Genomic DNA, 72,089 nt, shown 5'->3' on the forward strand with positions numbered 1-72,089 from the left:
ACAAAGAATTTTATTTTTCTCATATATCAGTGCAGAGTGAACAGGCAATCCAAGGCAAGCAGGAGACTGAGCTTAACAAGGGCATTCAGGAACCCAGATTGTCTACATGGGACTTTGAAGAGCCCTTGAGTTTCCCCTCGACTATTCAAAACTGGCTGTCCAGCACACTGTCTTCATTCAAGACTAAGCAAAAGAGAGACAAAGAGCATACACCTAAGCATATTAAGAGCAAAACTGGGATGTTACATATACCAGCCTTATAGATCTGCAAAGGAGACTGGAAGAAATATAGTCTCTGGCTGGACAGGTACTTGCCCCAAACTTGAGTTTTATTATTAAAAGGAACATTGGAAAGGAGATTGAAAAACAGAAGTCTCTGCCTTTGGCTTCTAGCTTCCAAGTACCCACATGGACCAATCTTCCTATATAACAGACACAGGCCCTTCCCAAGAATGGGAACTTAAAGTTCATCCAGTTATTGTTCCCAATTCAAAATATAGGCTAGCTGAGTAATGTTTATTTCTTTCTGTGTGACCTGGAGGTGGCTTTTCAAGGACTAGCAACTTATTATCTAATAGACAAGGTAGTTGTACTCCCATACTTCTCAATACAAAATGGTGAAAGAGGACAAAGAGGTGCAATAAAAACTACCATTCTGAAAATAAAGAATGGGAAACATAGCAATCACTATACTCTATTTAGCAGGAATTGAGAAAATTTCCTTCCCAATAAAGTAAAAAGTAAAGTGAACTACTCCACAGCCACTGTTCTTACCAGCTGAGAGATTCCTTCTTCTCCATTATCTCTTATAATATTATCTTTTTTTTTTCTGGATAAATGTTTTTTTTATTTTTCTTTTCTTTATTCTTTTTTTTTCCAATTTTTTTGTTATTTCAAGAAAAACTATTTTAAATATAATAATGTTACATGCAATAAACCTTAATATTTCAAGAAAAACAATCTTAAATATGTTACATGCAAAAACATTAATATCTCAAAAACAATTTTAAATATGTTACATGCAACAAACACCAATTATTCAAGAAAAATGATCTTACATATAATAATATTACATGCAATAAACACTAATATTTCAAGAATAAAAGGATTTTAAGTATAATAATACTAGAGGCCTGGTGCACGACATTCATGCACTGGTTGCAGGGTGCGGGGGGCGGGGACCCCTCAGCCCAGCCTGCGCGCTTTCGCAGTCTGGGACCCCTTGGGGGATATCCGCCTGCCAGCTTAGGCCCACTCCCCGCAGCTGGCAATTGAACATCCCTTGAGGGGTCCTTAGAGCTGCCTTGGAGGCGGGAGAGGCTCCCGCCACTGTTGCTGTGCTCACCAGCCATGAGTCCAGCTTCTGGCTGAGCGGTGCCCCGCCTGTGGGAATGCACTGACCACCAGGGGGCAGCTCCTGTGTTGAATGTCTGCTCCCTGATGGTCTGTGTGCATCATAGTGACCGGTTGTTCCACCGTTTGGTCGATTTGCATATTAGGGTTTTATCATATAGGATTACCAAAACTGTACTAACAGTATGATATCACAAAAGTTGTAGGAAATATTAAAAATCTGCAAGTAGCAGGATTACTTCTATTATGTTCTATAATATTTTTCCCCCTCTGCCTCTATTTTTGTTCATCAGTTTATGTTTTTCATTATATTCCACAAATGAGTGAGATCATATGATATTTATCTTTCTCTGACTGGCTTATTTTGCTTAGCATGATGCTTTTAAAGTCTATTTTGTCGACTATGATTATTGGTACTCCAGCTTTTTTTTCTTTTCAATTTGCATGGAAAATGTTTTCCGTCCCTTCACTTTCATCCTGTGTGTGTTTTTTGTTTTGAGGTGGGTCTCTTGTGGACAGCATATAATTGGGTCATGTTTTTGTATCCATTCAGATACTCTACACCTTTTGATTGGAGCATTTAATCCATTTACATTTAGGGTTATTATTGAGAGGTACTTATTTATAGCCATTTTAATTCTGTATTGCTAGGTTTCTCTCTCTGTTTCTTCTTCTCAGCAATCCTTTTAGCATTTCTTGTAATGCTGGCTTGGTGGTGATGAACTCCTTTAGCCTTTTTTTTTTTTTTTTTTTTGGTCAGGAGGCTCTTTATTTGACTGTCTATTTTGAATGATAGCCTTGGTGGATATAGTAATCTTGGTCTCAGATCTTTGCTTTCCATTACCTTGAGTACTTCATGCCATTTCCTTCTGGCCTGTAGAGTTTCTGATGAGAAATCAGGTGTCAGCCTTATGGGAACTCCGTTGTAGGTAATAGTTTTCTTTTCTCTTGCTGCCTTCAAGAGTCTCTGTCTTTAATTTTTGGCATTTTAATTCTGATGCGTCTGGGTGTAGGTCTGTTTGGGTTCTTCTTGTTTGGGGTTCTCTGTGCCTCCTGAACTTGTGTGACTTTTTCCTTTACCAGGTAAGGGAAGTTTTCTACCATTATTTCTTCAAACACCTTCTCTATGCCTTTCTCCCTTTCTGCCTCTTCTGGCACACCTACTATTCTAATACTGTTACATTTCACATTGTCCCACAGCTCCCTTAAGCTGTCCTCCTGTTTTTTAATTGTTTTTTCTTTTTGGTTCTCTAATTGAGTGATATTTTTAATTCTGTCTTCTAATTCACTGATTCGATCCTCAGCTTCCCCTAATCTGCTGTGTATTCCTTTCAATGTGTTCTTTATTTGGGACCCTTTATCTGTTCTTTTTCACAGTTACTATATCTTTTTCCATACTGTTGAGCATTTTTAATATCAGCACTCTGAACTCTGTTTCAGATAAATTTCTTATCTCTGGTTCATTTATCTCTTCTTCTGGAGAATTTACTAGTTCTTTCATTTGGGGGTTGTTTCATTGTTTCCTCATTTTGGTAATCTGTTTGGGTTTGTGATTGTTTTAGGTAGATCCTCTATACCTCTCAATCTCTAGTGCAGGATAGTGTTAAAGGCTGTTTTTGACTAATTGGATCAGGCAAAGACTCAAAGCCTCCAGAGACTGCCTGTCTACAGACTACAGTAGGTCCTCAGGTTAGATTGGAGATCTGTTCCTACAGCACGACGTAACACGATTTCCCTGTGAGTCAGAACCCACCTACAGAAGGACCTACATCACTCACATGGAGCACATACACAACAGTAATGAAGAGAAACAGTAAATAAAACATTAAAAGAAAGATAACAATTCCTGACCTTTACTTGTGGTAAATAAATAATAAAAAACATAAAGTACATGTGTACATATGTCAAAATGACGGAACTTTTTTATTTTATTTTTTTTTGTTTTTTGTTTTTAATTTTTTTATTGCTTAAAGTATTACAAAGGGTATTACATATGTGTCCTTTTTTCCCCCACCCTTGACAATCCCCTGGCCTCCCCCAACCCCCAGTGTCTTATGTCCATTGGTTATGCTCATATGCATGCATACAAGTCCTTCGGTTGATCTCTTACCTCCCTCCCTCTTGCCCCCCAACCCTCCCCAGCCTTCCCGCTGCAGTTTGACAATCTGTTTGAGGCAGCTCTGCCTCTGTATCTATTATTGCTCAAAAGTTTATAATGGTCTCTATTATCCATGAATGAGTGAGATCACGTGGTATTTTTCCTTCATTGACTGGCTTATTTCACTTAGCATAATGCTCTCCAGCTCCATCCATGCCGTTGCAAATGGTAAGAGTTTCTTCTTTTTTACAGCAGCATAGTATTCCATCGTGTAGATGTACCACAGTTTTCTAATCCATTTATCTACTGATGGGCACTTAGGCTGTTTCCAGATCTTAGCTATGGTGAATTGTGCTGCTATGAACATCTGGGTACATATATCCTTTCTGATTGGTGTTTCTGTTTTCTTGGGATATATTCCTAGAAGTGGGATAACAGGGTCAAATGGGAGTTCCATTTTTAGTTTTTTGAGGAAACTCCATACTGTCTTCCATAGTGGCTGCACCAGTCTGCATTCCCACCAGCAGTGCACAAGTGTTCCTTTTTCTCCACATCCTCTCCAGCACTTGTCGTTTGTTGATTTGTTGATGATGGCCATTCTGACAGGTGTGAGATGGTACCTCATTGTTGTTTTGATTTGCATCTCTCGGATGATTAGTGACTTTGAGCATGTTTTCATATGTCTCTTGGCTTTCTGAATGTCCTCTTTTGAAAGGTGTCTATTTAGATCCTTTGCCCATTTTTTGATTGGATTGTTTATCTTCCTTTTGTTAAGTTGTATGAGTTCCCTATAAATTTTGGAGATTAGGCCCTTATTAGATATGACATTGGCAAATATGTTTTCCCACACAGTGGGTTTTCTTGTTGTTTTGTTGATGGTTTCTTTTGCTGTGCAGAAGCTTTTTATTTTGATGTAGTCCCATTTGTTCATTTTCTCTTTAGTTTCAACTGCCCTAGGAGCTGTATCAGTGAAGAAATTGCTTCGGCATATGTCTGAGATTTTGTTGCCTTTGGATTCTTCTAGAATTTTTATGGTTTCCTGTGTTACATTTAAGTCCTTTATCCATTTTGAGTTTATTTTTGTGTATGGTGTAAGTTGGTGGTCTAGTTGCATTTTCTTGCATATATCTGTCCAATTTTCCCAACACCATTTATTGAAGAGACTATCTTGCCTCTATTGTATGTTCTTGCCTCCTTTGTCAAATATTAATTGAGCATATTGGTTCGGGCCGATTTCTGGGCTCTCTATTCTATTCCATTGATCTATATGTCTGTTCTTGTGCCAGTACCAGGCAGTTTTGAGAACAGTGGCTTTGTAATACAGCTTGATATCTGGTATTGAGATCCCACCTACTTTGTTCTTTCTCAGGATTGCTGCAGCTATTCGGGGTCTTTTTTTAATTCCAGATGAATTTTTGGAGAGTTCATTCTAGATCTGTGAAGTATGCCGTTGGTATTTTAATGGGAAGTGCGTTAAATTTATAGATTGCTTTGGGTAGTATGAACATTTTAATGATATTGATTCTACCAATCCATGAACACGGTATGTTCTCCCATCTGTTTATGTCTTCCTCTATCTCTTTTTTCAACGTCCTGTAGTTTTCTGAGTAGAGGTCAGCTTATTCCTAGGTAGCTTAATTTTTTTGGTGCAATGGTAAATGGGATTGTTTTTATAATCTCTTTCTGACAGTTCACGATTGGTGTATAGAAATGCCTCAGATTTCTTGGGGTTAATTTTGTATCCTGCTACATTGCCATTTCCCCTAAGAACAGGAACAAGACAAGGATGCCCACTCTCACCACTCCTGTTCAACATAGTACTGGAAGTATTAGCCATTGCAATTAGACAAGAAGAAGAAATAAAAGGCATCCAAATTGGAAAAGAGGAAGTAAAATTGTCCTTATTTGCAGACGACATGATATTATACATACAAAACCCTAGAGACTCCATCAAGGAACTTTTTTATTTTATAAATGAGAGATGGCAACGTAACCACAAAATGATGTACGTTGACAAAGACTGCCTGTAATAGGATTCTGACTTGAATTGTCCCTAGGCAATCAGCCTCAGGTGTGGGGAGAGGTTTTTCAACAGGGTGGGGCAGTTGCTTCCGCCTGGAGGCTAATTGTTACTTTAAATCTCTTAAATGGCCTCAGGGCAAGGTGTTTTCCAATAGGGTGTGTCAACTGTCTTACCCCCAGGCAAGGCAGATGTCTATGTGAGAAAGATGTCCTCCACTGTGTGAGGGAATGACTCACACCAGGAAACTTGGGGTGTCTGCCTTCCAAGCTCTATCCCCCAGTTCCCCATCCTGGGTTCTGCTCTCACAGCTCCAGTCCACTTCATCCTCTCTCTGCCTGAGCACAAAGTGGGTGGCTCCACAGGGAATGTTTGTGCATTGGCCTTTTTCTTTTTTAATTGATTTTACAGAGAGGAAGGGAGAGGGATAGAGAGTTAGAAACATCGATGAGAGAAACATCAATCAGCTGCCTCCTGCACACCCTCTACTGAGGATGTGCCCGAAATCAAGGTACATGCCCTTGACCGGAATCGAATCGAACCTGGGACCCTTCAGTCCACAGGCCGACACTCTATCCACTGAGCCAAACTGGTTAGGGCTGTGCATTGGCCCTTTAAGAGGGTGCCCAAACTTTCAGCTGCCACTCCCTGGCAGATAGCACTCCTCTGCTTTTCACAGCTAGATGTTATGTGGGTACCCTCCTCAGTTTGGTGCTCTCTGTTGGGGAGCCCAGCTTCTGGATTAGATCCCAGAGTTCTCAGAGACACCCCCCACAGCTATCTCCCCAGGACTTCATTTGCCGTCTGTGGGTGCCCGGCCAGCCCTTTCATGCCTCTGCCCCTCCTACCAGTCTCTATGTGGTCTCCACCTTCGGTCCTTGGGTAGCAGGGTTCTCTCCTGTGAGTTTTCTGTTGATTATTCAGAAAGCCGTTCCGTATTTCAGTTGTAATTCCAGCTTGTTCCTGGGAGCATGACTATGCAGCATCATCCTACTCTACTGTCATTTTTAATCTCGCCACAAGCAGTACTCTTTTTTCTTTATTCTTAATAGACTATATTTTTGTTGTTCTATAATATTATCTTGTATCAGTGTAGGTCTAAACAGGAGAGAGACACCAGAAGGCAATTTGAACAAGGAAAGTTAAAGAATCACTAACTAAACTGAGATTTGGAAAAATGAGGAATTAGCTAGTAAGAAGGGAACACTAAATAATCTAGGACTAGCAGTTATAAGGAGTAACCACTACTAGCCCTTGGGCTGATAGAGGCCCAAGGAAGAAGCCCCCAAGAACTGAGTTCCAGACCTTGTTAAGAGAAGGCAGCATGGCTCACTGAATAGCAGAGAAGTCACTGTGGGGTTGAGTCAGAACTAGCTTCAGTAACAGGACTATAACTTATTCTAATAAATCTCTCATAATACGTGCTTGCCAAGATTGTGGCCAGCCATAACCTTAAAGGAACTCTGTGATGGACTGGGATTAATGCAGGACATAAGCAGATCTGAGTGGTACAAAAGGTGCACTCTGTTGAACATTTTTCATGCACTATTTAAAATCTTGATCATGCCCTGATCAGTTTGGCTCAGTGGATAGAGTGTCGGCCTGCGGACTGAAGGGTCCTGGGTTCAATTCCAGTCAAGGGCATGTACCTTGGTTGCGGGCACATCCCCAGTGGGGGGTGTGCAGGAGGCGGCTGGTTGATGTTTCTCTCTCTTCGATGTTTCTAACTCTCTATCCCTCTCCCTTCCTCTCTGTAAAAAAAAAATCAGTAAAATATATTTAAAAAAAATAAAATAAAATCTTGATCACACCTTTACTCCAGCTTTTTCTGAGGCAAGATCTATGCAGACTGACTAGAGCAGCGGTTCTCAATCTGTGGGTAGCGACCCCTTTGGGGGGGTCGAATGACCCTTTCACAGGGGTCGCCTAAGACCATCGGAAAACATATATATAATTACATATTGTTTTTGTGATTAATCACTATGCTTTAATTATGTTCAATTTGTAACAATAGAAATACATCCTGCATCAGACATTTACATTACGATTCATAACTAGCAAAATTATAGTTATGAAGTAGCAACGAAAATAATTTTATGGTTGGGGGGTCACCACAACATGAGGAACTGTATTAAAGGGTTTGCAGCATTAGGAAGGTTGAGAACCACTGGACTAGAGCATGCAGACAATGCCTCACCCTGGGTCTATGCCAGGGGTGGGCAAATTTTTTGACTCGAGGGCCATAATGGGTTCTTAAACTGGACCGGAGGGCCGGAACAAAAGCATGGATGGAGTGTTTGTGTGAACTAATATAAATTCAAAGTAAACATCATTACATAAATGGGTACGGTCTTTTTTTTTTTTTAGTTTTATTCATTTCAAATGGGCCACATCCGGCCCGCAGGTCGTAGTTTGCCCACGGCTGGTCTCTGAAGTGTCTCTCACTTTCTGTCCAAAGGAATCCAGTAGACAAGTAGATCTGTGCTATCCAGAAGAGTGGGGTGATTAATACACCGAGAGAAATAAACATTTTAGTCAGTAGGTGATGAGAACCAATAAGAAAAATGACTCCCCCTTTTCTTCCCTAGGCAGAGTTTTGGAATGCACTCTCAAAGGATTTCATGGGAAGGAACACCAGGCAATTTTAGTAGTGGCCAACTTGGTAACTTCTTCTGTTTCACTTCTCTCTTCCTCATTCCTGCCTCTGAGATCAATTCTAAAATAAACTATTTCAAGGTAGGCCTCTGTCTAATATCAGGGCAATCCCATTTCAGGTCTAGGCCTCTTCTCTAAGTGGTCACCAAAAGGTCATCTTAGGACTCAGATTCCTTTCACCGTTGATCACAACCCTTGGAGTTCACTCTGCTTCTCTACATAGTCAAAGCAGACACAGCACCAGTTCTATATTTCATCCCTAAGGATGGGAAAAAGAGATAGAGGAAGGTCAGTCCATTGTTTTAAAGAAAGCGATGTGGAAGTTGCACATATCTCTTATGTTTACTAGCAATGTTTATTAGCAAGAATTTAGTCATACTGCAAAGGAGCCAGTAGTTTCTAGCTGGGCAGCTATGTGCTCAGGTAAAACATTGCTCATCCTGTTTCTAGGTAAGGGATGGGAAATAAATTGGGGTGAAATAAGCAGTATCTGCCACAAAAACAAATAAGAAAATGTAGTAAAGTATGTTAGGAATTTTCTAAACATGTTCCAAAAATACCATGTAAAAATCCACAGGTATTGGGTCTTATAAGCCCCAATACTGCACATGCCTGACACCAATTCTATTTCTCTCAACCAGCACACACTATATTTGCCACTTGTTTTTCATTTTTCTTGAATTATCTACGCCTATATTTTACCTGTTCATTTCTTAGAGAACTTTGTAATTTTTTATGGTTTATGATTGCCTTTTATACTAAGAATAGTAATTGTTTCCCATATCCGTTTCAAACATTTTCCTTGGAGTAGTGTATATATTTTAATTTTGGTTCTGGCATTTTCTTAATTATATATTTGGGGGTTCTAATATATAATGATGCCTGTTGCAGGCCTATTTATTTTGTTCCATTGATTTATCTTGATTATTGCCAGTGTTTCAACTTCATAAAACATTTAGTGCTTAGTATATTCCCCAAGTTTAACTTTTTCCCATCTCACCAGTTTAAATGAGTAAGGGTGAGCAGTTGTAAAAGGTACTCTCTTGCTGTGGGGGCCAAGGTTCCAAGTATAAAGAAGCTGCTGTTTTTTAGCAGTATCCATTTTTATCCTATCAGTGATCAGTCATGGTCTCTTCTCACATTAGTGTCAGCTTAGAAGTTAGAGTTCCTGTTGGCCAGACTGTTTCTGAATCCCATCTCATTCCTTCTGTAACAACCACCTCTACTTTTCTAATCCACCTTCTATAAATGCTTTCTTAATATCCTGTCTTCAATGCCTGCTACACATTTCAGCCACAAATTCTGGGTGGACAGAGGTTTTTTCCACACTGGTCTCTGTATATCTGGCATGTCCATCACTGCTGGGTTCTCCTGTTCATGACCTTAGGCCTGATTTTCATGATTCTTTCAGGTATACAGGAATCCTTCTGACACTCCATTCCTCTTTCAATATACAGAAACTACTCTACCTCTCTGGTGTGCCACAGAGAGTGGCAAGAAATTGGGGGTCTTTCTCAAGCCTGACACCTGAGTGAGGTAATAAGGCTGGCCATTGAATTCCCAATATAACTGAGATTTCTATTAACGTCTGTGCCCAACCTCCACAAAAGACAGGAGAGCCATGATGTTTCTGTACCCTTCTCACTGCCAACCCTAGTTGTCCACATTCCAGAAATCTTTCTTGGTCTTGAAAGACAAGAAGCTTTTCTTTAACATCATTATGCAAGATTTTAAACTCACTGTTCATTGGGCATGGATTCATGAGATTAAAATTTCTTTGAAAGACATTTATGTAACTCTCAAACTGAGATGGCATCAAGACAGATTAGACAGCATGAAAACCCCAGGCACTCTGAAGTTGAGATGACTAGGAAACATGAAATATTGTTATGATTATGGTACAAGAAATAGGCAGTTAATTCTGGTGGTACTAAGTTAATGAATCCAGTAGAAAATAATTTTGGTCTTCACCATCTGTTTCAAAATATACTGTTGTTTTAAAAGATACTTTTGCCTTTGAGTTTTCCATATGAATATAAAACATCCAATTAAAACTAAAAATGTATTCTAATTACTTTAACAGGTAGGTCCACAAATACTTAAAATTTAATATACAAAGTTAATATTTACTAGATGAAATCCTTAGCCATGTGCATACCATTGATGATTGATAAACACATAGAGGAAGAAAGGGAGGATAAAAAAAGAGGGAAGAATGGAAAATGAATAGGGGGAGAGAAAAAAGGGGAAGAGGAAGAAGGAAAAAAAGAAAAGGGAGAAAGGAAGAAAAATAAGATAGAAATATAACACCAATAAATACTGGAACAAGTAAAAACTCCTAAAAATGTAGAGAGAGTAAAGGTCTGCTGTCATTAAGTAAATTTTCTAAAAATCAGTTTATTCACTTTATCCTGTATAGTCATCTCAGTGATCAATTTGGTAGGCAATTGCTTAACTCCACTTGAGTTTACTTTTGCAAACAAAGTCTTTGGGTCAACATAAAAAACTCAAACAGTTTCAAAAGTGAAACATTTTGAAAGCATTTTGTTTGCTAATACAAATATACTTTATGGTTAACTATTTAATAGAGATTGACTTCCTCCAACTTGGCCCAATTATGTGATGAGTTTAAGACAAAACAGCACCAGCAGCACTTAGATTATTAAAACATGGTTAAAGTGTAAAAATCAACCTCAAAATTTTCTTCAGCATCTTAGTAGCATGTTCTCTGTTTTGCTAGCATTGTATTAAAAACTAGAGGCCTGGTGCATGAAATTCATGCACGGGGGCGGGGGAGGAGGGGTCCTCAGCCTGGCTTGCACCCTCTCACAGTCTGGGGTCCTGCTGTGGCAGCTGTGCTCAACAGCTGTGAGATTGGCTTCTGGCTGAGCGACGCACCCCCTGTGGGAGCGCACCGACCACCATGGGGCAGCTCCTGCTTTGAGCATCTGCTCCCTGGTGGTCAGTGCACATCATAGTGACCAGTCATTCTGCTGTAACAATCGCTTAGGCTTTTATTATATAGATAAGTGGGCAAAAGTCATAGCTGTCATTCTTAGCTATTTAAAATAATGGCATCATATAATAGGGTTACTTACTACTGCATTGTAACCTCACTGAATTATTAAACTATTACTTTAATGTTTTCCTGGTAATTTTTTAAAGGTTCATCAGTGCTTCCTTATTCTAGATCTTAACATTATCCAGAACTGGATATGCATAAGAAACCTGGAATTTAAAGTTGAATTACATGACTGTCTAAATGTATTTGCTATCCCTTACTTTTTTATAGAGCAAATGAATGCAAAGTAATAACCCTGTACAAAAATGAAAATTACTTTTGGATGGCATCCTTTTTGAGATAGACCTCCTCCTATGATTAAAATATTACAGCATGCTTTAAACATCAGCAGGGTTGAGTAAGTCTTTAAAATGAATACTGTGTTTAGGGTCTTTGATATTTTAATATTCCTTCACCATTTTAAGAAAGCAAACCACTTCTATAGCAATGAAATGTCTCAAATTCTATAAAGCAAGAAAACCAGGAATGTATTCTCTGACAGTAATACCTATCAACTATGGCTGAATGGTTTCACTTGGTATTAAACTGCAAATTCCATTTTTAGCTGGAAAACCTGTAAAATATTAGATTCCTCATATTAAAGATCAACATACCATGACCAAATCAGGAAAAAACTTGATTACTGCATTTATGTATGCTAAATTAGATCAAAATCTGCCCTTCTAATTACCTGTGTATTATGTGTGCCAAATGCAGTGTATTAAACATTTCCCCTCTGAACTCCAGTGGCACTTACTTTCTAAGCTTTTCATTTAGTGTTAGTTACCATTTCATTTTACTAATTCTAATTTACCCATGTGAGACCTCTCAAAATCACCTGCAATGTCCTTGAGGACACACAGCCTTTAATATGGGGGCTGTGTTTACATATTATCAAATGTTATGTCAGTTTATTAAGCAACTTACTTTTTCAGGGACTATAGAAATCTGGTAAACAATGGCCCAAAAATTAACTAAGCAGGAAAACTGGTTGAGTTACTTCTGCCCAAGATCTGTTCTGAACTATTTTTACCACAGTATGACCCACTAGTAAACCTCCCAGAATCCACAATCACTATCCCACTCCATTCAGCCATCCATGTCTCCCTTACACATCACAGACGTGCAGAGTGGTTTTTCTTTTTCTTTTTTGATTTCAAAGAGGGAGAGGGAGATAGAAACATCAATGATGAGAATCATTTATCGGCTGCCTCCAGCACACCCCCCACTGGGGACTGAGCCACAACTGGGCATATGCCCTTGACCAGAATCAAACCCAGGACCCTTCAGTCCGGGGGTGGATGCTCTATCCACTGAGCCAAACCAACTAGGGTTAGAGCAGGTTTTTACATGCACTACCCCTCACACCCTGTCTTTTCTACCCTTTCCATCAAAGTAAGCATAATCTTCAGCCTCAACCTCTGTACAAAATTTGGCATCAGATGAGAAATGCAAGTGTGGTGTGGAAACACCTTCTGCAGTGGAGAAAATACACGTTGTAAAATATTTAGTAATGATCTTAGATTCATTTAACAAATATTTAATGCCTATTGCACAGTTGTTTTGAGAAATACAAAAGGAGTTTTGTTTTCAAGAAGCTGATAATAGATCTTATTGCTGGGCCAGAGAGCACCAAAGTAAGGGCCAGGACTTATCTCTGAGCATGGCCAACCCACCCACTGCCTATATTTCCAATGGTTACAAATAACCAAGGCTTGCAGGTTATGGAATCTGTTGAATTATAACACAAGCTACTTAAAATATTTTGTGCTAAATTTCCATTAAAATGCTTAGTTGTTTTCTCCTTCCTTTTTCTAGTGATTTCAGAGTTTAGTGTTTTAACTGCTAGTGGTTGCTTTGAAATAAAAACATTCAAACTCTTTAGGTACTGTAAAATTGCAAAGGATAAATTGCTTATTTACCTTCTCTATCTGTATACAGAGGCTCATTCCTGTTTGAGAATCCCATTTCAGACCCTGATGATTTCCTCATATTCTGCATCTTCACTTCTTATAGTTCTTTATTTAAAGCATTACTTTATTGGCTAACATTTCATGACTTACCCATTCTTTTCTTTAAATAACCTACTAGGCCCTAGCCAGTTTGGCTCAGTGGATAGAGCGTCCGCCTGCGGACTGAAGGGTCCTGGGCTCGATTCCGGTCAAGGGCACGTACCTTGGTTGCGGGCACATCCCCAATGGAGGGTGTGCAGGAGGCAGCTGATCGATGTTTCTCTCTTATCGATGTTTCTAACTCTCTATCCCTCTCCCTTCTTCTCTGTAAAAAATCAGTAAAATATATTAAAAAAAAAAAAATAACCTACTAGTTCTTTAGTTTTTCTATAATAGGTTTATAATACTATGAGCCTTTCCAGAGAAAATGTTTAACTCAGAAAAAGGATTACAACTGGTTATTGTATTTATGAATTATTCTTAGAACCTCTATAAACTGGCATTTAAGTAACGCAGGGGAAAGCTGAGTTTGTTCTATTTTGTCTCACTGAATTGTATTTTTCTTAATTTTACTTAAGCTCAGTCTGAATAAAATCCCAAGTAGTTATGCAGGCCCAGAACATAATATTCCCAAGTGACCTAATTCCAGAAGGTGTGACAGGCAGAATGGGCACCAAAATATCTTTTCATTCTAATCCCTGTGAATATAAATTTATATGGTAAAGGAGAATTAAGGCAGCAAATGGAATTCAGGCTGCTTATCAGCTGACCTTAAAATGATTAGTCTGGGATATCTGGGTGGGCTCAATGAAATCACAAGATCCTTAAAAGTGGAAGAGGGAGGCAGGTCAGAGGAAGAGATGCTGGCAGAGCTCCGAGTATGATGGTATGCAGACTGGACCTGCTGTTGCTGGATCTGAAAATGGAGAAAGGAGCCGTGAGTCAAGAATGCCAGCGTCTAGAATTTGGAAAATGCACTGGATCCTCCTCTCCTAGCTGCCAGAAACACAGCCCTGCTGACACCTTAATTTTAACCTAGTGTCACCTGAGTCATCTACAGAACTGTAAGATAACTTGTGCAGCGTTTTGAAAGAAACAAATGATAAAGACCTAAGTAATATAGTCAGAGGCCTTTGAAGAAACATTTCAATGGAGACCTAAATCCAGGTGAACATCACAAGCCTGTGAATTCTTTCCACCCTTCCTCTTCTGAAATTATGTTGTTTGGGGCCAGCCAAGATGGATACCCCACAACCCTTAGTACTGTACTCTCAAGCATCTTTTCTTTATCCACTCCATCTAGGTAGGTATTTTGTGTGCTTATGGGAATTAAAGCTTTGTCACTGTTAACGATAAGACATGGTGCAGAAGGATCAGGCCTGAAAATGATCTTATCCTTTAGGCTAGTTCAGTTGGGCCTGGGACCTAAACTTGTCCTGAAACTCTGAGGGTGGGGAATGGAGGATTTTGTGCTGGACAGAAACTGAAATAGCTATACTAGGTTATCTTGCTGAATAAGGTAAAAATGCTAAAAACAATGAAACCCCGAAGTTTCCCTCTTAAACTATTCTAAGAAGCTCCTTATGTAGTTCTTTAAATTTTTCAACCAATTAGCCAAGTACCCCGTGGTAACTTAGAAGAGCAGTCTTCAAGTTGGAGTTCACATTTTCATGGGCCCACAAACCAGATAAACTTCACAAAGGCTATGAGGAAATAAACTGCTGTGCCAATTTCTGTTGTTGCCTAAAATTAATCTGAAAAGGCACCTCCCTTTTCTTATATTCCTCAAGCATTCTGGTTTTGCTGATGTTTTGTCCCAGAGCACCAAAGACACAACTCAATTTATTCAAGGCACAATATACTAGTGAGGAATTTCTTATATTCCTTAAAACTTCTGCTGGGGTGAAGACAAGTTTCAATACCCATTATTGATATTTTAAGAATGCCAAATTGTTTGATAACCAAAAATTGAGGATTTGAGATTACGGAGTAAACAGAAGCTGTGAGATAGACTTACTTCACCCAGGCAACAAAAGCATCTACTTGTCACTGTGCACCTTCCTCCAGAGTATGCCTTTTAAGTGTTTACTAACCTGGTGGTCTGAAGTGGAGTTCAACCTTACTTCCAACATATCACCATTAAACTGCCAAATGGAATACGGGAAGTTTCCTAATTTCTTGACCCTTCAGTTTTCATTTTTGTTGTATTACTGGATCCTGTGAATGCCTACTTCCTGCTTATCAACTCTAATTCTTTCTACCAGATAGTTGATAATATACTTATACCTTAGAATCCCATCAATACTAGCAAATTAATGTCTTCCTTTTTTTCTGTTAACCACCACTAAGCCTGCCTCATCCAGCAATCATTCACCATGGGCATTTCCACTGTTTATGCAAAACCTATCAAACACATTTCATGGACTGGCTTGCTGTTTTGGATGAATGGGCATAAATGAACCAAACATCTCAAATCCCTGCCCTCTTTGAAGGTAGAGACAGCATTTAAAAATACAAAAATGCCAATTCAGGTTTAGGGATGAGCCTCACTCAGATCCTGCAATTTCTAAGATCCCAGGTGATTCTACTAGTCTTCTATTAGGAAAATGACCCAGGGGAGAATAGAGTATGCAGTTAAGTAGAGCTCCTTTGACTTGACATTGGTACAAAGACTAAAAAGGAAAGATGATTAAATCATGTGGTTATGTGGACAGAAACTTTTCCAAACAAGTGTCAAGTCCATGAAAAGCCTGCAGAATAGTACAGTGGGGACAATGGGAGGTACAACACTTCAATAAAAGGTCATTGTATCAAGGTGATTATTGAATACTCCAGGAAAGATGTCATTTTAAAAGAAGTCTATTGTTGTGACTAACCACAATCAAGAGCAGAGAGATTAAGAAATGTTTAGAACATGGCACAAACTATATCCTATTGAAACAGAAATTTTAGATATCAATGAAAATAAAAAACAAACACATGGAAGTATACAAGTTTCACAATTCTGAGACGGAGGACTAGAAAATCTCTTGGCCAGAATGACCCTGAAGACTATAGTGTAAGAGCCAACCCCCAATTACACACTCAATGTATTAGGTGCCAAACATTTACCAAAGTTATCAATGGAATATTGCCTAAAGTTGGGAGCGAAGAAAACCCCGTGGATTCAGCAGCAAATATAAGATTGGCTCTAGCTGAAAGGTGTCATGCCAAAGCACAAGTCAGCTATAAAACTAAGAAATAGCCTTAGCTGGTTTGGCTCAGTGGCTAGAGTGCCTGCAGACTGAAGGGGCCAAGGTTCGATTCTGGTCAAGGGCACATGCCGGGGTTGTGAGCTCGATCCCCAGTAGGAGGCAGCCAATCGATGATTCTCTCATCATTGATGTTTCTCTCTATCCCTTCTCCCTTCCTCTCTGAAATAAAAATATATAAAAAAAACCACTAATAAGGTATATGAAATGTCTGTTCTCTAGTCCTACTTAGTCTCTTACCTCCACATGAACTCTCATGTGTTGATGTTCTGCTTTTCCTATGGCTCATTTTGTAAAATGTATGGCAGCAGTTACATTCTTAAATACAAACATCTACAGACCTCTCAAAATGCTTGCTGTAGCATCCAGCCCTACTCACACCCCAAAGATTCTAATGCACCTGAAAGTTCCAGGACTTTATATTTTGAAAAATATCCTTAAGTAATTGTAACACCTAATTGTAGTGAAGTACCTTACCTTGCAAGTGTACATAGAATCCCAGCAGGCGTCTTCACTGGACCTTGGCCTTTGCATTCTAACTTTGTGTTGAAGGATGTATCTGAACTTGATGTACTTACTGTCTAAATCCAGTAAGTGGCTCAAAGGGCATACATACTTGCTTTGAATGTAGACAACTGTCATCTACTCTCACAAGTCCCAGCTTCCCCAATCTGTTGAACAGTGGTTTTCCTAGAGCAGTGATGGCGAACCTATGACACGCGAACTCATTTTTTGGTTGATTTTTTTTGTTAAATGGCATTTAAATATATAAAATAAATATCAAAAATATGTCTGTTTTACTATGGTTGTAAATATCAAAAAATTTCTATATGTGACATGGCACCAGAGTTAAATTAGGGTTTTTCAAAATGCTGACACGCCGAGCTCAAAAGGTTCGTCATCACTGTCCTAGAGGATTACATCTTTATTAAATATACACTTGATCTTAGCCAATAGGCCAAGAGGCAATTTAAATACAGGAAAGTGACTCCTTTAAAGATTAACAGCCTTTCAAACCTTTTTAGCCTATGTAAATTGAAGTCAAATTGGTTTATGTTAGCAACTTCATAGTACATATACTTTATAAACATGTAAACAGGTCCGTGCTCATTTTCTCTATGAAGTGCACATTCTCCCTAATTTCAGGCCAGATATAATCTTGCAGTCTGAATGGAGATATTGCACTGAACATTTGATTTGATACCACTTGCTACCAAGGTAAGGTTTTTATTCACCTCTATGCCATGCTCAACACTTCTCATTAATGACCAAACCTGTATTTGCAATGTCATTTACTTTAGATTCATAACTATACAGGACTGCAATTTTGATAGTTGCTTTACCATCCAAAGTACAACCTAGTATCTTATTTTTAAAATATTGACTATTTTTTGAACACCTATAGATTTTTTGAATTCTGAGTTGCTCAGAACATATTCAATTTTAAATATAGTACAGCTCCACTAAGAAGCTTTCAAACCTTAGTAATCAAAAAACGTTTGGGTATTTAATAAAAGCCAGTTAAAGACATTTCATACTTTGGTTTCCTCTCTTAGCTTAAACGTCAATTTATCTAACTAAACGTATAATTTGTACTTGGAGCTGCTCTTACTGGATTTTAAGTTAACATATTAGGAACCAAATCAATCTCCAAATTAAGTAAATTCAGGTATGATTTAAACATCAGATTATAAAAACTACGTAGAAATTAACCTTTCTAAACAGACTGACATGAATTTAAATTCAGAGCCCATTTACCAGTTTTATATTCTTCTTGCAAAGAAATTTTGCTGATTTCACTTCCTCAATGGTGAAATTAGGATACAAATACAGATGCCATAGACACTAAATTATTAATACAGGTAAATCACTTTGGTATTTGTTGCTGCTTCCCGTATTACCTCAATAGGGATGTTTCATTTACTGTAACAAAAAAGAAAAACTGTCACAACTAAGAAAAACTTTAAAATTTTTATTTCATTATGTTCATTTTGGACAATTTCTCAACAAGCAGTTTTAAAATACATAACTTTATTTATTTACATTAAATGCACTAAACAATTCAAAGAGCATGACTAAATTGCAAGTACATAGAATAGGCATCTCAATGCTGTGTCTCTGTGGTTCAAATTGGAAAAGCTAAGCCTTTTAAATCAAATTTTCTATGGTCCTAAAATTGATGGGATACACCCATCTTATCCTTTAAAACTCACAAAGAATATTACATTTTACTAACGTTATCACTAAGACTACAAAGAGTATTAATTTATCAAAACAGCCAAGTACATTAATTCACATTTTGAGAGTGAAGACTCAAGTAGGTATTGTATGTGTATTTCCAGACATACACCGAAAATTAGCCTGTATAGAGCTATCCTTACCTTTACTGCTCAGCCCAGACTCCTAACTTATCTTAATGCTAGACAAACCACACCAGGACTGTCAGTTACTAACAAGTTATTTCATTAAGTACATAAGCTTTAACATGACAATGAACTGTTTTCCAGGCAGCTGCAGGTTGCATTTTGTTAGGAATCATTCTGTAGGACTCTTCCAAGTGTAGGGAAAAACCCACATCTGGCTTGCTCTGCTTGGACATGTTTGCCTGTAAAATAAAGATCTCAAAGAAATTTAGTAAAATCACTATCTCACAAAAGATAATTTGTAAAACTGTAAGTGCTTTCCTTTTAAACATAAATTAGAAGTTTGTACGTGCATATATATAATATATAACATGCGAAATACTTGGAAGAAGTTTATATTTTTTTCTGAGTTTTAATGCTCTCAAACCTAAAGCAATGGGTCAGTACCTTAAGTCTTAAGCAATTTAAAGGTTAAAACAATAAAAGGCCACTCTCTCCCCAGGTTAATGAGAAATTTTCAGCTACAACCAACTTGTTCACTTATTTGTATCAAAAAAGGCTAAATTAATGTCAACCTTTATATTTGCAGTCTTTTGTTAGTGTCTAAGAAAGTGTTCAGCCCCACTGAAAACCCCAAAAGAAATTATGCTGTTAACTTGTTTAGTAGATATTAAATCTTGATTGAAAGTCCTGTTAAGTTCTGAACACAAGTACTAGAGGTGTAATGTCTAGGGAGAAAGAGTTAACCATTTTAAGATTTTGTTATTAAGATTTGGATTACATTTTAGCATATTAGAGAAATCATCACTGTTCCACTTTAAACCACAATGCTAGAGGTATTTCCCCTAAAGCTTTAAAATACAATTATATGGTTTAGTACATGTAAACATCACTTTTTCCCCTTATAACCATAGCATAGTAAGTTATGCTAACATTATGTAACTTTACAAAATATTTAAAGAAATGTTTGTCAGAAAATAACCCCAAACAGAATAATTTCCAGTTGTTTTTTGTTTTGTTTTTCATAACGCAAAGGTTTAAGAACACTCAAGGACAATTAGATTTGTTTTATAAATCACTGCATGGTTCTTACTATTTTCTCATTCTGAAAATTTACACCTTTTAATCAGCTCCAGAACTGTGAAACTCTTACCTTTCTATTCAGGGATCCATAATTAAACTCCTTTAATTTCAAGAGGCTTAAATTTTCTTGTTAGACTTAATATATTTTTTAAAAGTTTTATAAATTTATCAGGTGGTATAATAAATGTTATAGAAATTTGTTTCCTATTACTAAAATTCAGCACAGGCACAATTTTAACAATCAATCTTCAAATTTGATCATTCCTAAGTTAACCCACATTTTTCTACACATAAGAAACATAAACTAAAGACAAGACACATAAAAAAGGGCAGAAATGTTGGATAAAATACTGTAACTGCCACTTCTTAGGTTCTACTCCAGTGACATAAGTTACATTAGCCTAGAATTGTTGCAAAATGATTTTCAAATTTCCACCCAATTTCTACACTCTTGGTGTTAGAGACATGTACGCATACACATACTTGTGACTCCATTTGGCACTGGTATGTCTTGTTTTCTTATTTTTAACTTCCAGAAAGCAGAGTCTAAGGATCACTAAAAGTTTTAACATCATTAAAAATTACCAGAGAACTATAGTACATAACCAGTTAACAGATTTATCATGAACTGGTAATATTGGTAAAATATTTGTTTACTAGAAAAAAGACAGCCTCCCTCACAAATCTTAATTCCATGCTTAAACAACTTTCTTTATACACTGCTTTAAACAGAATGAAATTTTTACCAAATTTAAAAACTTGAGTAGTGTACAAGTATCATTAATTAAATTTTAAGATAAAACATTAAGAAAGCAAAAAGGCATATCCTAATTTTACAGATTATTATGCATTTATCCAAGTAAATAACCTTTATACAATCATAATGGAATGCTTGATAACCAAATAATCAGACAAAAAATATTATAAACATAGTAAAATCTGACATGCAATCCTAGTAGTGAAATGTTTTAGTACAAAAAGATGAAATTTGATTGAAGAAACAAAGTTACATATATAAACTTCACACTGACAAATTAAAATTGCACTTTTAGTACTTTTATCTCTGGAACATTTAAAAGTGGAAGGTGAATCTTCAGTAATATTTAATTTTCAAAATCTTCTGGTCACAATCCCCACCAAACTCAACAGGCCGGGACAAGTGCAATACCATAGAGAAACACAGCATTGCAACTGATCCCAACCTGTGTAGAAAGGGGTTTGATTTTCCCTTACTTTTCTACAGACTTTTCACTACCACAGTCAGTTTTGCATGGATTTGCACAGCAGAATATCACACAGCTGGATGCAAACCTGCAAAACTAACCATAGAACAGTGTTCAGTAACTGGACAGTTTGACTGGGCGACAGGCCGAGGCTGGAGTTCTACAGCTAGCAGTACTTTAAGTGCTCATAATGCAGTAGATAACTAAACACTACCTGCACTATAAGCACTTTAGTGCTACAGAAGCTGTCACATCAGACACACCAGGCGGATTCTACATCGATACAATAAAAGTACACAAAATTAGTAAAAATTACTTGAAGGAAATAGCAGGCCACCATCAGTTTTGCATAGATTTGCACAACTACATTCTTCTTGTAGTGCAACTATGCAAAACTAACAGAGGACTGCAAACAAAAAGCATTAAACACCTATATACTTGCTTGGCTTGGCTTGGATGAAAACATAACTTCTTATGCCAGAAGGAGCACTTAGGGCAGTAGATGCTAATCTACTTCACTATCTGCACTAGATGCACCTTAGAACAAAAAGCACTCAACACCAGCAGGCCCTGCGCTTTAAAGCCCACCAATGGCTCCCCGAGGCAGCTGTCACCATAATGCTACAAGTGCCTTCACTGCAGTAGATGCACATATCACTACCTGCACTGTAAGCACTTTGACATTACTCTGACTGGTCACAATCTTCAGGTTTTACAAGGTGATGTTCTCTTTATTCCTGCTAAATTTTAAATAAATAATTAGAATAACACCTCAAACTCTTACAGCTATAAAACATACAAAATTTAGCATAATCCTTAATGGGGAAGAGAAAACGAGTTCAATTACCTTAAAACCGTGAGTTCCATTCAGAAGCACATTTAGACTTTAAAAATAGAGAACTCTTTTTTTTTCACAAGACAATCATAATTAATCATCATTCTAATACTGTAAAAGAAAGTGGTGGCTCTTCCTTTACCTTCCATTCCCAAAGGCATACTTACAAAATCAAAATCAGATTGCAAATAAATGAGAATATAATTTGACTCATGTACCTTTTGGAGGAAATCTTCACATCCACGTGGAAAAACGTATTTTCTTCTGCTTCCAATTAGCAATTATTTGGTAAACTAATTCATAAAATTACTGTTCAGACTATACTTCAAGTTTATCAACTGGTCGATCTTATATACTCCACTTAAATTATTTTTAAATCTTGGGAACACTACAGATTAGATTTTATCATCCAATTTAAAGCAGTTTTAAAATTACATTTGTAAACTGTGCATCAGTTTCCAAAGATTTATAAAGATATCTGGATTGTACTTTTACTAACTTAAAAATTAGCTGACCCAGAGTTAATTTTCTAGAAAATGTAAATGGACAAACTACCCATTTCACCCTTTGAAGAACCCAATTACATCTTAATTATTTAAATTAAAGTCAGGAGAAAAGTTATATTAAAGAAAAGTTAAAGAAAATTAGAATACACTCACCCACTTGTGAAAACTTCGTTTTCAGCAACTATCCTTAGGAAAAGCTCTCGGCGCAGTTAGGTCCACGTGTATGAATGACTGGGATGGGAGGGAAAGGGAAAAAACACAAATTTACCACTGTCCAGGTCCATATTTAAATTTGTGCTTTTCCAACCCCTTTATAAAGTCAATTACAATCATCAAAAAACCCAAGATAGCCAAGCAATACTAGTGGAGTTTAAAAGACCAACAATGTATGGGTGAAAATTCCTAAGAAAATAAAGTTGAAAAATCCACAAGTATTAGATTCAAGTGTTAGATTATCTTATTTTAAAAGACCCTGAAAGACTCCCGCACGATCGACAGCAATCTTAACCTCTATCGCTCAGCTCCAACGAGAGGGAAACGCAGCGCAGGGACTATTCTTCCCCACCCCTCCCCCATTCGAGACCTCGTGGCCGCAGCCGGGATAAAGAGTTGTTTCCCCCACGACGTGGTCGGGACGGCGCGAGGCCGATTCCCCCTCGTGGCGATACTGCCTCGACGAGCCCGCCCCTCTCCAGGTCCCGTCCGCGGCTCCCGTTCACGAACAGAAAAGGCGGCACGGGCACCGGGGGCTGCAAAGTGCCCGCCACGCTCCTGGAGCTCAGGCCGGCGGCACATGTCGCACAAGGGGGCGCGCAGCCGCGGTTCCCCGCGCGGCCGCCAGGGGGCGGCGGGTCAGAGCCGAGTCCTGCCGGACGCGGCCACCCCCGCCCCCCCCAAACCGTTTCCCGGCGGCAGCCGCGCGGCGACCGGCGGCGCCGAGGCCCGAACGCGGCGAGGACGCGGGCGCGCCGCCCCTCCTTTGTGTCCCCCCGGCCACCCCCCCGAGCCCGGCCCAGAGGGGCGGAGGCTCCGCGACTGCGGTGCCCGTCGCACGCGGCCCGAGGCCTAAGCCGGGAACAATCGGCGGCGGCGCGCAGTCGCCGCCATGTCCCCCCGCCCTCGCCCCGCGCGCAGCCCGCCCCGCAGGAACATGGCGGCGCGGCCGCGGCTCCCGCCGAGCCGGCCCGGCCCTCCGCCGCCGCCGCGCTCCCGGGCCCGCGGGCGAGCGAAGGCGGCTCCGAGCCGTCACCGAGGCCGGCGCGGGCCTGCTCCCGCGGCCGCGGCCAGGGGAGCGGCGGGTCCCGCCCGGGGGCTGCCCACGCGGGTAACAAAGCCCACGCGGCGTGGGGGGTGGCGCCCGGGCCGCGCGGCCCGCAGCTCCCGCGCCCTCGGCCCACCCTCGCGCGCACAAAGTTTGGGGGCCCGCGGCTCCCGCCCACGTCGCGCCGCCCGCCGGCGCGCAGGTACCTCGTGGGCGCGCCCCCTCCCGGCCCGCGGCCTGCCCTGCCCCATGTGCGCCGCCGCTTTGTTCTGGAGGCGCTTTAACTCTCGCCCCGGGAGAAACTTTCCTCTCCCGGGCGCCCCGCGCCCCGCGCGCACCCCGAGCCCCGGAGGGGGCGCGAGCCCGGCGGGGCCCGGCCCCGAGGGGCCATTGTGTGCGCCGCGCGCCCCCCGCCCGCCGGGGCGGCCCGGGGAGGGTCTCCGCGGGTCCCGGGCGCGGCCGCCGCCACCTCCACCCTCCTCCCCTCCCGGCCCGGCCGGGCCCCTCCGCCCGCCGCGTGCAGCCCGGGGCAGCGGGTCGCGGCTGCCACACGCCGGGGCGGCCAACGGCCCGAGACCCGCCCGGCCACGCCGCCGCCGCCGCCACGCTGCCCCGGGCCCGCCGCCCCGCCCGTCCGCCCGCCCTCCCTCCGGACCGGGCTGCACACAACAGGTTTCACTCACTCGGCGGACGGGCGGGAGGACTCACCGGGAGAAGTCGCCGCCACCATCTTCGCCTCGCCCGCCGTGGGCTCCGGCGCCCGCCTCCCCACCCGCCCCCGCTTGACTACGACCCCGAGGCCCCAGGCCCGGGGGGTGCGGCCGGCCCGGCCCGCGAAGGGGCTCGGCGAGGGGCGCGAGGCTCGGCCGCGCGGCGGAGGCCGTCCCCACCCCCCCGGCCTCGCCCGAGGGCGCGAAGTGGCGCGAAGGCGCGGGTCGGGCGGCGGCGGCAGCACCTCGAAGGACCATGTGGGTGAATGAAGGGCGGCGGCTCCCGCCTCAACGTAAATACGGACAAGCCCCACTCCCTCATTAGCATAAAAAACAAAGTACTTCCGACCTCCCCGCCCGCCCGCCAATCACCGCAGGCCCCGCCCACGGCAGCTCGGGCCAGGCGGTCGGGAGAGCGGGAGCCGAGAGCCGCTCGCGGCGCCGCGCCGCCTTCCTCCGGCCGCGCTCCCCCCGCCCCCCGCCCCCCGCCCCCCGCCGCCGCCGCGCGGAGCGCCCGGCCGGACACCTCGCGCCACGCCCCCGCCACGCCCTCCGGGAGCCGGCCCTGCGCGCGAGCAGATCCCCGCGCGCCTGAGCCGCCCTGCACCCTCCGGGGAGCGCACGCTGCCCGCGGCTCCCCGAGAGCCCCCTCCTCCCGCGGACTCGACGCCGGCGCGGGGTGCTTCCTTATCTACTACTTTCCTCGCTCTGGGTGGGTCTTGGTGGTCATGAGGGGTCTGCTTCGTGCCATCCGGAGCCAAAGAGAAGTAACGCCCAGTGACTTACTCTCCCAGGGAAGAGGGATCCCTCAGTGCAGAGATCGTCCTAATCTAGGCTGAGACATAACGCATCACCCCCGAGAGTGATGGATGCCCAAGTGGTTGAAACGTGTTTCCTCCGCCCGGCAGTGTGCAAACCAAAACGCATGCCCGATCGGAGCGGAGGGTTCGCAGCTGCAGTACCTGATCCGCCCCCGACCCCGCGGCATTCAGCAGGCGCTGCTGGCGCTCCCGGGGCAGGAGCAGAGCTCGGCAGGACCTCGTGGAACAGCCACAAAGCCCCTGAAAGGAGCCCACTCACTCCGGGGCACCTCCTCCTGCACATGGTGGTGTAGGAAATTCCAGCGTGCTCAGAAACATCATTGTTAAAAGAAGTGAGCACTCATAACACGACAAATACAGTCATTTTAAATTGGTTTTAAATAATTCAGTACTCATTAAAAAGCACACACGATTCGGTGATTTTACAAGTTAACTGTAAAAAAAAAACACGTCACCAGATGTCTATAATGTCCAAATGTTAGTTTTGGACATTCACACATTGCTGTTTACTATCTTTCTAACTCATGTGACCATGCCTTGCTTAAATTCAATTTTCAAACTAGTGATGTAAAAAGTGGGTTAACTTTTGTTTTTGCTATTCTTTTATGTTAAGAATCTGTTTTCCGGTATTTCTGTTTTACAAATAAAAAATAGATGGCCAAATCTGAAATTTTACAGTTTTTCATCTTTCTATATTAGTCATCTATTAGTCTTTTAAAGAGGAAAACTGATTTCAAATTTTATTAAAATCTGATTTACATTATTTTTGGTCAGCATTGATTGATATGTCAATTCCTTTTTCTTTAAAAATTATCTTCTGCTTAAAATAAGAATGTCTGGGGAGAGAGGTGCTGTGAGTAAGTATTCATCACACTCTCTGAATCATGGGAAATCCCACCTATAAGCAGGTTTCTTAGCAGGAGAGAGTTATCTCATAGTTTCTTTCCAATTAAGGTCAGCACTGCAATACTCCTAGATTTAAAAAGCTGTTTTTAGACATCTAACAACATTTCTGTGAGTATCTAACATACCAGCAAGTATTTTCTGTGACTACAGTATGAGAGATTTAATTCTTAGCATACACATTTTTTACGGTAATCAGGATTTTGGAAGATGTAAATTAATTTAAAAACCTGCTTACTTGGAAATCCCAGAAAGTTTCACAATTAGTAGATTGCATTTTATTTTTGAGGGGCGCACTCATACTTCCTTTCAAAATTAATGAATTATTGTCAGTAAAATTAGAATAATTGAAAACTTTTCAGTGAATTTGAAACTTGTAGCCAATTTATTTTTTTTAAAGTCCCTCCTAACTAACTAGAGAAACTCATACCCCTGAATTTCAGGGGCTACAGCTAGGTATACTTTATAACTAAACTGAAGATTTTGTGGTTATGATTTTGAAGATCGGAAAAATATCAGAACTGCTAACAAATGCCTTCTGCAACCAAGGAATGTAAAAATAAAACTATCTGAAACCCCAAAGTAGACACACAGCCTTCTCAAGTTAGCTAAAACACACAGTACTGTTTTACACAATCCAGGGCATTTTAGATGAAATGAGAAGCGCAGTTCAACATCAGGACAGTTTCATGTAACTGACTGTTTACATGATATATATCAAGTAGTAGATAAATATCTGTATTTTTCACTTTTCACTCATATGCTTCAGAGCCTTATGAACATAGATGTTATGAATTGAGAACATAAAAAGTTCTTGAGTTTGCTAATTATATTTAAAATTTTACTTCCGACCTCTTGCTGTTTGACTATGTCAGTATTAACTGACTTAATTGTATTTTGAAAGATAGACTCAGTTAAAATATTCTTGTTTTGTAGCATAATTATAGGATTTTAAGAAACTAATGAAGCAGTAATCATATTCACATTACAGATTTGAAAGCAAGAATGATACAGAAATCTAAGACAAATCTGATGACCGGTGTTATTTTAAACCTATATGTACATATAATATAGGTTTATATGTTTGCTATTGCAATGAAGTATATTTAATATTTTGGCAATTTGGCATTTTTAACACAGATTCCTGTAGTTATTTATTATTTTCTCACAGTATTTAACTTATATTAGGAAGGGAAATAAAATTCAAAACCATTTTGACTTTGGAAAATTAACTGGTTATAAATCAAGAATATTTTGAACTATTTAAAGTAATGTAATCAATGACACAAATTTAATGATGACACTTTGAATTTTTTACAAGGTATATTTGAAATGTCTGATAACTACAGAGTCTACTCTTTACCATATTGATTACGTTTTATACTTAGGATTTTAAAAGTGTTCAATCCAAATGAACAGTCATCTATTAAGTGCCCACTATTCTGGCATTCCTTGAAGTAATAACAAGGAATAAGAGCTAGGATAATGAAAGGTTCAAGAACTATAGGATATTGCTGATTACCCTGAATCTTTCACAAATAAGCTGAAAGATTTTTGTCGTCAGACTTTATTTTATTTGTTCCAATACTCTAATAAAGTAATTCCACTGATGTTTGGTTATTTTATTTTCTTATTTAACAATTTAGAATATCTACATTTTGTATATGTTGTTTGGTAATCATGCATGTCATAGCAAGAGATTATTTGCTACAAATGGCATTCCAAGGTGCTATTAATGACAATAAATTTATAGTGAACACAAAGACCACAATCATTTGAACTCCTAGTCCTATTTATGGTTTTGAAATTAAGAAATAATAAATTATAGGGGGAAAAATGAATAAATGTGTGGTTATGAATAAATAAGTTGAAGAAAATGCTTTTTTGTTGTATTTTTTAATTTGTCACTGTGATACTCTGTAGAACCAGATGAAAGTAACTAAGAATTATTTAATTAAGAAAATTAGACAGACTAAGTACTACTTGTCAAATAAAGAGACAGCCTTTGCACTTAAAGAAATTCAGAATGCAGTGACATTACTTAATATATGTAAAATTGTATGGCTTTTAGAAAACTAATACATTTCTAATTAAACATTTAAAGGTGATGTATCAGTATAATATACTCTAATAAAACATTTCACTACTTTTTCACTTGTTTTTACTAGAAGGATGCAATATCAAAATTACAAGTAGCTTATTTTTAAAATTTTTTTTCTTAATTTAATCCAGTGGTTCTCAAGATGGCTATACTTTACAATTGCCCAAAGAGCCTTTAAAACATACAAATATCTGATCATTACTTGCAGATATTTTAATTTAGTTGGTCAGAAGTAGGACCTTAACATCGTTTTTTAAAAAATTCCCAAGTCATGCTTATGTTAAATCAGAACTGACAAGGTCTGGTACTTATTTGTTGCGTTAGATCAGTGATTTTCAGCCATTTCATCTCATGGCACATATAAACTAATTACTAAAATTCTGTGACACACCAAAAAATATATTTTTTGCCAATCTGACAAAAAATAGGTATAATTTTGATTGGTTTACAAACAAATAATAGGAGTAATTACCTACACTTTTTTGCTCCAAAGTGACTTTTAAAATTATCAGGTTCCTATAAATTTGTATATTTCTGGTACCAAGAATTAACCAATCAGATGCAACTTTATTATGCAGCGTGACCAATGAGAGGCAACTCTATTATATGACCTATATATTTACTGTTCAAAATAGGGCATCCACACTGGATGGCTATCGTTGTGTGTCTGCTGTCACTTTTTTATTTGACAATCTAAGGCAGCGATGTTCAGCTGGTGTACCACAGAATTTTAGTAATTAGTTTATGTGTGTCATGAGATGAAAAAGGTTGAAAATCAATGATGTAAAGGAAAAGAGGCCAGTGCCCCTGACTAAATAGTCAGGTATTGCATGTTTTAAAATTCTTGCAGCACACTGGTTGAAAGTCGCTGCATTACATAAAGCGTTTGGCCAATCAGCATCTTTAGCTGGTTAATCTTACTAGGTTAATAGGTGCTTGTGTCATTGTTTATTCACATTGCAAATGTGCATTATTAATACACATAAACCATGAGAAACTTGCCCAGGATATTCTAAATCCTTCACCAAAGAGTTATGGGCATAAAGATTAAAAGAGAAAAAGACAAACCTTCAGAAATAATTTTGAAAAACTTGTATGTTAACTGTAGTAATCTTGGCTTATAAGGGACGTTGGAAAGTTTCAAGTGCTATTATATTTTTGCTATATGGATTTGCTATTTAATTTAAGAAATCTACTTAACAATAGAAAAGTATTCCAGATGTAGGTTGTGATATTTAAAAAAAAAAATTCTCTGTGCCAGACATGTTTAGACATAAGTTAAAAAATTTTTTGCAATCATTTAGCAGAAAGAAAGTGGTATATAGAGATCATTAGTGTCATCTCATATTAAAAATAATAAAAGTCAGACAAGAAGATGGCCCCAGGTAGGAGAAATGACTAGATACTAATGTTTTTATTTTTTAAAATATATTTTTATTGATTTCAGAGAGGAAGGGAGAGGGAGAGATAGAAGCATCAATGATGAGAGAGAATCATTGTTACGGCTGCCTCCTGCACACCCCACACTGAGGATTGAGCCCACAAACCAGGTATGTGCCCTGAAGGGGAATTGAACTATGACCTCCTGGTTCATAGGTCAATGCTCAACCATTGACCCACACTGTCCAGGCCAAATACTACTGTTTTTAACCAATATTATTTAATTTCCTAAACGCTTCTTAGGTTTTTATATTTTTGCTTTTAAATATAGGCTTTAACTTCAATTTATATAAGAGGAAACCAGTTGATTTAGCCTATCATCTAGATCTATTTTGCTAGTTAATAGTCTAGAAACAACTTAAGCTATTGATTATATAATTACCTCTCTAAGGTTGGTTAAAATATAGATTTCACAATTGCAATATTACTTTACAAAACTACACTTGAACCTATATTCACCTTAACTTTCAGCCTCAATTCTTTCTACATATAAAAGTGATAAAATTTTTATTTTGTCAATTTTAATTGGTTTTGTGAATTATGATTGTAAGTAAATACTTTTCTGAAGTCACTTAAAAGGTTGGATGACAATGTGTTCAGATTAAAGATTTGTGATAGTAAAATTGCTATACAGTAAAACCTCGATATAGTGGACTAATTCAGACAAGGGGGTATCTCTTAAAGCTGAAAGTCGATTATTTAATAAAGTAGGTTTTCTAAATTCGTATGTTAAAAAAATGGACAAAGTAGTTAATTTACCTGTTTTTTTTAACTTATGTAGATATATTTGTGTAATTAAAATTAAGTATGTATGAAATGTTTAATTTCATGGAAAAGTTTTCTATATGTTTTATTGCTTATGTATTCCCTGTAGTTTTGAGACTATAATAAGTATGTGATCTAAATCAAAATAAGCAAACATTTTTATGAAAATACACTTTAATTATATTTAACTAAACAAATAAACAATGTTCTTAAAAAACAAAATTTCAGTTTTATAAAAACAAAAAATTTTCCTATTTAATTGTCTTCAAGTGATGATATATCCACACTACCATTGTGGTGTGGCATTAATGTTTGATACCGAGGCACTTAGGTAATTCTGCTTTGGAAAACCATCAAGTTTTGTTTGAACTTTTGAAGTCTGATGTTTGTTTTTATAATTAACTCCCTAAAATGACAAAAATGGGTGTAAGAAAGCTGAGTTTTATTATCTGATGAATGGTCAATCACTGTTATTAGATGATGGAGATGCAATCTAATCACTGATAATTCTATTTTGGGGCAGGTTGTTTCTTCTTCCTCGTTATCTTCACCCCCATCCTCATCTCCCAAGGTCATCGCCTCATCTGCTATTTCACTTCCAGTCATGATGTGATAGCCAGGGTCACCTTCATCTTCTAACCACTGTACAACATCTTCCTCAGCTACTTCTCCACCAATATTCTGTATTGCCTTACCATAATCAGTAACCTCTAGCTCTTCTAAATCCAAGTCTGCATCTTCATCATCAAGCAAATTCTTCCAACCATTTTTTAATGTTTGTACTTCCACTACTTTCCATGCTACAGCAAAATTAAAAATTGCCAATTTTTAAACTGTAACTCTTTAAGTTTTGTAAGGTATGCTGTCCTCTTGTATCTTCTTCATTATCTTCATCCTGCAATACAACTATTACTTCCCCGAAAAACTTTTTGTGGCATATAATTTTGGTTGTCAGAATTACCCCCTGGTCCATGGGCTGGGTCAGTGATATTGTACTTTTTGGCAAAAACATACATCTAAATTTGCCATCTTCTGAACATAAAATATTTCAAATAGATGAGCAGGAGCATTGGCTAAAAGCAATACACATCTTGCATCTTCCAGTGGTATTCCAAGTTCTTCACCTTGAAATTTCCCAACTTCAGGTACAAATTCTTTAAAAAACAAAAAACAAAGAGTCTTAGAAAATGTCTGAGTTGAACATGCCTTCTTAGAGTTATCATACAAAATGGGCAAATGACTCATTATATTCTTTAAAACTCTAGGTTTACGAGTTTGCCAACAACTACAAATGTTGGTTTATGCAATCCATCGGCATTGGCACAAACCAGAATGGATATCCTGTCTTTGCTGATTTTTCTTCCAGGTGTCGATTTTTCATATTTGGAAGCTTGTGTGTTTTCAGGCACAGGATGCCAGAACAAACCAGTTTCATCAGCATTGTAAATCTGAGACTGTACTAGATTTTCATTATTTATACATTCTATTAATTTTTGCCTAAATGATTCAATATCTTCTGTTGGAGCACTTGAAGCTTTGCTGTAAATTCATTTGTTCATAATTCTGTGTCTTTTGCAACAGTATCAAAGCTGTTCATCACTTGCTTTGAATGGTGTGCTCATATAATTTGCTAATTTAATTGCTGCAGATTTCCATTCAACTGCCCAAACTGGAACCCCACAAGAACTTTGTTGTGTGTGCCACCTCAACAATACTTCTTTACCTGAAGTTTCACGTGCCAATTTCATGTTTTCTGGGATTGGTGTTTGCACTTATATCACATATTAATGCAAAATTTAAAATTTTGTCTTTGTTTTTCATAAATGTCTAATACAATTTTTTAAATGGCATATTGTCCACATATACGAGACACAGACACTCCTGTCTCCAACTATTGTATGACTTCTAATTTTTGATTTACTATTAAATTGATTCTTTTCCATTTGTCCATATTTTAAGGTTAGGGTTACAAGGGTGTGTTTACTGTATATACATAATTTTGAATTTATACTCAATAGCTCTAATAAATTCGTGCATTCACCTGTCATCATGAGTAAACAAATGCACATGGCTGGGGTGTGGCTTAGGGCATGCCCAAGATCAGCCCAAACACTACAAAACTGCTTCAGAAAGTCAGGCTACGTGACAAAGGAACCAATTACCCCCCAGGATGAGGTGCAATCACGTGATAATTATTTGCTGAACATTATTTAGAAGTTGTAACTCTTGGATTTAAATATTTAGATTATAGTTGTAGATACGTAATATTTATTTATATTGGTGGAATTACTAAAGTTTTTTTTTCCCAACATGTGGCCTATTCGCTAAAATTTGTCAGAAATAACTGAATTAATAACAACAACAACAAAAAATAACCTGTTAATTTAATTATAAGCAAATCTTGGTTAAAAGCATTTTAAAAATATCAGAGTGTTAATTTTGACATCTGACGTACAGACCAGAACTATTGTCCATTAAATCCTAAATCCATTAAATTCAAGTCTGCAAAATGTAGGATTTACTGTATTTCAATAAGTGCTTAATGAAGATAAACTGAGACAATTATAAAAACACACAAGTGTTATTTACATGAGACTTCCAATAAAGCAGATACATTTTGGGAAAATCTTGCACAGCAGCATACTCTTGCTCCCTTAACTGCCAGTTAATTAAGTGTTTCCCATATGCAGGCAGTACATCCTGTATAATAAATAGGTAATATGCAAATTGACCTTCACTCTGTCACACCATCCCAAGATGGCTGCGCCCACAGTGGAGGCGGGGTTTCTGTAAGGAGCTGTAACGAATGATCAGCAGGGACCTGAGGCTGCGTGGCACTGGACTGGGGTGGGGGACCTGAGGCTGTGCCCCCTGCCTGGTGGGGCTTGATGGGGGACCTGAGGCTGCGCTCCTCACCAGTGGGGCTTGACAGGGGCCCTGAGACTGTGCTCCTCACCTGGCGGGGCTTGACAGGGGCCCTGAGGCTGTGCCCCCCCACCTGGCAGGGCTTGACAGGGGACCTGAGGCTATACCCCTTGCCTGGTGCCACGCCAGGGGATCTGAGGCTGCAACCCCCACCTGGTGGGGCTTGACAAGGGTTGGGCCAGCTGGGTCTGGATCTTGTCTAGTGGGTGTGGGGCCGGCCGGGTCTGGGTCTCGCGCGATTTCAAGGTGCACTTGGGTGGGCAGGGACTTGACTCTGGGTCCCATGGTGTACCCCAGACTCTGGCAGGAGGAAGATTTTCATATACATTTTACTAATTTCCTTTCATCTCTGACACTTCTATTATAGAGAAAGGGCAAATAGCAATATTAAAATATTTCCTCTAATTAATTCCCTTTTAATGTGCATGAACTTTGTGCACTGGGCCACTAGTTTTAATATATTAGCTTCTTTTGCACATACTAATGTTCAAAACAAGGAAGTACTCCACACAGTTTTAGCCAGGGAAAACCAAAACTGAGCTGGAACAAAATAAGACATTTTTATGTCTGAAATGATAAAAGTGTAAGGGCCAATTAAAAACACTATGGAGAGTGAGGCAGGCTTTACACTACAATTGTCCAAAGAGAAACCAGTATCCTCTGGAGCCTCAGAAATCATCCTTGAGAAAGTGAATGATTCCCTTTCCTTTCTCGGAGTATGTGCATGATGGTATTGTGGTGGTAGGAAGACCAGTTATGTCTGACACATTTGTTTATAAGAATTTCCCAAAATTACATGGGCATCCATTTAAAAGAAAATGATATTACAGTTAGCCATACATACTTATAAGTGCCCAATGTTAAAATTTGCTTGCAACATATTTAGAGCAAATTGTTCTCCTCTGGTTGAGAGGTCATGGTAGTTGTTCATTGGAAGCTGCAAGTGAAATTAATCCAAGAGAATGCTTAAAGCCAAGTCAAGATAGGAAGCGATGAGGGAGGCTGAAGTTTATGAGCCATAAAAGTCCACACAGGATATCAAAATGAAGAGTGAGGCAGAGTTTGGAGGATGGGAATTGGATGTAGAAAATAGCCGAGGTAAGTGGGTGCTGGAAATATTCTATATTTTTTATCTAAGAGGTGGTTACATGGGAGTAAAAAAAAAAATCTCAATCACTTCATATTTATAAGTATTTTAATTTTAGCATTTATTAGTATAAGTATATTACAATATACTTATAATTGGTGTACTTTATGCTCTTTGTACTATGTATATTATCTTTCAATTTTGAAAAACAATACAGACAGCAATAACAACAACAAGGAGGTAGAAATCAGTATAAGAACCCAAGGCAAACAGAAGAGCAGGGAATAAGGAGGCACATAGAAGAAGGTTGTGGTTAAATACTTGCCTACTGTCTGGTGCTGGCTTTTGTGTGTTCTCTAAATGATTATGCATGGATGAGCTACTTGCAATTGAAGAGTCATGGATGGGACAGACAAATCAGCCACAGGTAATATTTAAGAAACTACTAATGCCAGGCATTGGCCAGAAGAGCTGGCTCTTACGCTTATCAGATACTCAAGAAAAGAGTAACCTTTAAGATTAGCCAAGAGAATTCTCTTTTTTTCAATATTAAATGTCTTACATTATCTGGGTGGTTTCCTATCCCAATAGGTCGGCAGTATCCTGTGGAACTGTGGAAAGCGGGTGAGGACTATAAAAGAAGACAATGCAAAGCGCAGTAAAACTGTACAACTGAAATGGTGACAAAATTCTGTCCCAACTGGGACTTTCTTAAATATTTCCTTTCAGGGAGAATACTAACCACTGGCAGCCCTGCATCAGGAGAGAGCAGGTAAGTAAGGGTTAGACTGACAGAGCAATAAGAACCTGAGCATGGGTGGATTCTAAGACAAACCACCGAGGGCCACTTTTGACAGAGCAACCCTCTGTGTGTACTACCCGTTCTCTTGATCCTGGAGGCAGGATCGTCTCTAATGTCTTTGAATCTTTAAAGAAAAAATGAACTGCTACCATTTAGCAATACATCGTAGATATACTATCACATTTGATATATTTTAGAGTACATTTAGCAGTTTAACTAAACTCAATTTAGAGATTGAAAACACTCCATATATTTTTCATTTTTGTTTTGACTCCTTAGGAATATCCTGAATTTTGTTACCTGAAAGCTGCCATGCTAGGTAGAATAGTATTGCTAATCTTATGAGATTACTGGAAATTAGGGATAAGTCAACATGAATGTCTTGAAGAAAAATTAAGTGATTTAAGTCTGAACATTTCCCAGGCACCATATCCTCTTTAAATGAAATAATAAAAATGTGCCCTTAAAAAGAAAATCTCACTTTCTTCAGTTCCATTAGAGATTCAATGAGAGCAAAGTTTCCATTCTGATTGCTAGAAGGAACAAAAGTCAATAATTATTTTCATATTGCCAATACTAGACAATAGAAAATTGAGAGTATGCTATAAACTACGCAATTCCTTTCCGCTTCTCCTAACGTCTCAAAGGCATCTCAAAACATTCTCAGGTGGTCCTTAAAACATCTACCATTTCCACAGTTTTTAAGTAAAGTAGGTACAACATATACCAATGTTTAATGAATGTAATTTAGAACAATAAAGATCAGTGTGGAAGTCCCAAATGTTCTATTTACTATCCTATAATCGTGGACAATCTTCTGCCTCTCAGTTTCCTCATTTTTAAAATAAGAATATTAATATCTACTTTATCAGTTTGTTTTTAAAAATTAAATGAAATGATATATGTAAATGGTTGAAGGTCATAAATAATACACAAGAACTCAATAAATACTAGCTATTTTTATTGTCATTAACAGTAATATAAAGTTAAAATATATTATGATAAGATTATTTGCCAGCATCAAGGTTCTTTTTATTGTTGAAAGGATAGTAAATTATATTGTTATACACCTTCAACCAGACTCTCAATACCTTCTAATTTGTAAGAGTAAATTTTAATTGAAGTTGTAGTAATGTAGTAATTTTTATACCATAAAAGTGGCCATTTTACTATCAAAAAGTACCTCAAAATCTACATAGACACTTCTACCTACCTCCTCCCCCCCGCCCACACACAGAACATACAGAACTGGATAGGTTGTGTGTTCATGAAGCAAGAGGAATAATAAATTCCAATCAGTCATGCAATTAGTACAAAGGGAAGGAAAAACTTACTTTCTTTTCATTTTTCTTTCTGATTTAAAATTTATGAAAATAAAAAAAATGACCTTTAAATTTCTCTAAATTGAACTTGACCGTTGCCTCCTTTGGAGCATGCTAGAACAAGTATTTTTTCCTTCCCCTTTGGCTAAATTCAGTGTTCAACAATGAATAAAATGAATGAGTTAATTCATTTATTCAGTCCACAAGTAATCCTTGAGTCAGTTACAGAAATGCATAACACAGAGGCTTGTGTTCAAGGAGAAATATCCATAGAATGCAGATGTGTGTAAGTATTGTATGGGAAAACAGACAGTACAATGCTTTGCAGTGAGCTGGACACAAGGTTTCTTGTATGTGCCTATATGTTTTTTAAAATAACTATATAAAAAGTGGATCTTCACTGATATGCCTGTACCATTTCAACACTGTTTGTACACAGAACTGAGGTTGGTTGCCAGCATTTGCTGGATGGGTGAAGGGAAGGCAAGAGGAGGGCAAGGAATGCTGATTTTGCTCCTTATTTATTTAAGAGCAAGGGCTCATCCAACAATTTCTTAAGGCTCTTTTGTCAGGACCTTCCTTCTAACTCCCTTACCTCTACCTCAAGATTTGGAGCTAAGTGTTGTTTTCTCTCATTCTTTATAAAATGCATTTAAACTGCAAATCTCTCCAATTGTTTTTCTAGGTTTACCTTTTTTTTAACCCTTATCATCTTAAAGCATTCAATTTAATTTACTTTTTTATTATGTCTATTGCTTACTTTCTGCCTCATCCTGCTGGAATATAAGGTCTGTAAGGGCAGGCTTTTTATTTTACTTTATTTTTTTAGTTCTTCACAACTCAAATGTTCTGGTTCTTTGATTTATCTTTTTCTTAATTCCATTTTTGTTTTACTCAGTTATTTGCACTCCAGTCTCCCCCACACCCTTCACACTAGCCCCTGCCTCTGTCAAAATGGAAACAGATAAAGGCACATAGGAGAAAAACACCAACAGAGAACAAAAATTCTAAATGTTAAGTTAAATGCTCTTAAATTTAATTCATTTTAAGTGAAAGAAAAAGACTCAATTAATTCTAAGATTCTGGCCTCATTCTGAATTTATTACTACTCATAGTAGGGATAGAAAAATGGCAACTCCTCAGTTAATCGGCATAATTACATGCCGTGTTGTCTCATTCAGTGAGTCTCTGATTTTCCTAGGATTAATCTATTTATGCAATGAAACAATCAGAGGGAAGCCAGTCCTCACAGAATGCAGGACTCTGGATCAATGGAACTCTTTAACTTGCCTCTTTGTATTGGTAGACCCTCTAATTAAGTATTTTTAGGAATACTTTATAACACTTTTACCAACCAAAAGCCTTTAAATAGTCTTGCAAAATGAACTATGTATATAATCAACTATCGTGGCAAATCTTACTTACAAACCATTAGTAATGCAGGCCATCAACCACAGTGTCAATACATTTTGAAAGAGCCTGTAGAAAAACGTCAATTTTATAATTCCCTTTAGTGGCTTACACTGAAGAAAACATATAATATTTCTCTAAGGCTTCAAAACTGTATAAACTGTGAAAGTTCAGAAGCATACTTTGGTAAGCACCTAATCATTAGGGCTAACTCCTAATTCCTTGCATGGGAGACAGACCACAAAACCATCTCACCAAAAAAGTGGGGCAAATTCAGGAATGACATTTAAAACTAGAAAAAAAAAAACAACCTTTATTTTATTTTGATACAGAAAGCCTGTATATATATATTTATACAAGACCTTTCTCCTAACTCCCCTACCATATATATGCATATGTTTGGCATGTTTGTTCAATGATAACTTTCTGATGGATAAGGACAAATGTTTTCAAAATAAACCACGCTTGATAATATAAGGAGCTGTAATAAATTATTTTATTAAAAAATCTTGAACAATTAAAAAAAGACTTTAAAAAACAATTCCACTTTAAAGAGGTAATGAGCAACTTGCAAAAGTGACATTGTCTTAGTCGGAAATTGTGGAGTTTTTTTTTCTTAGAAAAAAAGTGCAGCTCATACAATTTGAAAGCTGAAGGAAGAAAAGATCTCATCCCATTTTCTTCAATAATTCTAAATGCTTGAGGATTATTGAAAAAATGGGATGAGATATTTATTAATGTTCACTTAGCCTAGATTTTATCTCCAAAATAACAAATATTTAACTATAGTTGCTATAAGCTGGCGTAGTCTGAGACTGAGGGTTTACTACCCCTGATTTATGGAGTTTGCGGGAGAGCTCATGGGGGAAGATAGAGTTTCAGGCAAACCGTATAGGAGTGGAGAGCTTTACCATTTGGGGTTTTGTTTCCTCCGTTAATGCCTCTAACTTTTGAGTAAAACATGGTGCCAGTGGCTTGTGGGTTAAAGTCGCCTAGGTGCCTTTTAATAAGGGCTTGACTCCAGCTCTTCTGTTAGGAATAACCTCTTTGGCTGGACCTAAAATGAGATCAGTACTCCTTAAGAAGATATATATAGCCTGCTCCTTTTCCATTGGAAACGTACTTTAACGAGTATACCAAAAATTCACACACACATTCACACACACACAGAGGCTGACTTTCTGGACCAAAATAAAATAAAGGTCTTTTTGAGTTTTAGATGCAGCTTGTGAATTCCCCCTGCTTCTTTGGTAGATAGTTTCTTTGGTGCAAGGAATTAATAGTCAGCCCTAAAGTTTGAAATGATTAGGTGGCTTCTCTGGTATTAAGTTTTAAAGAAGGCTAAAAAGAACACTCACTGAAAATTCTCTCCCAATTCCTGAGTCTTCCATAGCACTTATTAAAATCCCCTACCCATTAATCACAGCTTTGGGGGTGAGATTATCTCTATCACAGTCCTATTAAAATTCTTACATTATCTTAATAGGACAGCACACTAACTCATAAGCACATGCTAGATTTTCATATGATTAACCACATTATGTTCATGTTGATATACCTTAACTATTAACCTATTATCCTAGAAAAATAGAGTCTGAAGTACTGAAACAGGAAACAGCTAAATTTTGATGTGGGAGAACTTTGAGAAGGAGAATTTTGAATGTCAAAAATTAAGGGCAATTATTTAGCTAGCAAGCATCTTAAAATAAAGGTTGAGGCAATCGTAGGTTTGCAATTGTGAATATGTGAAACATAGTTTATCCTTGTATTATTATTTATTAATTATTTTCCATACAAACAACTGTAAACCTACTTTTCCCCACCCTGTGTTTAATATGGGAAGGGTGGAAAAATGAGTTTTTGAGAAATATGGTGGGCAAAATGGATGAAACAAAGTTTGTCTATATTATAGTTTGCCTAGCAGTGATGGCGAACCTATGACACGTGTGTCAGAGGTGACACGCGAACTCATTTTTTTGGTTGATTTTTCTTTGTTAAATGGCATTTAAATATAAAAAAATAAATATCAAAAATATAAGTCTTTGTTTTACTATGGTTGCAAATATAAAAAAATTTCTATATGTGACACGGCACCAGAGTTAAGTTAGGGTTTTTCAAAATGCTGACATGCCGAGCTCAAAGGGTTCGCCATTGCTGGCCTATGGTCAGCTTGAAAATTTGAGTAGGGAACAGGATAGACCTAATATTGCTGCCCAGATCTATAGTCTCTCTTTTTGTTAAGCCAAGATATTGCAGATATAGTTTTGTTTTAAAAATTTTCATTTGTGAAGAGTATAATTATTATAACTTTCTCTGTGTCATTTAATGATGTGGCAATGCTAAAATGTTAGTATTCTATTCATGATTAGCTTTTCTAGTAGTTAATGAAATTAAATAAGAATATAGTTAACACAGACATGTTTTCTTATATTGAATACATTAATCATAGCTCTCTTTCCTGTGCAAGACAAACTGACCCGCGGCCACACAGAAAATGCACTAGAGCTCATAGGCTTCTTTCCAATAAGTTCTGTTTCTGGTCCCACCAGTCAGAGTTGAGGACTTGACAAACCAATTTATGCTAGTTGTTATTGTAATCATGTAGTTTCATTAAATGTTACTTAAAGTAATGTTTATGAAATAAGTGTTGGAAGGAAAAATTGTTATTTCTAGGAAACTAGGATGAATGCTTTAGAAAAAGTCCCTACAGACAGTAAGATTTTTTAAAAAAATACTGTTAACTGAAATGTGTGTGGAAAACTATAAAATATTATGAAGAAAATAAGCCAAAAGTCTATAAAGACTCCCACTATTTGGCTAATATTTTACTCCCTCCCACCCCCGAAACCAATACAGGAACTTCAGGAAATATATTGGAATATGGTTTATATTTGAAGGATATGATCTAATCAATAAAATTCTAATCAGTGAAACTATATTTAAGAAAAGTCCTTGGCCCTACATCAAGGAGATTTCGGAATAAAATGCACACTTATGTGTTTTATGTTAATGTATTTAAAGTATGTAATGTTAACACAATTAGAATTCAAGTTAACCATTTTGCATTTGTTTGTATATTAATTAATGCACACTACAGTAATAGGCAAAAGTAGGTTTATAGTTGTTTGTATGGAAAATAATACAATAATCCTATATAATAAGGAGCTAGTATGCTAATTATACTGGACGGCGGAACAACCTTCTGGAACAACCAGTGGGCGGGGCCGAGAGGCAGGCAGGGCAGCGAGGACTGAGCCCCTTGCACAAATTTCATACATCGGGCCTCTACTTAATAAATAATAAAATAATGCACTGTTTCACATACTCACAACTGTAAACCTAATTTTGCCACCCCGGTATTTATAGCAAGTTGCTACTTTACATGTTAACTTTTATGAATGCTAATTCCAAGCATGCAGTATAAAAGTGATTACTTAGCATTTACCAAGTTTGTTTATAATATTTAATGTTTTAAAAAGAGTTGGGTTGACTTGGGTTTATAAAACAGTAAAGACTACTTCCTTATACCATTTCCTGAAGTTGAGCTCAGTTTGTAAGACCTGGTATATCCCAGGTGGAAGGGATGAAAATGGAATGTTCAGCAGGTATGAACTGTATGTGCTTAAGCTATTTTTATGGACTGACTGTGTCCCCTCAAAATGTGTGTGTTAAAATCCTAACTCCACAATGTGATGGTACTGGGAGGTGGGGCCTTTGGGAGGAAATTAGGTCATGAAGGTGGAGGTCTTAATAGTGGGATCAGTGCCCTTATAATATAGACCCCAGAAAACTCTCTAGCCCCTTCCACTAAGTGAACTGTGAGAACTAAATATTTGTTGCTTAAGCCACCCAGTCTATGGTCTTTTTGTTATAGCAGCCCCAACAGACTGAAACAACTGGATTACAGATAACAGGATCTACAGCAGTGTCTCCCACACTAGGCTCTCAACAGATGATGCAAGGTTTACTAACCTATGATAAAAAAAAAGAAAAATAAGGACAACGTAGTTATTTTAAAAATCCTAAATGCATTCCACTTTAAGAACTGCTGTTTACTCTAAAAAATACCCATGTTAGCCCTGGCCAATTCGGTTAGAGCTTTGGTTAGAGCCTCTACACACCTCTGCCCATCTAGAAAAGGATGTTATTATAGTGGCTATCGTTGAGAACCACATCTCCTTCTTGCTGCCATCTGTGTCTTGGCTCCATTAAGATCACAGAAAGTCCTGATAGAGCTTACTAAGCAGTCTTGTCTCTGACAGGTATGAAAACTGGTCCTTCCCTTGACCTTCCTTTAGGAGAGCCTTTCCTTGGTGAGCTTTAGCTGGTGGATGAAAGCAATGATGCAAGCAAGTATCCCAGAGCAGCTTGGTTTACATATTTAGCAATAAAACAATTTAGGGCAACGTGGCTCATAGATCAGGGGAAACTAGAAGACGAGAGAGAAATATAATATTCTGTGGATGTTTGCATTTGGCCACACCCTCTGGAATGGTTATTCTGGTGTAAAAGGGACAACCAGTAGCCTTTCTTCCTTATTTTTCCCACTAATGGGACACCAGGGACTATTGTAGTTTATCCTGCTCACTTTTAAAGTCTGTGGCCCCACATTCTTGCCTGCATATCTGAGTCCCTCTGACCTGGCCTGGAATTGTCCACGGCCTCATGCCAAAGAAGAATGTGGAACCCAATTCCTGCAATAAGACTGGCATAAAAGAGTTTATTTCCTAAGGCTGCTGTGCACTTTCAATCCAAATATATGATCATACCATGTGCAGGAAATGAGTATATTATTTCACTCTTCCTACTGCTTATACCTGAGAGCTCACTCTCATGTCCCCTTCATAAAGATGTATAGAAATTTATGCAAATATATTCATGTCATGTCAAACTACCTTTGTTTGACTGATCCGGTGACTTCCTCCCCTTAACTTTAAAAAGTGTTGAATGGCATATAGTTCTGTTTTCATTTGAAATAAATTTCAAAATAATTGAGTTTTCAGGATTTCACAGCAGTCAGTGGGACAATTGGAATAATATTATATGGCATGTTCCCATACCATTTAGCAGCTTTAATTCTCACAGGGGGTTAAGCAAAATAGAGATTATCGTTGTGTTACAAAAGTTGAAACCGAGACACGAGATGTGTCAAAACTTATTCAAGTTCTCAGCATGATCAAGTGGCAGAGACAAGAATCAAACCCAGACTCTCTGACTCCATTATGATGTATTAATTTTAATAAATTAGTTCACAAAGTCAACATGCACAAGAAATCTGAAAAATGATAATTTATTATATGCCTTCCTAATATATGAGTGAGTTAGTATAGACAGATCTCTAGTCAACTTTCTCCTTGAACACACGGATTGCTGTTGAAATGTCCCAGAGACAAGACCTTTTTCTTTCAAAGTCCCAGGGGCATGCTGCCTTAATGTTCACTTTTCTGTATCTCAAATCAGAAGTTGCCATTATGGAGAACGGTGCTGTAACGAGACCCTACCAGCAATTTCCCATAATACACCTTTCCTCTTAATCACACATCCTCATTAAAGCAGACTGAAGAAGATACCTCTGAAAACGACCTTGTGAAGCTTGTTTCCTCTTCACGATTAGCATACTGTGCGTGTATTTTGGAAGAAGGAAAAGAGAGCTTTTCCTCTCCTTGGTGGGGTTTGGCTGGTGAAGGAGAGCAGTGATATAAGCAAGCATCCCAGAGAAGCTTGTCTGACAGCGGTTCTCAACCTGTGGGTCGCGGCCCCTTTGGCGGTGGAACGACCCTTTCACAGGGGTCGCCTAAGACCATCCTGCATATCAGATATTTACATTACGATTCATAACAGTAGCAACATTACAGTTATGAAGTAGCAACAAAAATAATTTTATGGTTGGGTCACAACATGAGGAACTGTGTTTAAAGGGCCAGAAGCTTGAGAACCACTGATAGGGCAACCGGGCTCATAAACACTGGCCATCATATTGATGCCGTTCCATGCCAAAGCTCACAGTGAGAAGGGCAAAAATAAGAGACATAAGTATAACATCAAGAAGTTTTTTCATGCTTGGCTGGTGTTGCTCAGTGGTTGCGCACCGACCCGTGAACCAGGAGGTCACTGGTTCAATTCCTGGTCAGGGTATATGTCAGGGTTGTGGGCTCAATCCCTAGTAGGAGGCCTGCAGGAGGCAGCCCAGCAATGATTCTCTCTCATCATTGATGTTTCTTTCTTTTTCTCCCTCTCCCTTCCTTTCTGAAATTAATAAAATTATATATTTTTAAAAAAATTTTTTTTTCATAAAGTTAAAAATAAACATTTTTATTTCTATGGGATCTAAGTGCCCCTTTTGAAAAGATAATAATGATGGTGCTTAGGGATTGACATTTATTTTTATTAAAAAAATAAAATGAAATTCAAATGAAAAGCATAAGTAGATAGGGCTGTGAAATGCGAAAGCCTAGGATTGTGCATACCAGTGACCCCAAACCTTTTCCCCCCAAAATCTGATTTTACCTCAACACAAGTATGTCTCCGCTGACTGCTATGAAAATCTTAAACTCAATTATTTTCAAATGTATTTCAAATGAAAACAGAACTCTATGCTATTCAACACTTTTAAAAGTTCAGGGGAGGAAATAACAGGATCAAACAAAGGTAGCCTATTGCACACACTTGATGGCAAATGTGTTCCAGAGAAGTTTCCATTTTAAATTGGGGTTCAACTAGCCAGGGGGCAGCCTGCTCCCAGCTGTCTGAGGAAGGCAACAGAAACTCCAGGTTCTGCTGGACATTGGCCTAGAGGTGGATTCATACCGACCATACAAAGCATCCCTATCCTTCTAGCTATAGTGAATACCATTGCATTGCAACCTCAAAAAAAAGGGGGGGGTGTGTGAAGGGGTGGTGAGCTTTGGAAACAGTTATATGAACACCCTCAGAGAGCAGTCTCCAGCAAGGTGTGTGAATGTGTGCTCGTAGGTACATGAGGTGGGTGGCAAAGGATGTGAAGGGGAGGAATAGTGAAAGGAAGCAACACACGTTTAGAAAAGCAGTCTGGGTTCAGGTGCGGCAGAAGCCATTGGAAGACTATTTCAACAACCCAAAGCAGGCCAGTGAGCAAAGGCTCAGCGGGGAGGGAGGGGTGGAGAGGGGTCGCAGAGGCCGCCGGTCCAAACCTTGAGCTGGAAATCTGGGTGGCTTGAGTGCAGTGTGTGTCCGGCTCTGCATGCTGCTGTGACAAGTCCAGGGTCTCCTGACTTCAGTCCCAAGGGAGGGGAGAGTGAAGCCATGCTTGCAGATTCCCAGAGAAGAGGCTTGCAGGCTGGACAGTCAAGAGAATTCAAGTCCCAGACGCAGACGTCACTTCTGGGTGAAGGTCCCTTAGAACAAAGTGATGGGCCTCGAGGTAGGTGCAGTCCCTCACCTCTTTGTCCTGGACTGAACCCACACCCTTGGTGGTTGGGCCCAGGGGGCTTGGCCTCATGGCGCTCAAACCCTCTCCTTTAGACCCGATCCTGACCACCTATTAGGTGGGGAGGAGGGTGGATGTGGGAATTATAGAGGCTGGGGCCAGCGGGAAGTGGGGCATGTACCAGGCTTGTTTTTCTCGCATATAGATTTGTTCTTAAAATTTATTACAATTTTTATTGCATTTTTATTGTTTAATTCTTTAACCAATCACAAAGTGACTTCTTTCCAGAGACAACACAGTGCTGGTGGGCACAGGTGCCTCGTCTGCAGCGCTGGCTCAGCTTTTAGACCCTAGCTCATCCCATGACTTGGAGAGGGTGTTTGTCTCCCAACTGGGGACCCCAGAGCCCTTCCCTTCCCACTTCCTCTAGGTCCCTTGGGCCCATTTTTCCTGTCTTTCCCAGTTGGTACCCCCAGAAGCAACACCTGGTGTGAAGTCTGCATCTTTGTTTGGAGGTCCACATATCTGAAAAAAAGAAAGCACCAGCATTGCAGACTATTGGGAAACTCAGAACTTAGCTTTGGGCTACTATTTCATTTTTCAGAGAGCAGTCTAGCTAGTACCATGGGTTTTCACTTTTACAGCCTTTAATAGGGTGATGCCAATAGGTTTCTGACATTAATTTCCTTTCAGTAGCTAAACAAAGCCATCACTCTTATTGGGGACTCATTAGAAGTGGCATGATTCTTCTTGTTACTTGTAATCACTGTTTTCTGTATTGGTTTTTCTTTTTCTTTTTCTTTTCTTTTTTTTTTAAAACCACCGTAAGTGGTAGTTAGCAGTAGCATAGGAATCTTGGGAGATTCTGCACCTGTTAAACTGGTTCGCAGATTGAAAACTTTCAGGTTTTAGGGCAGATTTTAAGCCCCCCAGACTGCATAATCAATTGATTTTACAGATTAAAATCTTCCAGATGGGAGCCTTCTCTCCACAGCATTTTCCAGAACGCCCATTTCCTGGCCCCAACCCCTTGCTGTTATTGCTGCTGTTGTCAATCTGATAGTGTGTTATCTTAACCAGCCTCCCTTACCTGGCCTGTCTTAATAGAGTTTCTTCATTTCTCTCCTTGAATAGTATCCTGACCGATGCCAAAAAACACTGAATGTTTAAGACTGTCGGTTCCTTTCTGATAGGTAAGTTGGTTCATCTTTGCTTCCAGCAACTGAGTTGTGAGCTTATCAATAATCTGAGACTTTAAACCAGAAAGGGTGTCAGTTCCCAAACCTGTCGTCAGTTGCAGACATTATTTCAATGACACAATTTACTTAAGCGTTACATAGACAGGTGCAAGATCAGTTTGAACAGAAAATAGTTATTTCTGGGGACTCTAAAGCAAATGTTTAGAATGATCCCTGAAGGGCAAGTGATAAAATGACTGTTAACTTGGTTGTGGGAGATTGAGGCTGGGAGGAAAAAAAATTGACAAACTCCCCAAATGCTTGCTCTCAGCTAATGTACGTTTAGTAGTAACTTTTAGCCTGTCTTCAGTTATTGCTCCACATGAAGGAAACTGAACCTGAAAATTGTACACAATGCATTATGTGAGTGGCTTAGGCAAAAAAGGTGATGTGACATTCCAGTCAATGGGCTCATGCTCTGAGACAGGGATTGTCTGGTGTATCAGAAGACTGGTGAATGAAATGAGGGTATCTATGTATGTGATATAAACTCTAAGTATTTTAATGTAAGAGAAATAAATGTGTGTTTCCGTAACAGACTAAATAATGGCGTTAATCTTTTTAAGTTTTTTAATTTGGGGTTTTCATTTGTTTTGTTCAGTGCTTTATTGGGAAAGTTGGCGCCTGGTACACTGTAGGTGCTCAATAGATAATTGCATAAGGCGTAAATGAATGTGATGATGGTGTGCTCCAGTTTGAGAGGAAAAAAAAGCAAATGTGTATATATTTAAAGTTGCTTTCCAGACCAGTTTAGGGGGTTAGAGTGGGGGATTGGAGGAGGTGAGGGAGCAGGCGGGGTGGGACAGCTTTTTTCAAATTCTCCCCCCATCAAAATTCTGAACCCTTATTCTCAATGAACCTTCCCTTCCTTGTCTTGGCTGAGATCCACTGTAATTCTGTTGAGGATTACTGCCCTAAACGCTTATTTATTTAGTTCATACAAATTTAGACTTAGTTCCATGCACGTTAGGATTGATACTCTCTTGGTTTACTCGGCACTTTAACACACACATAGTTTTACATGATTACTTGTTTATTAGTTGGGGGAAGACTAAAGTCAATAAGCTACTTTGAAACCAATCTGAAAGTTACTAGTAAGTTGCTTCAGTTATATGCCTAAACTCAATTTCTTTACTTTACTTTCTTTGTTTCTTTGTAGAATACGGAACACATGTACATTTCAAACACACACACACAAAACCAGAGTGCTGTTATGAAAAAACATCACCACCAAAATAACCCACAAATAACTGAGCACTGGTGTACCCACCCACCAACCAGCTTGAGAAGCAAAATATCATAAGAACCTGAAATTACCTGAGTGCATATTCTTCTATTTATGTCCCTTCCCTTCATTCCTAAAAACAGTCTCTACCCTAAGTTTGGTGCTCATCCTACCTTGCTTTTCTTTTTTCTTCTTCTTTTTTAAAAAATATTTTTATTGATTTTAGAGAGGAAGGAAGAGAGAGAGAGAGAGATAGAAAGATCCATGATGAAAGAGAATCATGGATTGGCTGCCTCCTGCAAGTTCCCCACTGGGGATCAAGCCCACAACCTGGGCATGTGCCCTTGACTGGAATCGAACCTGGGACCTTTCAGTTGGAAGGCTGACGCTCTATCCACTGAGACAAACTGGCCAGGGCCCTTGCTTTTCTTTATAATTCTACTACACTTGGATATATTCCTAAACAATATGTGTTTAGTGTGCCTATTTTTGAAACTGAAACTAACAGAATCATATTGTATTCCTCTGTTGCTTAATTTTTATTTTATTTTATTATTACTAGAGGCCTGGTGCATGAATTCGTGCACAGCAATCGAGGCTTATTGGGGGGCCGGATGGGGGAAGGGACCCTGGGAGGTTGACCGGCCGGCCCCCCTCAGGACCAATCAGGGGGCTGGCCAGGTGTGTGGCGGGGAGGGGCTGCAGGAGGTTGGCCAGTGGGGGGAGGGGCCATGGGAGGTTGGCTGTGGGAGCACAATGACCACCAGGAGGCAGCTCCTCATTTAGCTTCTGCCCCCTGGTGGTCAGTGCACTTCATAGTGACTGGTCGACTGGTCGACTGGTCATTCCGGTCGTTCTGGTTGTTCGATTATAATGGTCATTTAGGCTTTTTAAAAATATAGTGTATTATTATTTTTTGAGAGAGAAAGAAAGGTAGAGGGAGAGAGAGAGATAGAAACATTGATAAGAGAGAAATATTACTTGGCTGCCTTTGTATGCCCCCTACTGGTGATTAAGCCTGAAGCCTGGGCATGTGCCCTGACCAGAAATCAAATCAGTGACTTTTTGGTGCATAGGTCAACACTCAACCACTGAGTCACACTGGCCAGGCTGTTGCTTAATTTTTTAATTTAATCTTAAAAAAATCTCATTGATGCCCATAACTGTAGCTCATTGATTTTTCCATCCCATAAAATGTTCCACTGTATCAGTAAGTATGTCACAATGTATTTATTTTATCTACTGTCATGGGACTTTTGAATTATTTGCAGGCTTGTTATTTATGTATTTGTTTGTTTGTTTTTTTGCTATTGTGAACAATATAGCTATGAACTTGGACATACCTTTCAATGTGCAGAAGGAGGAATTTCTCCAGACTGTAGGATTATACAGAGATATGGTCATACAGTATGCATATATTCAACACTACCAAGTAAAGTATAATTATTTTTCCACTTTGGTTTTAGCATTTACACCCCTACCAGCTGTGTATGGATGTAAATTCAACTTTTCACAACAAGACAGTCCTGTGTAGTTTATCTATATCCTGAATTGCTGTGGAACAACTGCAGTTGGAAGAAAGAAGGAGCTTGATATTAATTTCCTTTAAGTCTTACATTCTCTGTGGGAAGAGGAGGTAGGTTGTACATAGGATTCTAATTAATGCTAATGTAAGTTATGTTGGATAAATAAGAGAAAATTAAGTAGTAGACCTGAAGAAGAAAGAATATTTTTCCATTGCTCTTATTTAGCTCTTTGAACTTTATGGCTTAGTGTGAAGGTATCCCAGAATATATGGCATAGTATACGTAGGATAACACACCCCAAAGGAATTTTTTTCTTATTTTGTAAGAACTGTAATAGTACAAAAGTGATAGCTGACTATCGATTTTGGGGGAAATCTTTTTGTTAATTTTATTATAATTTTTCTTTGATGCTATGAGAATATCAATAATTTTATAATTAATAAGTTTCTTCAAATGGCAGTCCCTACAGTCTACAAATTACTCTAGTTGTTTTTTGGTTTACAAAATGAAAATATAGTCAAGTTTTACATTTTAAACAATAAACAACTTTTATTTCCTCACTATTTTAAATTATGTTAATGAAATATTTTTAAAGGGTTTGGGACAAACTGTCTTATCGTCAAATGTGAAAAAGACACTTATTAAAAAGAGTCTGTTTAATTGTAAAATAAAATGTTTCTAATTTCAAGCTTCCAATATTTTATGTATATAACATTTTGACCCTAGTTTGCTAACTAGCAAAAATGGATGATTCCAAAAAATATGGAACTTATAAGAAAATGATGAAAATATTTTATATGACCCAATTGAAATCAACAAAATGCATTCAGTTATAAATATATTATGGTTGTTCATTTCTGCCATACATAATTCAATGGTGCTATTGCTACAATGAAAATATTGCAAAAATTTAGTAAAAAATATATAATTGGAAATAATTATTAGTTATGAAGGGAGTATTTAACCAATTTAATCATTTTCTCCCAAATATTTCATATGTGTATATAAATCAAAATTCAACATGAATTTATTATTTTGCAAAGAATTTTGCAAAGAATAATGCTAACAATGAAGGAGAAATTAAGTTACTCTTCTTTACTGTTTATTAATTTATACATAAGCAACCAATAAATGTCAATTTGATAATTCAGTTTTGTTCTTTACTAATATTTTTAAAGGTATAAATAAAACATGCTGTGTTTGACAAGTATTTTTGAATCAATAGTTTCTTAGTAGGACCCAGGCTCACATTGGGACAATGAATCAAGAGATAAGATCTTATTTAACAATTGTGCTTCAAAAGGGAAAAAATGGATTTACTACTAGTTTTCTTTTACCTGTACATTCTGTCCTTAGCTACAGCATGCACAGCTTGACTATTTTAAGTCATTGAACAGTTGCTAATTAGTGGTTTTAATAGTCAAGAAAAGGGTGAAGCATGTTGTGCATATAAACTGAACCTAAATGTGTTTCTTTTCTGAATACAGTTGACTAAGAAAAAGCCGTTAAAAATTGTATTTTCCTTCACTATCCAAAGTAACAACTATTCAGATCTGCATCTTCATGTACTTCCTAATTCATCTTTCCTAATGACCCACAATATACATATTTTGAAATAATTATTTTAAATTTACAGCCTTTAAGATAATTAGTAGTTGGCACATATAAACGAAAGTGATAATTATTTTATCTACCAGGAGAGCATGCTAACTTAAAAAAATTTCATTATCTTTCTGTGTATGGGAATTATAATCCTTATGGTTTTTTCATTAAAAATACTGCCAAAATTGCTCAAGTAATGTTAATGAAAACAAATGATAGTTGTACAGTTTTCCAGAATGATCAGAACTGATCTATTCAGAATTAATGAAAATTCTGAAGTCTAGATAACTTAAAAGATTGAAAAAAAATTTTTAGTTTCAACATGTGGTTCACATCAACATTAGGACATAGTACTAAATACACCAGCTTTAAAATTTTAGATGCCTTAGAAAATCATATATAATACAAATAGTTGAGAGACTGTTCTGAGTATTTATTGTCACTTTGTATCAAATGCTAATATTGGGCTTTACCTGAAAAAAGAAAAGAAGTTAGGTAAAGCCCTACCTATTTAGTTTATTTCATATGAAAAAATATTTTATTAATGTTCAACAAAAATAAACATTTGCAATGGTAAATATCTGAAATATTTAAAAATGCTGAAATATTACCCAACAATAGCAGATATGTTAACACTTTCTTTATCTGAAAATCTATGTTGATTCACAGGTAGGAGCAGGGCAAAACCCTTGCTTGTCAGGCTGGGTTGAGAAGCACCTGCAAAAACCAGAGTGGAGGACGACTGGGCATCTTTCTTCTAAAAGATCCAGCTGCGTTCTGGGATTACTCTTGGGAAGTTTTCATCTTCAAATATCTTTTGTTATTAGTGTGAATACGTGCAGTTATTTTCTCCCACTCAATGGCAATGACCTTTGTTCTATTAAATGTATGTATTTTTTTCTATTTAATATTCTGTGGCAGAACCATTTTTGTTCCGTCGTTTATAATCTGTACCGTTCATTCCTTGTAACACGGTCTGGCTCTCCCTGCTGTCACTGACAGGGCATTTGCAGCTTTACAGAGGACGCACGGGAAATTGTTCTTCAAATGATTAAAAAAAAGAATAAAATGCTTACTTTAAAAAAAATCCGTGTTAAATGCTTCCCATATTTAGATTCCCAGATTCTTAGAAAAGCTATTTTATTTTAAAAAATTTAGAAAACTGACATCGCCTATTCAAATTTGGTATTGTTGTAAGTATTTTCCACGTATGAGATTGAATGCAGATGTGAAAGAAGTTACACAGAAGGGAAGAAAGGGGAGAAACAGAAAAATATGCTTTTCATTCCTTTTCTTTATTGACATCATCATGTTCATTCATATAATGAAAGATTCTGAAGTCCATACTTTGAAAATGATTCCTACTGTGGTTCACTGGATAGTCAGAGACTATAAATATAAACTAGTCGGTGGTCTCAGCTTTTTTACTAAAATGTCTCATCTCAAGTAGTGATTTTCAGTTTCACTAATGTGTCCTTAACTTGCCTAGCCCTCTGGTAGTAGTATTTAGTAATAATGTCTACATAGGAAACCAAAGAAAGGGAAAGCATCGGATGTACATGACACCCAAACTGGACATAACAACTAAAATTAGATTGTACCGTAAATACCCAAAGACAGATTAAAAAAAAACAAACCAACAACAACAGCAAAAAATCACAGTTCGATGGTGATTGTTTGTTTAGGAAAAAATGTCTAAATTGACTTGAAAAGCAAAGGGAAGTTATGTGTTACTCAAGGAAAAAAGAGTATTCCTTTCTATTATCTGGATGTTAAGCAGAGACAGATTTGGTGGTTTTTTGGTTTGTTTGTTTTGTTTTGTTTTACCTTATTTCCCATAGGTACAACCCTCGTGCACACATTAAATACTTTGAGTAAAGTGTAGTCAGCATATTAGAGATTTAAGTAATTTGAAAGGCTATGGGATTGAGCCTGAGTTTAATTACATGACATTAACAATTATTTAAACAAGGAAAGAACTCATTGAGTCACAGAAAATAGCAGACATATTAATCCCTAGCAAACCTAATTAGATTTTGTGAGTTGTTGAATTTTACCTTTGTGAGCTCTATTAATTCTTCCTAGGATGGATGCACATTTAAACAACTATTTTGAGAATAGGCAGGGGTTACTTTTGTAAGGTTTAAAGATACAGTTAGACCCGTGGTCGGCAAACCGCTGCTCGCGAGCCACATGCGGCTCTTTGGCCCCTTGAGTGTGGCCACGAAGTTTCAATCGCACTGTACATGCACGCCCGCACGTGGTATTTTGTGGAAGAGCCACACTCAAGGGGCCGCTGTTGGCCAACCACTGAGTTAGACCTTTGAAAGTTTCCAAAATAGTCACCACGTGTGTGTGTGTGTGTGTGTGTGTGTGTGTGTGAGAGAGAGAGAGAGAGAGGGAGGGACACAGAGAGAGAGAATTGGGGGGTAATGGAAGAAGACAGGGATTATTTAGAATAACTGAAGAAGAGAGAAGTAGATGCTGTTTTAGTGAATTACAAAGATGGCTAGACTTAGAGAGTATACTCTAGTTTACTGGCTTATCTGTAATTTGCAACATATCTGGGTAACGGGACCCTGAAACAGCTCTAGTCTAATTTTCATTGTCAAAACCAGGTTAAGTACTATAGCACTAGACATACATTTCTAAGAATTTCAGATCAAGTCCTCTGATATTTATTAGCTCCGAGACTCTGGCAAGTCCGTTCATGTGTCTGCGCTACAGTTTCTTCACTTATAAATCGATAATAATACCAACGACTCAACAAATCTCACAGGATGATTGTGAGGTTCACAATGAGATCATATATAGGATTTTAGAAAATTCTTAAATACCATATAAATGAAGGGATTTTTACCCCAACTACCTAGAACCCTGGTTTCTAGGCATAGTCTTCAAGACCATAGTCTCTTTCCATCTGTTTCTCTCCTTTTCATTCCCCTCCTGCTGCTGTGCCATACAGCTTCCCAACGCCAGTGCTTTTCTTAGTATCTAACTCAGGGTTTACAACAACTTTCTATACCAAACACTTCCAAGATATCTTTAAATGACTGTGGTGCCAGTTATGAATTTATTGCTTCTCAGCTCCAAAGGCAACCTACACTACCTGTTCTGACAGTCCATATTGAACTCTTTTTAAAAAAAACATATATTTTTTATTGATTTCAGAGAGGAAGGGAGAGGGAGAGAGAGATAGAAACATCAATGATGAGAGAGACTCATCAATGGGCTGCCTCCTGCACACCCCACATCAGGGCTCAAGCCCGCAACCTGGGCATGTGCCCTGATAGGGAATCGAACTGTGACCTCCTGGTTCATATGTAAATGCTCAACCACTGAGCCTTGACACTGGCCACACAATACTGAACTCTTTTTTTTCGTGGTTTCTTTAAAAAAATTTTAATTTAAATTCTTTATTGTTTAAAGTATTACATAAGTCTTCTTTTTCCCTCATTGACCTCTTCCCAGCTGCCCCAATCCCCCAGCACATGCCCTCACCCCACCCCCCACTGTCTGAGTCCATTGGCTGTGCTTATATGCATACATACAAGCCCTTTGGTTGATCTCTTACCCCCTCCCACTCCCCTTGAAGCATTTCTTCTTTCCAGTGTGCTTAATATAAATTTAGTCAGCAGAGGGGGTGGGAGGGGCAGGTGTAACTTTGGTGGTTCCTGAGCTGTGGTTTTACCTTTCCTTACTCCTGCTGCCTGGCTAGTCAGTGGTATGGTGTGTGAAGCCATGCAGTGCAGCTCATACCAATCCTGCACCAGAGCTCATAGTTTCCTGGGAACCTTGTATCCAGGGCTTGGGAGTGGTGGCCATCTTTCCGAAGCCCTCTCAATGTTGGCAGGACACACTCTAGGCCTCTCTCCTGCTGCAGCATGACCCCTCCCTTGGCACACTTCCCACTAACGGTAGCTCTCCTGTACTGCGAAGGCTTATTTCTTGCTCTTCTAGTGACTGTGGACCACCTCTGGCCCAGCAGTGCAGCCAACTTCTCTGCCCTCCAGTGAGCTTCCATTACACCTTTCCCAATTAGGTGTGACCCTTGGACTTAGAAGGGGGCCCTTCCTACAAGTTTGTCCTTTCTTAAGTACTTTCCCTCAACCTTATTTTTGTCACATCTTTATAGCTATTCTCCTAATTATTTATATTAAACTAGAGGCCCGGTGCATGAAATTCGTGCATGGGGCAGGGGCGAAGTCCCTCAGCCTGGCCTGCACCATTTCCAATCTGGGAACCCTTGGGGGATGTCTGACTGCCCATTTAGGCCAAATCCCACTGGGCCTAAATCAACAGGACATACCTCTCGCAATCCGGGACTGCTGGCTCCTAAACGCTCACCTGCCTGCCTGCCTGATCTCCCTAACCACTCTGCCTGCCTGCCTGATTGCCCCTAACTGCTGTCTCCTGCCAGCCTGGTCACCCCTACGTGCTCTCCCCTGCTGGCCTGGTCGGCCCTAACTCTAACTGCTCTCCCCTGCTGGCCTGATTGCTCCCTAACTGCTCCCCGTCTGATTGCCCCTAACTGCCTCTGCCTTGGCCCCCACCACCGTGGCTTTGTCTGGAAGGATGTCTGGAAGACATATTACCCTTTTATTAGTATAGATATCTCTTGTTTACTGTGTGATTGTTGTCTCTTGTTTGGGCCCAGACTAAAACATTGGTTGATGAAGTATCACATAATCATATAAAAAATCTGCCCAGCCTGTGTTGCCCAGTGGTTGAGTGTTGACCCATGAACCAGGAGGTCACTGGTTCAATTTCCCTGTCAGGCCACATGCCTGGGTTGTGGGCTCGATTCACGGTAGGGGCCATTCAGTAAGCAGCCTATCAATGATTCTCTCTCATCATTGATCTTTCTATCTCTTTCTCCCTTCTTTTCTGAAGTCAATAAAATCCTATATAATAAAGAGCTAATATGCAAATGGCCATCACACCCTCATGCCGTCATGTAGTTAAGGCGCAGACACTCAACACTAGGGAGAGAGGAATGGGGACCAGCCAGGCACAAATGAGCTCGTGAGAGAGGAATAGGGACCATCCAGGCTGCAGCCCGGGAGAGGGACAAGCTGCCTGCCCCGCAGTCCTGAGAGCCAGTGGCTGCACCTGTGCCTGCGGCCCTGGAGAGGGACAAGCCACCCACCCCATGGTCGCGGGCACCAACGGCTGTGCCTACAATCTGGGAGAGGGACAAGCCACCCGTCCCATGGTCACGGGCACCAATGGCTGTGCCTGCAGTTTGGGAGAGAGACAAGCTGCCCTCCCCATGGTCCTCTGCAACTACGGCTGGCCCAGGCGAAGCTGGCCCGGGTCCTGGGTGCCTGTGGCTGGCCAGAAGGAGGGAATCCTGGGTCCTGGGTGTGGGGTGAGGCAGAGGTGGTTAGGGGCAATCAGGCCAGCAGGGGAGCAGTTAGGGGTGATCAGGTGGGTAGGGCATCAGTTAGGGGCAATCAGGCAGGCAGAGATGGTTAGGGGTGATCAGGCAGGCAGGCAGGCTAGCGGTTTCCAGTAGTCCCAGATTGCAAGAGGCAGTCAGACATCCCCTGAGGGTTCCCGGATTGGAGAGGTTGCAGGCTGGGCTGAGGGACCGCCCCCCCCGCCCCGTGCACGAATTTCATGCACTGGGCCTTTAGTATATATATATTTAAAAATCTGATAGTCACAACAGTATCCTTAGTTATAATTCCTATTTATATTATACTTTAACATATTCATAACTTAAATCAGTCATCTTTTTGTGTGTCTAATAGCATTAGAAAAATTTAATATAATGGCAACAGGCACCGGTGATGTAAATAGAGTTAGTACTATGGATTTTGTATTTAATTGTATTCAAATTTCTACTTTGCTCTAATTTCCATAAGACTGACATTTATTAAATAATCCATAAGTCATAATTCTAAATGTTACTATCTCAGCTATTGAACTCTTGAAATATTGGGAAATTGATTCAATAATACAATTCAAGTGGTCAAATATTTTTCTGTATAATATTGCTTAACAAGGAAGTGTTTTTTTTAATACCCAATAGTAATTGTTTATAATTTTGGCTATCTATCTCTGGTTGGAGGTAGGGTTGAATTCTATTGTACCAGTCAAACTTCTTTACATTGACCAGAAAATAATGAATTCTTCATGGGTAAAACATTTGATGGACCATTGTGTAGGTAACAGGAAAATACTATATGTTTTCATATCTAAGGTGCCATCAGTGGTAAGACACATAATTTAATTATTTATTTAATGTATAAACAAAGGAAAAGTGCTGACATTAATTGTAAGACACTGTAAAAAGTAAAAGACATGAGGTGTTAAAATGTGAAAAAAAATGCCTCTCTTTAGAATCAATGAAATAAGAAAGAACTCTAGGTATTTCTTAGGGATGAACAGTAGCCTTGGTATTGCAATCCTGCCATAATTATCAATATTTCAGTTGAAAGAAAAGTTATTCTCTTTGTATGATCATTATATTATACTTCTAAAATTAGAAGGTTGCTTGGTATGTTAGTTAATAGACTATAGGGTTCAGACTGCTCAAGTATCATAAGACCAGGTCACATTTCAACATCCTGCCCTTATTTGTGACTTGGGTTTTGCAGAATCCCTGGGTGGGTTAGGCTACTGCTCTCAGACTGGCCTGCCACAATTTCCAGTGAGTGCCTACGACAATTTGGATGTTTATTATTCCTAGTTCTACCAAGCCCACTCTTTCCCCTCCACTTCCTGCCCCTCGGATCCTGATTCCATCTGGGTCTTGTAGGTCAGGTCTTTATGGTTTGAACCTATGTGCTCACATTGTGAGGTTTGTGAAGTTTTGTCGTAGGTGTTGTCCAAAGGTTGTTGGATTTGATATTTTCACTTGCCTGTCTGGTCTGTTTTTATGGATGAATTAAGGGAGATTCCAAAACTACATTATCACCACCAGTACCTTATCAGAATAAGTCTATGCATGATGGAACTTATGAAAAAATTGTACTTATATACAAAATATTGTGCTCATGTGCATAGCTCTCTTTTGCAAAACAAAACACAACTAGAACAACTGCTTTAAAAAATGTGTCCATAGTTTAAACAAGACCAACAGAAATGTATACTTGGACGATATTGTTCTACAAACTAATTAATCTCCATAGAGTCTCTTTTATGGAACATTTTTATTTTTATTGTATAACCATTGATTTACATTGAAGGATGTTAAAAATAAATAGCTGTATTTATTATAGTAATGTTCTTAATGGCATGCTTTTAATATTATTATGTCCTCTTAACAGGTATCCATAGGAAAAATTTCTCTCATGTCTCAGTGTCAGGAACTGTCAGGTATCTTCATTATCTAGATAACACAGAAACAAGTAACTTATGAGTATTTATAGGGTACAGATAACTAAAATACAAGGCTACTGCTTACTCTTAAAATTTGATTAAAGATGGAATTACTTTACTATTGTGGTACTAATATGAAACTCCTGTGAACTGCCTGCTTAGATAGTACTATTCCGCAATATTCTTTCTTTAGTCTCTTTCTTGTCCACTTGTGAGACTTTTCTGCCTGGTGCTGATAATAAGAACCTGGAAATGAAGTACTAGAACATGGATAGATAAGATTCTAGTTTCTTAAGTTGGTGAAATGTCTTTATGTTTTCAATTATAAAAATTCCTGGCACTTCATCATGTCAAACAATAGGACATACTTTTACTTTCATTTATTGGATTATTCCCCAGAAATGGGAATACTTCTTTAAAATATTTCTTAACATCATTTATATGACAATGTTTCTCTTAGATCTGTCTTTAAAATGTTTGGGCTCTTCTATTTCGAATAGATATATTTTTCTTTTGATTTTTAACTTGAGTTAGTGGAAGTTACAATTTTTTTTTTCTGATTACATCCTTTGAAGAACAGATATGTTGACTTTAAAGAAAATATATTTTTTTTAGGAATTTGATAAAGTAAAAAAATTATGAGATGTTTTCATTTTACAACATACAAGCCTTAAGTCTAATACAGTCATGGGCCACTTAACCATGGGGACACGTTCATCATGTGTGAACATTACAGAATTTATTTGCATGAGCCTGGTGGTACAGTCTTCTACACACCTAGACTACATGGTATAGCCCAGGGGTCCTCAAACTATGGCCCGTGGGCCACATGCAAATACAAATATTGTATTTGTTCCCGTTTTGTTTTTTTACTTCAAAATAAGATATGTGCAGTATGCATAGGAATTTGTTCATAGTTTTTTTAAAAACTATAGGCTGACCCTCCAACGGTCTGAGGGACAGTGAACTGGCTCCCTGTTTAAAAAGTTTGAGGACCCCTGGTATAGCCTATTGCTCTTAGGCTACCAGCTTATATAGCCTATTGCTATTCAAAACAACAGGAGGTTAAATCAAGCACAAGATAAAGTGATTGAATCAAGAGACGCAGTAAACAAGAGATGCGTTAGGCTGCCGCTAGTATAACACAGCATACAATTTTACAGCAAAAATTTGTTTTTAATAAGTGAAAGAGTACACTCTAATGATAAAAAGTGCAGTATAATAAATACATAAACCAGTATCATGGTCATTTATCATCATGTTCAAGTATTATGCACACGAAGTCCTCATTTAACATCACGATAGGTTCTTGGAAACTGCAACTTTACGTGAAATGACATAACAAAACTAATTTCTCCATAGGCTAATTGATGTCAACAAGAGTTAATTTCCTAGCACATATTTCTGGTCACAAAAACATCACCAAACTTCTAAATAAAGACCGTAAACACTTCTAATTTTAAAGATAGAAATAAATTTGAGCTATCCATACCTTTAAGAACTATGAATAAAAATAAGAGAATTCTTTTCTAACCTACTTGTTCTAGTCCTGAGTGGTGGTGGGTGGAGTCTGTCCCGGCAGCTCAGGGGCAAGGCTATCCTTTCATTACAGGGTTCTCTCTCTCTCTCTCTCTCTCTCTCTCTCTCTCTCACACACACACACACACTCACACACACTCACTCAGACTGGGGTCATTTAGACATACCAGTACACCTACCGGCACATTTCTGGGATGAGGGAGGAAACCGGACTTCCTGAAGAAAACCCACAAAGTCGTGAGGAAAATGCAAACTCCCCACAGACAGTAGCCTGGGCTAGGAATCATTTTTTTTTCCTCATCAACCTTATAACAAAATAACGTTTTTAAGGACCTGCTGTATTGTGCATAACTGTATGTACTAGCCTTTTATATGATTGGCAGCACAGTAGAATTGTTTACACCAGAATAGCCAGAAAAACGTGAGTAAATTTAGGGTGCTACTACACGTCCCTAGGAAGGTGTCTGAGGAGGGTGTGTCTTCTAGCTCTTGAGCCACTGGCTCCTCTTGGACTGCCCTAAGGGGTAACAGCAGAGGGACAGACAGAGGAGGAGAGAAAGGAGGAGGAAGAGATGGAGGAGGAGGAGGAAGTAGTCGTGGAGGAGGATGAGAAGGACGGAGGGGTGGGAGGGGGGAAGGGGGAGTTGCATATGAACGCCAGGTAGGACTCACCAGGCCACCTCACCGACACGTTTCAGGGCTGCGCTATGATGTTAGGATGGCTAGGTCATCACTAGACTGCAGGAATTTGTCAGCTCCATTACAATCTTATGGGCCCACCATGTGGCAACGGTCTGTCATTGACTGACATGTCCTCAGGTTCAAAGTTTCCAGAAAGCAAACATTGGAAATGAGGCTAATTTTAGAAGTACACTGGTTATAATCATACAAGTTTCCAGATTTGTCTGAGCCTTCTGAATGCCTACCTAACTATATTGCTATTCTACTGTAGGGCAGTAGACCCAGACTCCGGTTAAGAAGTTTAGGAATGAGTTCCAGAGGCTGGGACTGGACTTGGTGAGAGCTTGGAAGGGCTTCATTTCTATGGGGACTAATGATCAGGAAGAACAAGAATGCCGAAACAGAGGCAAAGGCAGGCCCTGGCCTATCAGACTTACTAGTAGTTCACGAGAGGGGCACTGGACTAGGACCCATAATGGGGTCAAATAAATGTTCTCTGTCACAGATACACAATTATCCTCAGAACCTTGGGTTGGGGTGTAATTAGAGGCAGACATCACAGGAACCCAGTTACGAGACAGAAGATGAACAAGTTAGTAAATACGTGCAAGGAATAATGAATACAGTAGAAAAATTGTGCCAGCACCACATTTATACAAAATGAATTATTGAAGGAGAAAAATGAAGTTGTTATAGAAAACACAGGTCCCATTAAAATGATAGTGATCCAAGAGTACAAGTAGGAGGGACAGTTTTTTTTTTTTTCTTCCTTTCCTTCCATAATTTGTCGATTTCTCAGTGAAGTAGCCTCTGCTTGACTCCTAACTTTGGCTCCAGGAGTTGGCCTGGTGACACGTTTTGTTTAGTTCCTGGGAGGATAACAAAAGATCTTTCTTTATGAAAATTCAAACCGTCCAACTTTGGGACTGTCCTAGTGTTCTCTCTGTGTGGGAATCTAGGCTGTGCCATTTGACTGATTTTTAGGGCACTAGGGCTCCAATAAATCTCATACCTGGGATTAAGTATAGTATAAGATTATTCGCAAGAGTCAAGTGAATTTATTGTCAAATAGACTCATTGTGAGAGCAAATCTAAAATAATTTAGGGAAGTCTCATAAAAGAAAAACATAGGCAGTTCTGCAATTAACAAAATCTGTTAGCAACACTCTGAAGGAAGGGAACAAGTCCTACCGGACAGTAGCATTTTGCCTCTCTGAAGATAATACTATAACTAAAACTATACTTACTAATTACTGAAACTTACTTAAAAGGAAAAGGTGTGTATTCGCATTCATGGAAATACAGTTAAATTCTCCTGGCATACTGTCTCTGAGCAAAAAGGGCATATCCTAGGAAGCCAGGCATTATAGGAAATAACAGGATAATTCTTACAAAAGAATTGATTATTAAGAATTTTCTCAAGTGATATCGCAGGTCTCCTGTAACTCAAATGAAACTATAAAAATACAAAGTATTTCTTTTCTCTCTGCAAATAATTTAGAATTACACTACAGAGAACCCAGAAATATATAAGGTGTCCCCAAAAATGTATACATACTTTAACAGTGGATAGCTCAATTTTGAAAATGAAATGTATTTTAATAAATGCTGCTTTTATAATTATTCAAAGTGTGTGTATATATTTTTGGGGACACCGTATAATAATCACATACTGCCTTCACTTTGCAGGCAGAGTAATGGCATGGCTTTACTGCTATCTTTCCTGTTATAATTCAGTTTTATGTTAAAACTAGTGCCCTGGTTTCATGCACATTGAAAGGAAGTTAATTAGAAGGTGGCCAGTGGAGTGGGACTGGGAGAGACGGGCCAGACATGCCCTGGAGCCAACCTCCTGCTGTCCCTCCTTGGTTGCACCTGGGGAGGTGCCGCGGCTCGAAGATTGTCTGGGGAGTGAACGGGGTCCCTCCAGCAGGTGGGATCCCTCAGCCTGGCCTGCGGGGATCAGACCGAAACCAGCTCTCCAACATCCCCTGAGGGGTCCCTGATTGTGAGAGGGTGATTCTTGGGTGGCAGACCCTGGAATCGGGCTCCCTCCTCCCTGGTTCTGGGTGCATCACCTGAGAACCGCACTTGCCAAGTCACTGCAGCTTGGCAGTTCCTGCCCCCTGGTGGTCAGTGCGCATCATAGCTACCATTCAGATGGTCAAACGGTCAGACGGTTGCTTAGGCTTTTATATATATAGACTAGAGGCCCGATGCACGAAAATTTGTGCAAGAGTAGGCCTTCCTTCCCTGGCTGCCGGCACTCGCTTCCTTTTGGCACCCGGGACCCGGGACCCTGGCTTCCCTCCTCTGGCTGCCTGCAGGCACCCGGCATCCAGGCTGCTTCCCTCTGGCCATCTCGAGGCACCTGGGACCCAAGCTGGCTTCCCTCCGGCCCCAGCTTCATCAGGAAGGACATCCAGTCTAATTAGCATATTACCCTTTTATTATTTCAGAAAATGAGAAAAATAACTACTGCTTTATTCTACTTAATGCACTCTTTAAAAACGTAGTATCAGACTCCAAATTTTTAAATGTGTATTGTCTTTATAATTACACTAGAATATAGTTTCATCATTACAAAACATTGTCTGTTTTGTAATTTAGTGTCTGAAATAGTGCAAGACACAGTAAGTATTGAATAAAGAAATCAATGGATGAGTGAATGAATGAATGTTCTAAGGAGTGTATTGGCTGTTTGTTCTACAATCCATGAAGGAAAACACGTGATACAGCACAGTGATTATAAAGGAGAAAAAGCTAAAAAAATTGTAGTCTTCCCCACTCCTCCTACCCCACCCCCCGCCCCTTGCCCCCAAGCAGGCTCATGTAGTATAAATAACAAATAGAACCCCAACTTTTTCATGCCTCTGACTTTCATTTTTGGCTTATAATTGGCTTAAATTTTAAAATGTGGAATGTCTGTTAGTAGATGATATTACAAAGGCAATGTTTTTCAATTGATAGGGTATTAATATAAAGAGTTCTAAACAGCCGAAACCAGTTTGGCTCAGTGGATAGAGCGTCGGCCTGTGGACTGAAGGGTCCCAGGTTCGATTCCGGTCAAGGGCATGTACCTTGGTTGCGGGCACATCCCCAGTGGGAGATGTGCAGGAGGCAGCTGATCGATGTTTCTCTCTCATCGATGTTTCTAACTCTCTATCTCTCTCCCTTCCTCTCTGCAAAAAAATCAATAAAATATATTTTTTAAAAAAAGAACTGTTGTTTTAAAAAAAAAAAAGAGTTCTAAACAGAAATATGCCTTATATTCTGTAGTTTACAAGCTAAATGTTTTTCCCAATAGTTTATGGGAAATTTCTATAAGCAGGGAATAAGTACATCATATGAGGCTTGAAGAAATTTTCTTTGATTATATCATTTCCTATTTTGGGCCTAGATTATTTATTTAGTGAAATGAAGTTAATGAGGTAAAAACTTTTCTGTATCTATATGTATAAATATGTACATGTACACATATTTCTAATATTGAATAACTTAATCAAAAGAAAATGAAACAATTTTTAATCCAGACTCACCACTAAATATCTCATCTTCGAGAGGATGCAGCAAATGCTCATATTTAATTTCATGTCTTAATGAGATATATTAAAGTGAAACATATGGATATACACAGATATGCAAATGTGGAGTTTTAATTTCTTTTTGAGGTGTGTTTGAGCCCTTAGGGGAAATTAGGTCATGAAAATTTATTCCTTCATCAAAAGTGTTATAATAATTTTACATTCTGTCAAAGAATGAATTTTCCTTTTGGATTGATCTGCACCATGTAAAGAAATATCTTGAAATATCTAATGGTATCTATGTACCACTGAAAAGTGCCATCATGGTGTAAGATTAAATAGCTCTTAAAATTTTTTCAGGAGGTCAGAAAAACTTCATGATATTTTTCCCTATTTGTATGCAATTTCAATTTATAGTAAAATTGAACTAGGCATTTCCTCTACATCTAAGTCAGATCTCATTTAGTCAGAGAACTAATTCAACTTGGCAGGATTTTTAACTACTATTAAAAATACATTTGGAGACCACAGCCATCACCCAGACATTAGTCTGTAATACTGTGCCATACTATAAGGAAGCAGGGCTCCTTGGAGAAATGGTTGATTCTTAGAGGAGACAAATAGAAGGTGGGCCTGAAATAAAAATCTTGTTATGCCACAAGGTAAGGAAGAACTAAAGAAAAAAAATAAGAAAGAAAAGAAAAGAAATACATGTGTTACAGGGCATGGGATCCAGCCTGAACGGGCTGCTACGGCCAAATATGGGAGAATGTGAGTACCTAAAATTAGGTCCAGTAATTATAAACTAGGGAAACAACCAGCAGAATGTGTTCATGCACTCAGTCAGTAGATAAATAGATGAGTGAAGAATGAATGAATGAATGAATGAATGCTGGAGAAGGGAACCTCTTATAGTTGAATGCTTGTAAATGTGAAGGGAATGCTGAAGTTGGAAAATTAGCCTTGGCAATCATTGTAGTAAAAGTCTGATGAAGAAAGTATCATCAGTGGATACTAACTCCAGGGGATCAGAATGTTTGCATGGTCTGAAAGGGTCTCCTCACAAACTGTTTTTTAGATACATGAGAAAAATAATCATCACAGAACAGAGGAGTCAGAGGACACTTTCATTAATGACCAAAATTAATATCACCAATAAGTGGCAGCTGGACATTGTATGTCACTCTGAAAGGACACAATGCCACCAATGCAGAGTTCTAACTGGAAATGGAGAGCCTGCATCTAATCATGAGGACATATCAGATAACCTAAAATGAGAAATGAACTATTGGAAAAAAGGAGGACTCTAAGTTTTGAAAGTGTTAATGTAAGAGACAAAGAAAGGCCAAGGAATTTTTCCATTTCTAGCCTTTCTAAAGAAGGCTATTGAGGCTTAACAGCTAAATGCCATACCTGACTCTAATCTGGATCCTGTTTTAAGGAGAAAATATCATAAAGGACATAATTTGGTCAATTGACAAAATTAGGAGAATGATGGTTGACTACATAAAACTAATTTATCAATTTAATTGCTGAAGTTAGTATTTGTACTGTGATTTAAGTAAGATAATATTCCTGTTCAATGTAGGAAATATATACTGAGATATTAAGGAGAAAGCTTCACGAAGTATATCACCCTCAAATGTTTCAGGAAAAACACATACTCATACACATACAAAATCTAATGATAAAGCAAATGGGATAAACTGTTAGCAGTAAGTGGAAAACCTGTGGATATTTTTTTTTTTTACTGCTCTCACTTTTGCAACTTTTTGTAAGTTTGAAATTATATCCAAATAAAAAGTTTTAAAAATATCTTTATATCTTAAAACAGTTTTAAACTTAAACTCTGCTAAAATTATTTTAACGAAATAAAGCTTTAGACAAAAATGAAGCTTACTATATTAAATAATTCAAAATTTGAAGAGAAACAGTATGTAACATTCTTTTTATGAAGCATTGCATTTTATTGGTTTTAAAATATTATTTTTAGATGATTATGTGTCATTTATATTTTTGTGTATTGTCTGAAAAACACTGATTTAAATATAGATAGAGCAACAGATCAATTCATAAAAGTAGATTTATTTAATATTCTCCTGAAGAACTAGTCATATTTTTAAAGGTTTTAAAAAGACAAAGCTATAAAAACTTTATTTTTCCACTTTATTTACTTTAGTTTTTCACTATTTATTTCACTTTTTCAAATTACTTACTATTGACTCTGATGAATATAGTAATAATAATAGCTCTTATCTTAACCAAACAGAGGGTTGATGGTTGCAAAGATATTAAAACACAATCTTTTTCTCCCACAGACACAAGATTCCCTTAACTGTTATAACAAATACCTCTTCTGTTAATTGATATTTAGTTAATAAATGAATGTTTCTGTTCCATGATTTACATTAAAATATTTCAAATGACTCAGCTACAAGACACGCTGTGCTGACTCAGGGATGAAAGCCTTGATGTCATTCTTTGCTTGGAGAATATGAAAAATGAAGGGCACTCTGAAATATTTCCATCTCATTTTCAACAAGACACCTAAAGTATTGTCAGTAGTGAGATTTTTGAAACATGTATCAACAGTGGCTAAGCCCTTTAAATTCCAAGTCATCCCACACCCCCACATTAATGTTTTAAGGGACAGCCATCAGACTACATCATTGGTAGGCAAGTAATGGATTCATAATGTTGCATTATTTATATACAGTTGTCATCACTCTGAAGTCTGTTAATAAAAGCAAATAACACACATTTGCAATAACCAAGGTCCTTTTTATTTATGAAATTATATTATGAAGACTCTAACATTGCATATACACATAGTGAGTTTGTAAAGAAAATGTATTTGGATTCAATTAGATTATCACACAAAAGTTGGTAATAGTTGAGGTTATTTAATAATGAATTCTTTGAAAATATCTTGAAATCAAATCTGCCACATATAGCTAAAATTTGAAGTTATCTAACCTAATAATAGACAAACAGGGTAATTAACTGTACCTTCGCTACTCCTCCCATTGGCTAATCAGTGAGATATGCAAATTAACTACCAACAAAGATGGCGGTTAATTTGCATACGTGGCTCCAGCTGGAGCAGCAAAGGCGCTGAAAGGCGGCTCCGGCTGGAGCCAAGGCCTGGGTAACGGGTGCCGGGTGCCGGAGGAAAACCAGTGCCGGCAGCCAGGGGAAAGGAAGGCCTATTGCACGAACCTTTTCATACAACAGGCCTCTAGTCCTATATAATAAAAGGCTAATACACAAATAGACCAAACGGCAGAACAACCAAACAACTGATTGCTACGATGTGCTCTGACCACCAGGATCGCTTGTGGAACATGGCAGGCATCTGCTGTGGCGGGATGGTGGAGCAGGTGAACGGAGGGTGCCAGACCAAGGCGGGGTACTGGTTGCTGTCATTGGAGCGAGCCTCTGGTGGTTATTGAAAATTCTTTGCTACCGCACACCATGGTCCTGCCGGGTGCTCGCACCTGCTGCCAGCGCCGGCCCTGCTTGCACCCACTGCTGGCGCCCTGGCCCCGATTGCTTGGGGCAGTCAGCACGTGCAAGCCTGGCAGCAGGAGCAGGGCTGCAGGCAGACAGGGGACCGGGGACCGGGGACGGCAGGGGGAGGGGCTCAGCCTCGAGGCCCACAGTTCCTTTCATGGTGCACGAATTTGTGCACTGGGCCCCTAATTCTATATAATCCAAACCATTAGATAATTCAATACAGTGGGGCCTTGACTTACGAGTTTAATTCGTTCTGGGACGGAGCTCGTAACTCAAATTACTCGTATGTCACATCTTAAAGTGAGCAAGTGAGACACGTGATGCTGGGCTGATGTTGTAGCGTTCACTGTGACGTTCGCTGTTCCACCTAGCGGTGGGGTATCTGAAGCTGGCTCGTAACCCAAATTTTAGCTCGCAACTCAAAGCAAAAAATCGGCCAAGAGACGGCTCATATCTCGAAAAACTCATTAGTCGGGACACTCGTAAGTCAAGGCCCCACTGTAAATAGCTCAAATATATCAATTTAGTTCTAAATAAGAAGTTTAATATTTATAAATATCCAGATAATTGGCAACCATTTTCAGTTCATTCAGTACATTAGATTCTCAGAACTTACTCATCTTGTAATTGAAACTTTGCACCCTTTGGTCAACATCTACTCATTTTCCTTTCTTTCCAGCCCCTGCCAACCACTACTGTACTCTATGTTTTTATGAACATGATTTTTTCTTTTTAGATTCCATATGTAAATTATCCCATTTGTCTTTCTCTGTATGGCTTATTTCACTTAGCCTAATGCTTTTCCACTTCATCCATTTGTTGTCACAAATGGCAGGACTTTCTATAGATAAATATTTCATATATTTTAATATAGCATATAATATATCAATATGTCAATATTATATATATTACATTTTTTATCCATTCATCTGTCAACAGACTTATGCTGTTTCCATGTCATGGCTATTGTGAATAATGCAATAAACATGGGAATGCAAATGTCTCTTGATATATATCTATTTTTTAATTAATTTATTTTTTGTTAATCCTCACTCAAGGATAACCTTCCTATGGTCCTTCAGAGAGAGTGGAAGGGAGGGGGAGAGACACAGAGCGAGAAACTTTAATGTAAAAGAAACATATTGACTGATTGCCTCCGGCATGGGCCTCCGACCAGGGCTAGGGATCAAGCCTGTAACGGAGGCACATGCTCCTGACTAGAATCAAACCTGGGACTCTTTAGTCTAATGTCTAATGCTCTGTCCACTGAGCAAAACTGGCCAGGGCTCACTGAGATATTGATTTCATTTCTTTCGGTTATAAACCCTGAAGTGGGATTGCTGAATCACATGACAGTTTCAGTTTTAATTTTTTGAAAAACTTTTGTACTGTGTTCTATAATGACTGTACCAATTTACATTTCTACTAATGGTGTACCAGTGTTCCCTTTCTCCATATTCTCACCAACATTTGTCCTCTCGACTTTATAATAGCTATCCTAACAGTTGTGAGGTGATAGCTATCCCATTTTGGCTTTGATTTGCATTTCCTGATGATTAGTGGTCTTGATCATCTTTTCAAGCAGCCCTTGGGTATTTGTATATCTTCTTTGGAAAAATGACTATTTAGTCTCTCTGCTCATTTTAAAATCAGATTATTACTTTTTGCTACTCAGTTGTATGAGTTCCTTATAAATTTTAAATATTAATCCCTAACCTGATTAGACAGATTGTAAATATTTTCTCCTTTTCTGTAGGTTGCCTTTCATTTTGTTGATTGTTTTGTTTTGTTTTTGCTGTGCTGAAGCTTTTTAATTTGATGTAGTCCTAGTTGTTTATTTTATTTTTTTTTTAAATCTTTATTGTTCAGATTATTACATTTGTTCCTCTTTTTTCCCCCCATAACTCCCCTCCTTCCAGCTCCCACCCCACCCTCCACCCTCACTCCCCACCCACTGAGTTCATCCATAGGTGCATGATTTTTGTCCAGTCTCTTCCCGAATCTCCCATTCCCCTTTCCCCCCCAAGAATAGTCAGTCCATTCCCTTTCTATGTCCCTGATTCATTATAGTCACCAGTTCATTCTGTACATCAGGTTATTTATTCACTTGATTCTTAGATTCATTTGTTGATAGATGCATGTTTGTTGTTCATAATTTGTATCTTTACCTTTTTCTTCTTCCTCTTCTTAAAGGATACCTTTCAGCATTTCATATAATACTGGTTTGGCGGTGATGAACTCCTTTAGTTTTTCCTTATCTGTGAAGCTCTTTATCTGACCTTCAATTCTGAATGATCCTAGTTGTTTATTTTTATTTTTTATTTTGTTGCTTGTCCATTTGATGTCATATCCAGAAAATCCTTGCAAGACTAATGTAGCCTTAGCTGGTTTAGCTCAGTGGATGGAGCATCAGCCCACAGATTGAAGGATCCTGGGTTCGATTCTGGTCAGGGTGCGTGTGGGAGGCAACCCATGGATGTGTCTCTCTCACATTGATGTTTCTCTCTATATATATCTCTTGCCTTCCCTCCACTCTCTTTAAAAATCAATGGGAAAATATTCTTGGGTGAGGATTAACAATGAGAGAGAGAGAGAGAGAGAGAGAGAGAGAGAGAGAGAGAGAAGACTAATGTAAGACTAATGTAAAGGAATTTTCCCTGTTTTCTTCTATGAGTTTTATGATTCAGGACTTACATGATCTATTTCAAGTATTATAGTTTTATAGTGTACTATGAAATCAGGAAGTGTGGTGCCTACAGTTTTGTTCTTTTTCAGGATTGTTTAGGCAATTTGGATCAGTTTCCCCAGTGACCCTTTTTGTATAGTTATTTCCTTCCTTCCTTCCTTCCTTCCTTCCTTCCTTCCTTCCTTTCTTCCTTCCTTCCTTCCTTCCTTCCTTCCTTCCTTCCTTCCTTCCTTCCTTCCTTCCTTCCTTCCTCCTTTCTCTTTCTTTCTTTCTTTCTTTCTTTCTTTCTTTCTTTCTTTCTTTCTTTCTTTCTTTCTTCTTTCTTTCTTCTCTCTTTTCTCTTCACTGTGTTGCAGGAGGTTCAGTGATTGAACTCTTAAACCCTCCCAGGGCTATTTTTGTTTATGAATGACTCTTTACATTTTATTTTTTCTGGGAAGACAAAGGCTAATATATCCTATTCTGCCATTTTGCTGATGTCACTCTGGGTAATGTAATAAGGATTGATACATGCTAAGACTTCCAAAGGTAGGAAAATAGATGAATATTATTTTTATTACAGTGGCTATTTTATTTTATATATATATATATAAAACACTGATGGATAGCTTTATATATGAAATATATCATATCTATAATAATAAAAGCATAATATGCTAATTAGACCTGACATCCTTCTGGACATCCTTCCAGATGACCTTCCGGATGAAGCCGGGCTGCAAGGGAAGCCTGGGTCCCAGGTGCCAGAGGTAAGCTGGTGCCAGCAGCCGGGGGAAGGAAGGCCTACTCTTGCACAAATTTCATGCGTCGGGCCTCTAGTATGTACATAATATATAATATGTATATCATATATTATATGGCTATAATATATGTACAATATAGACATATTTATTTTTGTTTTGTTTGTTTTTTGTTGTTAATCCTCATCCGAGGTTATTTTCACCATTAATTTTTTGAGAGAGCAAGGGAGGGAGGAGAGGGAGAGAGAGAGACATCGATTGGTTGCCTCTGGCACACGCCGAACCCTGCAGACCATGTACATGCCCTTGACCAGGAATTGAACATGAGACCTTTTGGTCTAGGGGGGGTTGACATTCTAACCACTGAGCAACACTGGCCAGGGCTCCTTTAACAATTATTGCTCAAACACCTACTATGTGCCATCAAGAGTTAAAAAGCAACTCAACTGTAAGGAAAACATGAGGGAAAACCTCACAGGTAAATTTGGAGCACTTAAAGGAGCTTCTCTATGGATAATTTCTAGAGCCCGTGACTTCTGGAAATGTTCTGTAACTGACATTTGCTAGATTGCTACTTGTCCCAAGCAAGCTGAAAAATGCCCTCTGCTGGAAGATGCAGTCCAGCCTCTTTCCATGGGCACCCTGAAGGGAATAGGTTTGGCCCAGGGAGGACCCAGTGTAGGGGCTGGGAGGTCAGTGTGAAGAAAGCAGCAACTTTTTAGAGGAACCATTCATATTGTTTTTTCCTTTGTAACTTTATCCCGAAATTGCACTTACAATTTGGAAATTTTTCATAGTTCCAAATACTTTGTTTTCATTTTTTGGAGATGGAAAACCATGAGAAATTTCAAGCTGGAAGGAAGAATGTGAACCTTTGGCTTTTATTCCATGAACTCTGTCAGTGCTTGAAGTTATGCATATTTTTACTTCTGCCACTTATAAACTACTTAGGCATAGAGAATATTATTTTAAGATTCACTGAAAAATCAGATTGTTTTCCCTACTCTTTCTTTTTTAATCATTCATTTATTCATCCCATATTTAGAAAGCAAAAGAATTTCAATAAGCACAGCTAATACACTTTTTTGTCCACCTATATGTTTGAGGAAAATCTGTAAGTACATAATTTTT

General features: G+C 38.8%; 1 long non-coding RNA gene across 1 annotated transcript; it reads right to left on the reverse strand.

Moving 5' to 3' along the window:
• Window positions 1-18,342: 18,342 nt before the first annotated feature.
• LOC139004966 (uncharacterized) lies at window positions 18,343-22,630 on the reverse strand. The gene is made up of 2 exons (XR_011470632.1): window positions 22,554-22,630; window positions 18,343-18,995 (listed from the first exon to the last, which is right to left on the reverse strand). It is a non-coding gene; the product is annotated as an uncharacterized lncRNA (long non-coding RNA).
• Between the last annotated feature and the right edge of the window lie 49,459 nt (window positions 22,631-72,089).

Source organism: Myotis yumanensis, unplaced genomic scaffold, assembly GCF_028538775.1.
Source record: "Myotis yumanensis isolate MYYU_CA2020_CCGP unplaced genomic scaffold, mMyoYum1.0.hap1 SCAF_3, whole genome shotgun sequence".
In the NCBI taxonomy this organism is placed as follows: domain Eukaryota; kingdom Metazoa; phylum Chordata; class Mammalia; order Chiroptera; family Vespertilionidae; genus Myotis; species Myotis yumanensis.